Source organism: Perca fluviatilis, chromosome 15, assembly GCF_010015445.1.
Source record: "Perca fluviatilis chromosome 15, GENO_Pfluv_1.0, whole genome shotgun sequence".
In the NCBI taxonomy this organism is placed as follows: Eukaryota; Metazoa; Chordata; class Actinopteri; order Perciformes; family Percidae; genus Perca; species Perca fluviatilis.
This window is the reverse complement of record NC_053126.1, coordinates 28100782-28157970: the sequence shown is the minus strand read 5'-3', so window position 1 is coordinate 28157970 and position 57189 is coordinate 28100782. Positions and strand designations below refer to the sequence as shown.

At 41.6% G+C, this 57189-nt stretch overlaps 2 protein-coding genes and 1 long non-coding RNA gene across 11 annotated transcripts; all 3 read left to right on the top strand.

Moving 5' to 3' along the window:
- Positions 1-1754: 1754 nt before the first annotated feature.
- Positions 1755-20142, top strand: LOC120575232 (phospholipid-transporting ATPase ABCA1-like). Of its 4 annotated transcripts, XM_039825923.1 has the most exons (5): positions 1755-1813; positions 5195-5291; positions 5406-5547; positions 5775-5865; positions 20104-20142. In XM_039825923.1, the coding sequence occupies exons 1-4, from the start codon at positions 1811-1813 to the stop codon at positions 5848-5850; spliced, it is 318 nt and encodes a 105-aa protein (XP_039681857.1). In that variant the 5' UTR covers positions 1755-1810; the 3' UTR covers positions 5851-5865; positions 20104-20142. The 4 variants fall into 4 exon arrangements, 3 of the variants coding, with proteins under 3 accessions (XP_039681857.1, XP_039681856.1, XP_039681858.1); XM_039825922.1 differs by lacking the exon at positions 20104-20142 and having other exon boundaries at positions 5775-7377; XM_039825924.1 differs by lacking the exon at positions 20104-20142 and having other exon boundaries at positions 5700-7377.
- Positions 20143-25907: 5765 nt separating this feature from the next.
- On the top strand, positions 25908-38380 carry LOC120575230. Of its 3 annotated transcripts, none has more exons than XR_005641965.1 (9): positions 25908-26017; positions 29914-30076; positions 32403-32466; positions 34114-34178; positions 34858-34964; positions 35474-35580; positions 36258-36292; positions 36790-36846; positions 37340-38380. It is a non-coding gene; the product is annotated as an uncharacterized LOC120575230 (long non-coding RNA). The 3 variants fall into 3 exon arrangements; XR_005641964.1 differs by having other exon boundaries at positions 35329-35580; XR_005641963.1 differs by having other exon boundaries at positions 34858-35580.
- Positions 38381-39155: 775 nt separating this feature from the next.
- On the top strand, positions 39156-54429 carry glyr1 (glyoxylate reductase 1 homolog (Arabidopsis)). 4 transcript variants are annotated; one of them, XM_039825918.1, is made up of 17 exons: positions 39156-39271; positions 40586-40622; positions 40735-40814; positions 40914-41052; positions 42403-42513; positions 45830-45913; positions 47753-47806; positions 48447-48494; positions 48690-48740; positions 48967-49040; positions 49200-49299; positions 49917-50027; positions 50115-50216; positions 50754-50916; positions 52069-52248; positions 52484-52608; positions 53323-54429. In XM_039825918.1, exons 1-17 carry the CDS (start codon positions 39234-39236, stop codon positions 53395-53397), a joined length of 1572 nt encoding a protein of 523 aa, XP_039681852.1. In that variant the 5' UTR covers positions 39156-39233; the 3' UTR covers positions 53398-54429. The 4 variants fall into 4 exon arrangements, with proteins under 4 accessions (XP_039681852.1, XP_039681854.1, XP_039681853.1 ...); XM_039825920.1 differs by lacking the exon at positions 45830-45913 and having other exon boundaries at positions 39157-39271; XM_039825919.1 differs by lacking the exon at positions 48447-48494 and having other exon boundaries at positions 39157-39271.
- The last annotated feature ends 2760 nt before the right edge of the window (positions 54430-57189 follow it).

Here is a 57189-nt window from a genome sequence, read left to right as displayed (position 1 = left end):
TATCATAGTAGGCTTTATTATAACTGCAACGTCCTGCTGTTTGATTCCAGCCATTTGAGTCATTTACCCTCACCTCTCTATTCTGACTTCTTGCCACCTCTCTACTGAAAAGCCCCAAAAACAAGGGGAAAAAAATGGCCAAAACAAGATTACAACATAAGTGTACTGTATATGTTTAATATATTTGTTTATGTAGCCTATGCACCATTCACCAAGGCAAATTCCACACAAGTGTAACTTATTGTGGCAATAAAAAAAATGTCTGATTCTGATAAGTTAGAGGTTCTTTTCTTACATATTAATATACTGCCTTTGTATTATCACATCAAGGCCTGAATGTGTTAGTGTTGTGACTTATTAAACCTGCCACTCAAAAAAACAAAAACGAGATCAGGGGATCCATAGAGATTCCACTGAGCAAAGATAAAGTCAAAACATTCATCAGGACATACGAACAAACGACATGGCAGGAGTATTAGGACATTAGTGAAAACAGGAAGGCATCTTTGCAATATACAAAGACATGTTGGTGATGGGAGGAAGGTGAGCTTTAAACGTAGGGAAGAAAATAGCATTACTCATCTCAGAATTGGCCATACAGGTCTTAATTATTCATTACATAAAATTGGAAAAAATGTAACTGGAATATGCACATACTGTAACCAGCCAGAAAATGTTGAACACAGACTAATTCGTTGCAAGGAATACAACACCCAGAGAGAGTACCTTTTTCAGACAAGCGAGCTTCTCCTCTACTGTACATAGACAGTAGATATGAATGTGAGTCTATTAAAAGCACTTTTCTGGTGATGGCTGAGTGTTACTTTTTTTTTTTTTTTCTTTGCTTTCAAAAAACTTTATTATTCCAGTACAGAAACATACAAACATTGAAAACATTAAATGCATACATACATGCAAACATGGAAAAGGGGCGCTTGAAATTTTAAAACGTTAGTAATTAAACTAAAACAGCTAATGTAAGTCGAAACTGCCTGCTAGCTTCTCCTGTACTGTACGGTAATTTGTCTATTATGCGACAGAAAGTGACACAATCGTGTCACAAATTCGTCAGCGTATTTTTTTGGGCCTTTGAAACCATGAAGCGCAGTCAACGCTGGAAGAAGTATTCAGATTACTGCAGTAAAAGTATTAATACCACACTGTAAAAATACTCTGTTACAGTTAAAGTCCTGGATTGAAAATAAAAGTGTATAAGTATCATCAGGGAAATGTAGTTAAAGTATTAAAGCATTGTAGAAAGTGTAAAGGATCCAAACAGTTGTGTGTTTAATGGTCTAATCATTTCAGATGGACTTGTAGGCCGTTATATTGCTGGCTAGTTTCATTTAGAATAAAAAAATTTATGATTTTATAAACTACATGTGTTTAGTGTGCAGAAATATTAATGTGTAAAGTAACTAAAGCTGTCAGATTAATGTAGTGGAGTAAAAAGTACAATATTTCTCAAATATAAAGTTATAAAGTACAAGTACCTCAACATTTGGACTTAAAGACAGTACTGGAGTAAATGTACTTAAGTTACACTCCAGCACTGAGAGCAGTGAACAGCACACAGGTGATTTCACTTCTTCTGGCTAATTGAACTAATTGAACACTAATCTTTTCTTCCAATGAGAATGAAGAAGCCGTCATTAGTCCCGTCCTAACAGGAGGAAGAAGTCAATCAATCAATCAGTGTAACCCCGCCCACACAATCAGCTAGATCACGTGAAGCAGCTGCGTGGCTGTTGAGACTTGAGGTTAGCCGTTTCCTCCAGAGCTCTTGGACAGCAGACCGCTAAACCAAACTATGGTGAGTCACTTTTAATCTCCAAACAGTGTGCTCTGTTTAACAAGAACACTACTTTAACACTCAGTTAGCTTCCGATTAACAGCGAAACATAATTTACATCACTGAGTGGCTAATAGTCCGTTTTTTGAACCTCTTTACCAGTGTTGTGCGAACGTGAACGTAGGCTACTGTATTACTGCCATTGATTACTGCCTAATGAACGTGACCGTGAACCTGTTCATTCTGGTGTCTGTGAATGGCACGCTCTCTCGGTTTAACTTCGTTCAATAGGGTGCCAGATTTTTCTAGAGCCTTCCAGGGCAAAACCCAAAACCCGGCTAAAACACACCGTAAACCGGCGGCGAAAGGCGGGAAAGAAACACCCAATCTGACAACACCAGCCACCAGTGTCGCAGTCATCGAAATAAAAAGCAGCATGGAGGCGACTAAGCAGCAAGAAGGCGTCGTATGATCATTTAAACTGAAAAAGGTCGGTGAGGATGGGAATAATATTACATTTCTGTGCGAACTTTGCCCGCCTGCTCTCAAAAAGAAAATCTGCACTTCAGTCCCATCCACAGCAAACCTGAAACGGCACGTTGAACTGATTGGATATTTAGATGAAATCTGACGCATAGTTTCGGTGTTAAAACTGATAAAATAATTGCTGTCTGTGGTTCTATATGGGCTTTGGCAATCATTTTGAAAAATAGCTCGCGGCAACATATGGGAAAAAAAGAACTATGAACTAGTTCATTTATTTTTTTTTATTTGTGAGCTGAACTTTGAACTCTTTCATGTAGAAAGTGAACTTTCTGCCTCTTACTGTATTGAAAGCATGTTAGTCATTAAGGTAAATTATGTCTTAAACGCACTTTAAGATTCGTGAAAGCTTTATCTTTATGACAACAATAGACCCTTTGCACGTGACGTCACACTCCCGCGAATTATGAACGCCATGACGGACGGCGGAAGAACCATTCTGTAGACGGACGGCAAGTCAAACCTATGAGTCAAACGAGTGTGTTCGCTGTTCTTGTTCTCACATACACAATCTGCAGAGTAATCCTCACCAACACAAGCATGTATATGTATTGCCTTTCCGTTTTAAATGACTGATAAATAATAAAACTTCCTCACCCAGCTAGCTGCCGTGCTAACCAGCTGTTCCTGCTAACAGGTCCCACATAACTATCATCGGTTATTCAGTGACCTACATATCCCAAAAAGTAAGCCGTTCCCTTGATCATTTAACTTAACACGCATACAAAAAATATTGGTTAAATTAAAGATGACATGGCACGGAAACTAGCTTAAAAAAGGCCAAACAACTGAATTAAATGCAGGTCTGCGGAGCTCCTACCCCGGTTAGCCGACCAGCTAGCTGCAGCCAGAGCCATATCACTCTGTTAGCTTTGGACTGCTCGCTAGCTGCTGCCCATCGCGTCGAAATATCCACCGGTCAGCAGCGAATATAATCACAGATAAGACGATGGCTAGATGTTACATTATGTGTGGTTAATACTGATCATAGACACTCCGTGATTTACTGCATGGATTAACGTGTGATGAATTATTTCCCAGAGCTGGGATGCGTTCAGGCATCCATTAGAAAGATGCATTGGCTCAGCCAGTGAACAACTGTACGTGCCTGTAGCTAGCTTGCCCTGCTAGCTGATAGCCGTTAGCTGCTAGCTGCCGTCCTGTGAGTTTATTCAGACAGGCTTATGTGATAATCATCCAAATAATAATCCACGGTGGTGTGGCTATGTCCTCCAGAGGACAGGTCATGTCACGTCTTGAAGTGTATTCCCCCCTAAAAAAAACAGTAGTGCGGTAGTAGCTGCTAGTTGTAGCAGGAAAAGGTAAACAGTAGTTTGCCGATCGGAGCGTAGTGTGTGAAGAGTGGACAGATTTGTTTACAAGGGAAGAAGCCTGGAGTAACTTAACTATGGCGAATATAGCAGATATACAACACACGGACGAGCCTTTTGAGTTATATGGTCGTCCTTATTTATTCAAATCCGAGTATACAGACGAATACTAGCCTCACAAGAGTTGGAAAGAACGAGACAGGCAGAGGGGCAACAGGCAGATGAACTTGCTGCTCCAAGCACAAGCTAAAGCTAGCCTTCAGTAACTGGAAGACATAGCTAGCCACACCACCGCCGCTCCATGGATTGTTATTGGGATGATTATCACAGAAGCCTGGCTGAATACACTCACCGGACGGCAGCTAACGGCTAACGGCTAGCGGGGCAAGCTAGCTACCGGCAAGATCGAGACAGGGACCAGGGTAGGTGAACAATGTCTGAAGAAGCCATGAAGAAGAAGGTAGTAGTATTATTAGTTTATTATTATTACAGTTTATTTAGTGTTATTTATTTGAAACTAATAACTTTCCGCTCGTCTACTGCACTGTTTATCTTGTGCTTCCGGTGATTCTGCCGTCCGTCATGGCGTCGTCACGTGGTCGTGGTCACGTTTTTGCAAGCGGTCTATAAAGGGAGATTTCAGTTTTGACTTATGTAGACTAGATCCAAAACCACTATATCTAGACTTGTCAATTCTGGACTAGATTATCCCAGCGAGGCTTAATATTCTTAAACAGTTTCAGATTTGTGAAAGCTTGGTTCGGTTTGTGAAAATGCAGTAAAGGAAGAAAACAATGGAAAACTGCAAGTGGCTAATGCAAAAGGTATCTAATTATTCCTCTACATATTTTATACAACTGTCTGATTTAAATGACAGTTTTAAGATAAACGACATTTACAACTTGTCTGATTTTTGAACATTCAACGGTTTTCAATTCATGCACTTTTCTCAGTGTTTGATTTACAAAATGCTACTATTATCAACCTTTTGCAAAAGTTTTTGTGCCAAGGCAGAATAATGTTTGACCCTCATCCCCTATGGCATGTATGTATTTGAGTGTTTACCCTACCATTGCTTTGGGCCCCCTGAAAGAGTGACACAGTTGTATAATTATGCTATAGCAATATTCAACAACAGAAAAAACGGATGCGTGAGATAAAGCTGTTTTCACACATACAGGTAATTCGCTTCTCGCGCAACCTTGCCCCTATTTTCACTTTTGCTGAGTAACGTACATTAAAGTGCCCATATTGTGAAAAAAATCACTTTCTGGGATTTTTAGTGTTTTGTCTCTGGTGCTTCCACACAAAATACAAACTTTGGAAAAAAAAATCCATCCATGCTGTTTTGAGTGAGATACGGTTTCTGAATGTGTCCTGCCTTCAGTCTCCAGTTGAGCTGGTCAGAATCTGCACGGCTTTTTAGTCGACGTTAACTACGATTTAAAATCGATTTATTGCCCAGCCCAAACGCAGCTATTGTGGTCATTAGTCTGAGTTTTCCCATGGTTTCTGTGCTGTGTCTCAGGTCAGTACGGGATCCCTCGAGCCTCAGCAAGTCCTACTGTTCTGTAGAGGGGGAAAGTCCAGCAGCGTTCCTCCGAGCCAGAAAGGAAACCTAGAAGGTGAGGCTGCTGTAACTCCCAGTTACCACGCGGTGACGATAGAGCTGCACGCACAGCTAACAAATTACATCACTTCCTGGACAGATGATTAGATTTGTTTTTTTTCTTTTCCAGCTGTATGTATCAAGGAGGAGCCTACTAGTGTCTACATGGAGAACCTGGTGAAGGTATTTGCCACGGGAAGAAGCTGGAGCTTCTACGAGGGACAGATCCCGTCCTTCCTGGGACCCAACGGAGGCGGGAAAAGCAGCACCATGTGAGTGATGAGCACAGTGACAGAGACATGCCTAGTAGGGGCTTTAGACTGTCACAGACAGGGCCATATTAACAGATGTTCATTTCCAACTGTTAGTAATGTTGGTGGGCTCATTGAGACTTTGTTGACTGTTTCCTTTCCTTTTTTATAAGGCTGATTTCCCCTTTTGAATGACTCTCGATGGTAAAGTTTGCTGCCCCTGATCTAAATGATGTGGTCCCCTGCAGCTTCATCCTGACGGTCTGTTCCCTCCGACCTCTGGTACCGTCTACATCCTGGGCAGAGACCTCTGGACCCACCTGAGCGCCATCAAAGTCTGTGAGTCTGTCCTCAACACATCCTCTTAAGCATGTGAGTCCGAACACATGTATTTATTTCCTCCTCATCTGACAAACCGCTGACCACAGACTGAAAAAGGTGTTTGTAGACTGCCGTTTAGAAGCCTGCTTCACTTAACTGTTTTATCCTTGGAAGAAATGGTTGAACTGCTGCTTCTTCAGCATTCTCTGCATTATTTTTTTATTTTAAATTTTTTTTACCTGGCATTTTGGAAGAAAAGAGGCCAAACATGGGTTTGAATACAACACAGCTGCTTGCTCGTTGGTCAAAGTGAGCATTATATTGGGGGGGGGGGGTTGTTGCTAGAAAGGATACAGCTACAGCCGGAAGTTAAGCACTACCTAACATAGTAGTTAGATTCTATTTGTTCCTCGGGAGTGTTTTAATCCAGACCGACATCTTTTTCCTTAATTTAACCTTTTGTCTAGCCACCACACGTGAGCGGTTTACGGACAAAAACTTTCTTTCCGTTTTCGTGGGACTCTGGGTTGAAGATCTACAAGTCGTAATGTAGAACTTGACGCTACAAAAGAAGTGTTGTACCTTATTGCTCAGCTTTTAAACAGGTTAGCAGTTTCCACTGAAAGATGGCTTCATGGTCAGAAACTCATTTATCCGGTTATTCGCACACCACATGGTCTCAGTTCAGAAATTATGGACAGTTTGATTTAACGGGAGTCTGTCCTCGGAATACCGACTTAACTCGATCTGCACCCAAAAAGTACCGAATTCGGTACTGCGCCGACTCTCTTGGTTTCTGTATAGGTAAATGGCTGCTGCTCTGTCCCTGCAGGCTGAAGAGCGGATTCCCTTTGGAGTCCGTTGGGGGGTGGTGGTGTAGTGTTGTGGCGACGTGGTTAGTGTCAGCTGCTTCCGGGCAGCTGTCTCGGGAGCACGTCAGCGGGTTTTTTTGTGGGGTTGCCTGCGTGCAGGCGGCCTTGCTAGTCCGCTGGGTTTCAGTGCGTAAATACCCGCTGCAAGCCACATGAAGACTAGGGGGGAGTTTAGCTAGTTGGTGTTGAGGCAGTTAGAGGGACGGGGCTGCAGTAATGCTTTCGCTGGACTGTTGAGCTCTGCCACTTCCTCCGTGGTCTGGTGTCAAACGCGTCGGGAACGCCTCGCTGTACGTACACACCGCCGCCGACTTGAGCTTCTAAAGTTACCGGAAGTCATTAATTTTCAACGGAAGCTGGCTTCTCTCAGCTGCAAGGAGCAGCAAGTCTGTCGCGTTTTTGGGCGTTTTGAGCGACCAGAGCGTCGATCAGAAAGTTGAAAGTATGTCAACTTTATGGTAATGAGCTATGACGCGGTGCAGCGGCAAACGCCAGCAACCAATCGGAATGCAGACGTCCTTCGCGCTGGCTGATTCCGGAGAAACATACGCTGTAAACTTTTGTTCCTACCAAAACATTAGTTCTGAGAAAATGGAGGAAAAGCTCATAATCGCAGTTGCTGGGTTCCCTATCATTTATGATATGAGGTTGTTTGCGTATAGGGACCAGTTAACATTACCTGCTGGTCACATGGTCTCTAAACAGTCCGCTCGCGGTGAAGTCCTGCACGGGTCAACAGCTGGCGGCTGCTCTCTCTGCCTGCATTCTGCTGCGGTTCAGCAGCTAACGAGCGAGCTAACTGCTAACAGACACCGCTGCGAGGCCACAATTTCTCAAAAGGATCACTCAAAGGTCCGCTGATCTGACTTTCAATCAGTAATTTGGTGGCCCCCTCTGAGACGGAGCTTGTCGTATACAACAACAAACACTGCACCTGATTCATAACTTAATAACTTTATAATAACTAGTGGAAACGTGCATCTTTGGGAGCTTAAAGCTAACAGTCGCTGCGTTCTGCTGATGTCTTTGTAGCCCTTACAGAAGGTTTTGTATCCAGCCTGGAAGTCCAGAGTTTTTCGGGGTCTTTGTGCAATTAATCCAAACTGTTACATCCAAGATTGATACACTTTAATGTCCCGGTAAAGAGCTTTTCATCTCTTCTCCCAGGCTTTCTCAAGTTATGTTTCACATGTAAACAACCATCTATCATATCAATAACTATTTGTTATCCTACTATACAAGGTATCACACTGTTGACAATAAAAAGGGCAGTAGAAAACAAAATTAAACTTTTTTTTTTTTATTTTATTTTTTTTTAAAATCATTTAAACACGTCGGACCGATCCTTTTCTACATTAACGTATCGTCCAGGTAAAATACCAGATCACATCTTTGCCTTATAAACAACTGAGATCCAACATACTGTAGGTTATTTAACATTACAAAAGGACTAAACTTTTAAAGGGTCTAAAATACTTCTGAATGACTTGCCCTTGCGGTCAAAAGGTACATATACCATTTAAAGATTAGTAAAATAGGTGCTGGAGTTAAAAAGTGCTTAAAACAAGTTAAAGTGCCTCACTCAAATATAAATATTCATAAATAACTATTATATTCACACAAGCTAAGAAATCAGAGTAAAGCCACACTGTCAGACATGCATAAAACCCCTTGGTATTGTATTATAATAAAATCTTGAGGCTTGTTGTTGTTATTGTTGTTATTATTATTATTATTATTATTATTAGAGATAGAAGACAAGACAACAATGAAATTAAAAATAAATAGGCAGAACCAAAATTATAAAAGACAACAAAGGCATTTTTAAAATATATATTTAAAAAAACATTTAACATGTGACTCAATAGGTGGGACCCCCTCTGCAGGTGCAAAGCCCCCGAAAGTGTATGTCCACCTTATGGACAATTTCCTCCATAGGAATACATTTTGTTTTGTTCTGTGGAGGAAAATACAGGTCTAATCACTTTCATAGTTGAAAATAACTTCTTCCATTAGGTATTTTTGTTATGAACACTATAATCATTAGAGTACTTGCGCTAAACAACTTGAAAGGCTGAGTTCTGTAGAAAATCAATAAAAGGAGGTTTAGGTTTGGCTTAAAACGGGCACAAGGGGACAACTGATGTGGATAAAACCCAAGTTTGGTTATATGAAATGCTGTTTAAAAGACGCCGAGATTAAAGGCAGGTTAAAAGAACCACTGGACACAACGGTCAGAAAGATTCCTAGAAATTTTTGTCCTAGAAAGATAATATAATAATATAAACATAACGGCTCAAATATGTAGTAATACCCATAAGCGATCAATTACCATTAATCAATGCTGGCATCTCCACAACACCCCAGAATAGTTAGTTTTGAATCTCAGGTAAGACCATTTGAAATGCATAACTTTCAATATTGGTAAATCTTGGAGACTGTCGTGACCTGAGGCAGGGACTCCCAGCTCACTGCAAGGCTCCGCAGGGTAGCTGCTCTGTAGGTGAGGAGGGCAGGCCCGATTTGTATAAAGGTGTTCACGAGATACCAACCTTTCATGAATTTCGCCAGTGAGTGGTTGGGGGAAGCAGCTGGCCCTCACCTTTTTCTCAGGTGATGTTTTCCTCCGTCATTTTCGCCAGTCTAAGAACAGACAGATTTCAGAAAACTAGTAGGAAAAGAATGAAGTGCAGAAAAGTGCAACAAATTGTAACACTCCAACCATCTTGGTTGGAGTGTTACGATTTCAGCATTGGGCAAGACACTGAACACTATTGTTAGGCCAGGTGTGTGTGTGCAATAGTGGTGAATGTGTGACTGTATGTCTGTCATGTTCAGTGTGCGTGCATGTGTCCCTCTTTACTAACATGTGGCTCCACAGGGTAGCTACTCTGTAGGTGAGGAGGGCAGGCCCGATTTCTTCCCTGGAGCTGAGCATTCCTCATCCAATCTCCCCACAGAAAAAAAAAAAGTTACATATACACCTTTTTTATAAATCTCCCTCTTTTTTTTTTTTTTTACAAAGGCTTGCTCCAACCTGGAAGCCATGGCGTGGACTTCTTCTGTTAGTGGTGGTTACTAATGTAAGGCTCTGCAGGATAGCTGCTCTGTAGGTGAGGAGGACAGGCTTTGTTCCTGGCCTCAAGCTCTCTAACCAGAATGGTTAGTTTTGAATATCAGGTAAGATACATACCTGGTAGTCTTCATAAATTCTTTTCAGTCTACTGTAAATGGTGGTGGGAGCTCAAACTGCCTCCCTAACCACAATACCATGTTTTCTATAGGACCTTCTGGACAGATGTCAGATATGTCCTGTAGAGGGACATGTCTGGTTGTAGTCTGCGGAGGAAAATAAATGTGTAATAATCAATTACACAATTGAAATTAACTTCTTACATTAGGTAAACTGCAAGGCTCCGCAGGGTAGCTGCTTTGTAGGTGAGGAGGGCAGGCCCAATTTCTTCCCTGGAGCTCAGCATTCATCATCCAGTCTTCCCCCACACAGGGAAAGAGGGAAAAAAAAGTTACATATACACCTTTTTATAAATCTCAGTTTTTGACAAAGGTTTCCTCCAACCTGGAGGCCATGGCGTGGACTTCTGTTCACTGCAAACACTACATGCTTATCTTTCTCAACAAACATCAGTAGACTGGTGTGGAAGTTGTATGTGAGTTAGCCTACAGTGGGGAAAAAAAATCTAAATGGTCCCACGCAACACTTCGCCGTGTGCTCTTCATGATTACTTTTGAAATCAAAATGGAAACTCCCAGCCAGGTAACTGAGTATGGAGTCAAATATTGCCCTAGAGTGGTAAAATGTTTAATTGCTGCCACACTGAAATTAATTTAATTGCTTCAAGACTCACACTACGCAACGCAACCAGTATTAATTTAATCGATGACAAATTAACGTCGACGAAATTCTTAATTATCGATCGTCGGTTAATCATGCCCATCCCTAGTCTTCATAAATTATTTTCAGTCTACTGTAAATGGTGGTGGGGAACTCAAGCTGCCTCCCTAACAACAAGACCATGTTTTCTATGGGACCTTCTGGACAGATGTCAAATATGTCCTGTAGAGGGACATGTCTGGTTGTATTCTGTGGAGGAAAATACATGTGTAATAAATTACATACAGTACAGGCCAAAAGTTTGGACACACCTTCTCATTCAATGAGTTTTCTTTATTTTCATGACTATTTACATTGTAGATTCTCACTGAAGGCATCAAAACTATGAATGAACACATATGGAATTATGTACTTAACAAAAAAGTGTGAAATAACTGAAAACATGTCTTATGTTCTAGTTTCTTCAAAGTAGCCACCCTTTGCTTTTTTGATAGCGCTGCAAACCCTTGGTGTTCTCTCAATGAGCTTCATGAGGTAGTCACCTGAAATGATTTTCACTTCACAGGTGTGCCTTTTCAGGGTTAATTAGTGGAATTTGTTCCCTTATTAATGGGGTTGGGACCATCAGTTGTGTTGTGCAGAAGTCAGGTTGATACACAGCCGACAGCCCTATTGGACAACTGTTAGAATTCATATTATGGCAAGAACCAATCGGCTAAGTAAAGAGAAACGAGTGGCCATCATTACTTTAACAAATGAAGGTCAGTCAGTCTGGAAAATTGCGAAAACTTTGAATGTGTCCCCAAGTGCAGTTGCAAAAACCATCAAGCGCTACAATGAAACTGGCTCACATGAGGACCGCCCCAGGAAAAGAAGACCAAGAGTCACCTCTGCTGCTGAGGATAAGTTCATCCGAGTCACCAGCCTCAGAAATTGCAAGTTAACAGCAGCTCAGATTAGAGACCAGATGAATGCCACACAGAGTTCTAGCAGCAGACACATCTCTAGAACAACTGTTAAGAGGAGACGAATCAGGCCTTCATGGTCAAGTAGTGGCTAGGAAACCACTGCTAAGGAGAGGCAACAAGCGGAAGAGATTTGTTTGGGCGAAGAAACACAAGGAATGGACATTAGACCAGTGGAAATCTGTGCTTTGGTCTGAGTCCAAATTTGAGATCTTTGGTTCCGACCGCCATGTCTTTGTGCGACGCAGAAAAGGTGAACTGATGGATTCTACATACCTGGTTCCCACCTTGAAGCATGGATGAGGTGTGATGGTGTGGGGGTGCTTTGCTGGTGACACTGTTGGGGATTTATTCAAAATTGGAAGGCATACTGAACCAGTATGGCTACCATAGCATCCTGCAGCGACATGCCATCCCGTCCGATTTGCGTTTTAGTTGGACTATCATTTATTTTTCAACAGGACAATGACCCCAAACACACCTCCAGGCTGTGTAAGGGCTATTTGACCAAGAAGGAGACTGATGGAGTGCTGCGCCAGATGACCTGGCCTCCAGTCACCGGACCTGAACCCCATCAAGATGGTTTGGGGTGAGCTGGACCGCAGAGTGAAGGCAAAAGGGCCAACAAGTGCTAAGCATCTCTGGGAACGCCTTCAAGACTGTTGGAAAACCATGTCAGGTGACTACCTCTTGAAGCTTATCAAGAGTGTGCAAATCAGTAATCGGAGCAAAGGGTGGCTACTTTGAAAAAAATAGACTATAAGACACGTTTTCGGTTATTTCACACTTTCTTAAGTACATAATTTCACATGTGTTCATTCATAGTTTTGATTCCTTCAGTAAGAATCTACAATGTAAATGGTCATGAAAATAAAGGAAACCCATTGAATGAGGTGTGTCCAAACTTTTGGCCTGTACTGTAGTTGAAATTAACTTCTTAAATTAGGTATTTTTGTTATGAACACTATAATAAACGTACTTACGCAGTAGACCTTGAAGCGCACCATTCTGTAGAAAATAAAAGGAAGGGGTTAGGTTTGGGTTAAAACGGGCACAAGGGACAACTGATGTGGATAAAACCCTCCTTTAAAAACCCAAGTTTGGTTATATAAAACGCTGTTTAAAAACACAGATTAAAAGCCGGTTAAACGAACCACTGGACAGGACGGTCAGTGGGAATATAAAACTTTGAAAGGTCACCCCCCCCCCCCGCCCTTTCTCCTAGAAAGATTACAGATAAATAAATGTAAACATAACAGCTCAGATATGTAGTAATACCCATAAGCGATCAATTACCATTAATCAATGCTGGCATCACCACAACAGCCCAGAATAGTTACTTTTGAATCTCAGGTAAGGCCATTTAAAATAACTTTCGATATTGGAGACTGTCGTGACCTGAGGCAGGGACTCCCAGCTCACTGCAAGGCTCCACAGGGTAGCTGCTCTGTAGGGGAGGACAGGCCCGATTGTGTAAAGGTGTTCACGAGATGCCAACCTTTCGTGAATTTCGCCAGTGAGTGGACGGGGGAAGTAGCTGGCTCTCACCTTTTTCTCAGGTGACGTTTTCCTCAGTCATCTTTGCCAGTCTAAGAACAGACAGAGATTTCAGAAAACTAGTGGGAGAAGAGTGAAGTGCAGAAAAGTACAACAAATTGTAACACTCCAATCATCTTTTAAGGCTGGAGTCATACGATTTCAGCATTGGGCAAGACACTGAACCCAATTGTTAGGCCAGCACCTTGTGTGGTTTGCAGGTGTGTGGAATAGTGGTGAATGTGCGACTGTATGTCTGTCATGTTCAGTGTGCGTGGATGTGTCCCTTTTTACTTATGTGTGGCTCCGTAGGGTAGCTGCTCTGTAGGTGAGGACAGGCCCGATTTCTTCCCTGGAGCTCAGAATTCCTCATCCAATCTTCCCCCACACAAAAAAAGTTACATATACACCTCATAAATCTCCGTTTTTGACAGGTTTCCTCCAATATACTGTAAATGGTGGTGGGGAGCTCAAACTGCCTCCCTAACCACAATACAATGTTTTCTATAGGACCTTCTGGACAGATGTCGAATATGTCCAGAATGTCCTGTAGAGGGACATGTCTGGTTGTATTCTGTGGAGGAAAATACATGTGTAATAATCAATTACATAGTTGAAATTAACTTCTTACATTAGGTAAACTGCAAGGTGCCGCAGGGTAGCTGCTCTGTAGGTGAGGACAGGCCCGATTTCTTCCCTGGAACTCAGCATTCCTCATCCAATCTTCCTTTCTCAAGTATTGGGTCTTCATTGTGTACTTTGTTGGAGCACGGGAAAAAGGCCAGCTGAAAGGCCAACTTTCAGGGATGTCTTTAGGACATGGGAACTTCTTGGTTGGAAAAATAAAGTAAAGTCAATTTTACAATTTTAGCTGTTTTTAAAAATCCCAAACTACACTTAAAGTGATGGTTCGGAGTAATTCACCCTAGGGTCCTTTGCACCATGACCTCGAGCCAAATACCCCCCAGAAGCTTTTTTCACCTGGGTCTAACACTGGGCGAGTTAGCGTAGAGTAGCGTTAGCCGCTGAATAGCTTAGCGCGGGGCTAATGGACCCACGTTTGTATCTCTTAAATGACCCCACTAATACTGCCCGAAATGATACCAAAGGTCTACACTAGTGTATATATAGGTTATGCACTCATAAAACGATGGATTGGAAAGTTTAATTTTTTTTAGCATTAAACAATATTTCCTGCATTTTGGTGAATTTGTATGCATCTACTTCTACCTTTTTCTGAATAAATATGCCTGAAATATCTTTATGTAAAGGGAAACATTACAATCCAAAAATAAAAACATAATGGAAAATATTGCAGTAAGGCTGTCAGGCATTCTGTATTGCATTCATCTATTTATTCTCCTTTAGATCGACTTTTCTAATTATATCTGAGTCAGCACACATGTAGCTTAGGCCTAATTTATTCTTCCCTCTTTTGCATCTTTTGTTGGGGAAGTAACCTCTGTAAATGTGCATATGACAATTTTTCACCTCAGTGATACATTATTCATTTAATAAATCCCTGGACTGTAATATTTCAGATGTTTGAACAAGATTTCTGCTCATGTCCAAAACTTGAGTTGACTTGTGCACATTCAAAATATAACTCATCCCACCTGTGCTCTCTGAGATTTGGAGGAGTCGTGATATTTTGTGAAAAATAAAGTTATAATAGGCTATTAGCCTACAAGAATAAAGTCACTATATTTCAGAAAATAATGTACCTGCACCGGAGGTTCGCTGCGCATACGTGATTGGTCTGCTGATACGGTAGATCTCAGACCGTCTGACAGACATAGAGCCGCTTTGAGAGCGTTTAGGAAGTGGCGTGCCGCTGCTCTACATCGGAGGTGGAAACCCGAAACTTATAGCAGAAATGCACTGAGCACAAACCGCGACACATTTGCCGCAGCATGTCGCCAGCAGAGCGCATCCATAAACCTGAAGCTGCCCAGCTTTTTACAGCGAGAATGGGCACAAAGCGACGTCCAGTTTCATATTTGTCAGTCAACACTTCAATACATTTGGGGCTGAAGCCCCGGCAAAATGTTTGATGCTGAAGGAGACGGAGCTGAGCTCCGGCAGGGTGTATAGTGGACCTGAGGAGGCGGAGCTGCGCTCCGGTGCGCTCCGGCCCAATTTAACCTCTGCTTGCGGTCATACTGGAAGCTGTTATTTTGGGCATTTTAAGGTTGAATAACAGTTCCCTTGCTCACAACAAGGTGCAGCTGACATACCCAAATAAGTACAATCAAATGATCAGTAAATAAACAAACTTTTTTTTTTTTAATGAAATAGCTGCACATTATGAAATATCTGCAAGCCTAAAATGGCATGCTACATACTGTATAGAAGAAGTGTATTACCTTGTGGTGTTTCAGCACCTCTGCAGCAAAAGCCATCTACAAGGTAAACTGACAAATCAGCAGAGAAAATTTTAAAACCAGTGTTTCCTCTGATTTTATTGCGGCGGTGCACCATGGCAACAATTCTTCCGCTATGAGAAATAGGGCAGACGCACAATAGTCGCGTTACCTTTTTAAATGATCCTACTGACATAATGCAATGTGGCTGCCGCTCACATTGAGTAGTTCTACTTGTTGAATTGCAGAGGTTACTCGGGCTCCGCAGGGTAGCTGCTCTGTAGATGAGGACAGGCCCGATTTTCTTCCCTGGAGCTCAGCATTCCTCATCCAATCTTCCTCCACACAGGGGGGGGAAAAATAAAAAAATTTAAAGTTACATAATACACCTTTTTATAAAGCTTAGTTTTTGACTACTGTAATACTCGCGATAGCGATTAATCAATAGCTAGTTAGTAGGGCTGCCCCTGAAGATTGGAATCAGCTAGAAGCTCCAAAGTCAAATCTCATTTAGTTTTTAATCTATTAGAAACTGTATAATAAAGGTTAGACTTTAGTAACCATAATAATGTTTTATCATAGAAATATTAACGTTATAGTCTTGTTAATGGTTGGCGCATTTTGCCTTGATGTGCTGTTCAGTAGCCAGCAGATGGAAATTGGCTTATTAGCTTAGTTAATGTTACACCACAGAACAGGATTGTTATTAATGTGTATTATTCTCCCAGTTAAATGAACAGTTCAACATTATGCTATTGTGCCTTAATATTCAACTATGATCTTTCAGAAAGTTATTGAGTGCTGGCATCTCCACAACACCCCAGAATAGTTAGTTTTGAATATCAGGTAAGATACATACCTGGTAGTCTTCATAAACTCTTTTCAGTCTACTGTAAATGGTGGTGGGGAGCTCAAGCTGCCTCCCTAACAACAAGACCATGTTTTCTATGGGACCTTCTGGACAGATGTCAAATATGTCCAGAATGTCCTGTAGAGGGACATGTCTGGTTGTATTCTGGAGGAAAATACATGTGTAATAATCAATTATGTTCTTACATTAGGTATTTTTGTAATAAACACTAATGATTACCATACTTATCAAGTAGATCTTGAAGGTCCCCATTCTGTAGAAAATCAAAAAGAGGAAGATATTAAGGTTACATCATACATATTCTTACTGAATATACTGGTTATAGGTATAATATGTAACATTTCAGCATTAAAACCAGGGACGTCAGGCCTGTTTTAGGGGAGCTGACGCTACCCCAAAATGTCCCTAAGCGCCCCCAATAATGACAATATTTTTACAGTTCACTCTGTATCACTCAGTACTTTGAATCAATCTTCCTTCGCCATTCATCTGTTGGTGTCTTCGTGCACAGCAGTCGGTCTGTTTTATTCATACTGGTACAGAGCCCGTTCAAAACGTGCCCGTTTGGAAAAGCCCGATTACTTGGCCTGTGGTAGTGCTGCTTGTAGAATTCTCCAAAACCAAATTGTACACCAAAATTATTTACAGAAGGACCCACCGCAACTCAAATATATATCCTACTATCTATTGCCTTAGTGTAGGGTGTATTTTCTGATCAGCAACGTGCTGACGTTTATGGTAAGCGTATTGTCTCACTTCCGGTGTTCCCGTGTTACGGACGCTAGTTTGCTTCTCCAGCAAATGTTTATTGTTTAATTTAGCAACTATTTGCCTGGTTTGCACTTAAACTACACCAGTTATACTCAAGCACTTATAGTTCTCTTCTCTTAAAGAGACTTCCTCGCTGATCTCACAATTGTTAAAACGCTGTTAGCTACTTTAGCTTAGCCATTGGCAATGGCTAATTCCTCTCCTCTCTCTTGCTCTATGTCAAATGTTTAGCTATTCCTCTGCCTCCTTTAGTGATAAAGATGCATGTAATAAATGTAGTTTTATTTGCTGCTTTGGAGGAGAGGCTTGGTGAGTTTGAGGCAGAGAGTTCTGGGGAGAGCCTGGTCTGATTAGGAGAGAAGGCATTCATCCCACTTTGGACGGAGCCGCTCTTATATCAAAAAAATCTGACAGTCTATTTTCAGTCATAAACCATGACAATCAAAGTTTGATATTAGTAATCAGATCAATCTCTGTGCTTCAGTTAGAGCGGTCGCCCACTCAGTCTAATAACCACGGTGTCTGTCCCCCGACTCACATCTGTTAAATAAAAGGTAAACGAGGGGCTATACTTGACAACCTAATTGGAATTAAAACTACCACTGCAATGATAGGACAGAATAGGGAAATTACTTCTAAAGCAGTATTGGTAAACAATTTGATATCAGATAATCAAATTGATCTATTCTGTCTTACTGAAACATGGCTGTTCCATGAAGAATGTTAGTCTAAATGAAGCCACTCCTCCCAGTCAAAATACTGAAATTCCTAGAGGCTCAGGCCGAGGAGGGTGAGTTGCAGCCATATTTGATTCAAGCCTGTTAATTAATCCTAAACTAAATTATAACTCGTTTGAAAGACTTGTTCTTAATCTTCAACATCCATCATGGAAAACGGTAGAGGCCAATTATATTTGTTGTTTACCGAGCTCCAGGTCCGTATTCTGAATTTTTATCTGAATTCTGAGTTTTTATCATGTATAGTCCTAAAATCAGACAAAGTACTTATTGTGGGTGATTTTAATATCCATGTGGATGTTGACAACGACAGCCTTGGTACTGCTTTCAACTCACTCCTATATTAAATTGGTTTCAGTCAGAGTGTGCATGAGGCCACGCACTTTTAACCACACCCTCGACCTTGTGCTGGCATATGGCATCGAAATTGAAGATTTAATAGTATTTCCGCAGAATCCTTTATTATCAGACAATTTCTTAACTTTCGAATTTTTACTACCAGACTACATGAAATTAGATCAAAGCTTCTACACTAGATGCCTATCTGACAGTGCTATAGCTAAATTTAAGGAATATGTTCCAACAGCACTTAACTCAATGCTGTGCCTTAATAAAACAGAGGACCTTTATGTAAACTTTAGTCCCTCCCAAATTGATAATTGTGTAGACGGTGCTACGGCCTCGCTACGGACAACTTAAGACTCTGTTGCTCCCCTCAAAAAGAAGACTATGTAGCAAAGGAAACTAGCACCTTGGTATAACTCCCAAACTCGTAAATTAAAACAAATCTCGCGAAAACTTGAAAGTAAATGCCGATGGCAAGATCAAACTATTACTCATTATTAATCGAAGAAAATAAGAACAACCCAAGGTTTCTTTTCAGCACTGCAGCCATCTGACAGTCACAGCTCTACTGAGCCATCTATTCCTCTAGCTCTTAGTAGTGACGACTTCATGAGCTTCTCTAATGATAAGATTATAACAATTGGAGATAAAATTCATCACCTTTTGCCCTCAACTTCTAATGGTTCACCTTTTAAACGCAGGAGTACTAGAAAGAACAGCAAGACCTGACCTATACTTAGACTGCTTTTTCCCTATAAACCTTCAAAAACTGTTAAAGATCTCTTCAGCAGAGCATCTACCTGTCTTTTAGACCCCATCCCAACGAGGCTACTTAAAGAAGCATTACCCATGGTTAACACTTTGTTACTAGATATGATCAATATATCTTTAACCGCTTATGTACCGCAGTCATTTAAAGTAGCTGTGATGAAACCTCTTCTGAAAAAAAACCACCCTTGATCCGGAGGTCTTAGCCAACTATAGACCTATATCTAATCTCCCCTTCCTCTCCAAGATCCTTGAGAAGGTAGTCGCCAATTAGTTATGTGATTTTCTACGTAGCAATAGCTTATTTGAGGACTTTCAGTCAGGATTTAGAAAGCATCATAGCACAGAGACGGCACTGGTGAAAATTACTAACGACTATCTGAAAACGATGCTGAAAAACTAGTCCATGCATTTGTTACTTCAGGCTGGACTATTGTAATTCCTTACTATCAGGATGCTCAAATAAAACCCTTAAGACTCTCCAGCTGATCCAGAATGCTGCAGCGTGTGTTCTGACAAGAACTAAGAAAAGATCATATTTCTTCTGTATTGGCTTCTCTGCATTGGCTTCCTGTAAAATTCAAGATTGACTTTAAAATCCTTTTCCTGACCTACAAAGCTCTAAATGGTCAAGCACCATCATACCTAGAAGAGCTCTTAGTACATTATTGTCCCACTAGAGCACTGCACTCCCAGAATGCAGAGTTACTTGTGGTTCCTAGAGTCTCTAAAAGTAGAATGGGAGCCAGAGCCTTCAGCTATCGGGCTCCTCTCCTGTGGAACCAGCTCCCAGTCTGGGTCCGGGGGGGCAGATCCTGTCACCACATTTGAGAGTAAACTTAAAACCTCCTCGATAAAGCTTATGGTTAGGGTGTGAGGAGTTGCAGCGTCCACCTAACCTGGCCCATCTGCTTCTCGTCATAGTGTCAGATTCATCTACCATATAATCAAAGTAGAGGGAGATAGGCCAGTACAGCCAAATCCGGTTGGGGAGAGTTCTAGCCCGACCAGGCTCCTCTCCTTAACCTGTCTCTCTTAATTATGCTGTTATAGTTTTAGACTGCCAGGGGACTTCCTCTGACACACTGAGCTTCTCTCTCCTCTCTTTCCATCTGTGTACTTCCATGTCCTAGAAATGCTTACTAACCTAGCTCTGGGGACCTTATTCCCTGGAGTCCATATGTTTTCTTTTCGCCCAGCATGTTTCTTTGGATTAGGGTGGCCCCTAAATCATGGTTGCAGCCTGAGGCCGTGGTCCTGCTGCGCACCCTGTTACACCTGCTACGCCCTGCAGTGCTCGGCTACGTCCTGTGACGCCCTGCTATACCCTGCTACGTCCTGTGACACCCTGCAGTGCCCTGCTATGCCATGAACTACTACAACTACTATTTCTGGTCATAGTTCCATTATCTTTGATGTGACTATTATTGCCACTGTTCATCACCCCACCCCCCCCGGCACAGTCATACACCACCTACCAAGAGCCTGGGTCTGTCCGAGGTTTCTTCCTCAGAGGGAGTTTTTCCTCGCCACTGTCGCACTGAATGCTTGCTACTGGACTTGTTGGGTCTTTGTAAATTATAGTGTGGTCTAGACCGACTCTATCTGTGAAGTGTCTCGATAACTCGTTACTAATTGATACTATAAATAAAATTGAATGGAAGGCTACATATGCATCAGAGGAAGACATTGTGCAACAAATGCAAATAATTGATCCAGAGACTGTTCTATTCATTTAACATTACAACTATTACGGTGTGCAATTCACATAGCCATTCTTAGAGAATGGGTCACTGAGTTACGAGAATAAGGTCACTATTCCTCTTGTATACATTTCTTTCACCTGTCTGGGTGAAGATGTACTGCAAAATTTGAAGAAAAAAGGATTGTGCATTCATATTCACTTAGATTTGGCTTTAGATTAACAGCTTGAGAACACAAGGACTTTTAGCAAATTGCTGACTCAAGTGACTTGCACAACCCAGATCAGTTCAGTGAGTGACTGACTCAGAATAACCCGAATCTTTAAAAGGAATGGTTTGCCAGGCCTATTTGAGATGAGGCGTAGGTGGGCGGAGCTTTCCAGAGGAAGAGGGCTAATCAGCAGGTTAACTGAAAACCCCTGTTCACGGCATCGAGCTATTACCACTAGTACATTCTGTGTGGCGGAAAAGAACAGCCAGATGGGGCACCTTAGGATTGCTGAGCTCCAGGCCAGGAATGAGGCACACATTATTTATGAGCTGCTGTCATTTAAAGATCTTTAACCTATAAATATTTATTATATTTGAATATATTTTATATTGTCTCTTTTGTGCATTTTAGTTTTGTGAAGAATAAAATGTGTTATATTCTGTGAAAAGTTTCTTTGTTTGTATTCTTTGGCTTTTGATGGTTTTATTTTGTTTGTCCACTTTGACTGACTGTGTTTCAGGATGATAAAAGTCCTTATTTACATGGACTCTGGTTTGGTGATTTCAACAAGTCAGAATTCCATTTTAGCTTGTGCCGTTTTTATCTTTTGAGTCATAGTGCTCAGTCAGGACAATTGCTGCGTTCATGCCACCTCAGAATAACAGGCACCGCCCCCCTGGTTACATAGTTTTTTGACTGGCAGCTTTCACATGGTCGGGATGAGTGTTCTTCAGTTTATATTGGCGTTTGGCATAACTTTTTGCATGACTGCCACCAACGGTTGGCCGTAGCCGAGAGCATCAGGTGCGTGAAAACATGGAGGCCACAGTAACAGATTTGCTGCTGTTTTCTTATACGAGCATCCAAACAGCACATGGACAGGTGTTTGTTATCTGCAGGACAACGAAAGGGAAAAGACACAGATGTGTTTTTAGATATAGATAGATAGATGGGCCTATTTATAAATAATTTGAAACATGTCTGTGTATGTTTCTTGGCAGAGGCATTTGTCCACAATAAACAGTTTATTGTCATTAAAATATGTTCAGTAAATCAAAGTCTCCATCAAACGTCAGTTGTCAACAACGCGTCACCAACTGGGGAACTCTGTTATCAAAATCCAGCCAGAGTTTCCCACCTCTGATTCCCACAGGAAGTTACGTGAATGGTGACGTTTTCACTCGGGAAAAACGTTTTTCAGATGTCCATGAACGCACTGTATGACTCAGCATCACTTGACACTCTGCTGCTGATTGGCTGCTGCACGTCCACACCACACAGGATGATGTCACACCTGAGGCCTGTAGGCTACTAAGAATCAAGATCAACATGGCCTGGATTTATTTCAGTTACCCGGCTTCACCTAACCTAACAATCGCTGTGTCACGACTGTGTTTAACAACTAGTTCAGTCAACTCAGGTTTTCCCAATCCAGCGGCGCGCGCGTCCACATAAAAGAGGCGGTGTTTGCACAGCACGACCAATCGCAAACACCTACCAGAGCTGCATCTTTTACCTAAGAGCAAATTATAACTCTACATAAATATGAAGAACACAGACACGGTTGTACAGGCAAAACGCAATACAGTCGCTGCTTCCTAAAACAGGAAGGAAAGCTGGCAAAAATAGCCGACGCTGTAAATGCGTAAATCACAACTCTTATCAATATCACTTCCCCATCAGTCAGGCACAACAAGATCTGACCATAATTACACCTGTGCTTTCCATAAACTGTCATTGCTTTAGCCTAGCCTATTATATTATCAGTTGCAACCCTGGCAGTGGTAAGCAATCGTGAGAGCAAATACATATAAAAAGCATAATTCAAACCAATCCTATTCATTAAGAGGAATCGGGGAAAAGCTCTACTGTTGTCAGAAGTTCAATTTGGTTTTTAAAACTGATTGAATAAATTATATAATACATATTATTGCATACTGGTGTTCTATGAGAAAAGGTAAAAAAGTAGTAAATTAGTAAAACAAAAAAATCTGTTTGTGAATATAAAATGTTTTTAAACTTTAGTAAACTCTATATAAATGTGATGACGCAGTGTAGTTTTTCTTAAAGCTGAACTTTATTCCTGTTAAACCTGTTGGTCAGGTGACTCCGTGCAAGACTCTACTTCCGGGGGGGCTCGTTGAAGATGGCGTCTCGGTAACATCCTTTCTGCGTGGCTCTGCAGGGTGAGCAATAAAACTAATGTTTTAAACAACTAAACGTGACTAAGGGCTGAACAGACAAAACCTTATGGACAAATAATTTATCAAGACGACAACTTGCAAGAAGAGCTTCTCATTCAAGGGTTCTTTTTTTCTTTAGTTTATTCTCGAACAAAAGTTGCTAGCCGAGTTAGCCAGTTATCCAGAAGGTTCGAGCAACCTGCTAACTCAGCGTGGTCAAACTGACCTGACTTCTTCTTAAAGGTCCCATGACATGGTGCTCTTTGGATGCTTTTATATAGACCTTAGTGGTCCCCTAATACTGTATCTGAAGTCTCTTTTATATAGACCTTAGTGGTCCCCTAATACTGTATCTGAAGTCTCTTTTATATAGACCTTAGTGGTCCCCTAATACTGTATCTGAAGTCTCTTTTATATAGACCTTAGTGGTCCCCTAATACTGTATCTGAAGTCTCTTTTATATAGACCTTAGTGGTCCCCTAATACTGTATCTGAAGTCTCTTTTATATAGACCTTAGTGGTCCCCTAATACTGTATCTGAAGTCTCTTTTATATAGACCTTAGTGGTCCCCTAATACTGTATCTGAAGTCTCTTTTATATAGACCTTAGTGGTCCTCTAATACTGTATCTGAAGTCTCTTTTATATAGACCTTAGTGGTCCCCTAATACTGTATCTGAAGTCTCTTTTATATAGGCCTTAGTGGTCCTCTAATACTGTATCTGAAGTCTCTTTTATATAGGCCTTAGTGGTCCCCTAATACTGTATCTGAAGTCTCTTTTATATAGACCTTAGTGGTCCTCTAATACTGTATCTGAAGTCTCTTTTATATAGACCTTAGTGGTCCCCTAATACTGTAGTCCCCTAATACTGTATCTGAAGTCTCTTTTATATAGACCTTAGTGGTCCCCTAATACTGTATCTGAAGTCTCTTTCCCGAAATTCTGAATTACAGCCACTAGAGCCAGTCCCACAATGAGCTTTCCTTAGGATGTGCCATTTCTGTGTCTCTAACTATTGAGGAGGAGAGAGAGGGGGGGGTGTGGCCTTGACCAACTGCCACTTTGCTCGTTTGAAAGCCATGATGTCTCTCTCTCATGGTTGGGCCAAATTCTCTGGGCGGGCAAAGCAGAGAAAGGGGAGGTAACCTTCCTCCTTATAACATCATAAGGAGAAGATTCCAGATCGGCCCATCTGAGCTTTCATTTTCTCAAAGGCAGAGCAGGATACCCAGGGCTCGGTTTACACCTATCACCATTTCTAGCCACTGGGGGACCATAGGCAGACTGGGGGAACTCATATTAATGTTAAAAAACCTCATAAAGTGACATTTTCATGCCATGGGACCTTTAAAGGCTGTACAAATTGAACCTGCTTTCCTGCGATGCAACCATTAGATGTCACTGCTCACCAAGGATAACCCACCGTTGTGTTCAAGCTAACTGACTGCAGGAGGATTCTCTCTTCAGGTCTCCTCACATGCAAACTGGAGTTCACTTGGACATCCAGATGTTGGTTTAGGGTCTGTCACAGCATGTTCTAAAACAAAGAGACAAAAACACCCAAAAAGGAGATAAAAATGTTGACAAAAACGTTTAAAACCTAAACGGAAAAAGAGGCCAGATATATTCAATGAAACAAGATGAGTGTGTTGTGTATTTTAAGCATATACTCTTAACAGAGTTTTGTAGATGAACTGTAATATTATCATGCAGGAGAGTACTGCCAGTTCAGATTAGTGACATTTTCAAAGCTAAATATGCATTTGTATTAAAGAGCAATTTACTAAGCTAAACACATGAACAAAGTTGGCTCTCCCAGCTACATGAACATGTCTAATGATTACTATTATTACTATCCCATAAATGGACAGAGTAAGGATGAAAATGTTACTTTTGCATCCAGTTGAGGGCATGTTTTTGTATCTTTTAGCTAAAAGTTTGTTACCTACCATCAACACAAAGATGACTTTGTGTCTCTGAGACATTCTCCAGACCGTTTTTTTCTGACTGATAATATGGCAGAAGATTTTATTCCTGAAGATATGTTACCTAGGAATGGATCCCATATTCTATAATCTTCAACTCAAAGTCAACTGTTTACTGAACGGCAGCCAGCCTCTATCATCTACCATGGTCAACACTACAGTATGTCTGCTTTTATAGTTGTCAACAGCGCTGGAAGAAGTATTCAGATCCTGTACTGCAGTAAAAGTACTAATGTCACACTGTAAAAATACTTTGTTACAGTAAAAGTCCTGCATTGAAAATGTTACTTCCAAACAGTTGTGTGTTTGTTTAATGGTCTAATCATTTCAGATGGACTTGTAGGCCGTTATATTGTTGGCTTTAATTTATAATAAAAACATCAGATTTTATAAACTACATGTGTTTAGTGTGCAGAAATCGTAATGTGTAAAGTAACTAGTAACTAAAGCTGTCAGATGAGTGAAAAAAGTACAAAAGTACAATATTTCTCTCTGAAATGTAGCGGAGTAGAAGTTGCATGAAAAGAAAAGACTCAAGTACAAGCACCTCAACATTTGGACTGAAGTACAGTACTGGAGTAAATGTACTTTGTTAAACCATAAAACTATGAGATTAAAACATACAATAACTTTTATGTGATATGTGCCGGGGATGAGCCCCGAGGAAAATTATGAATCCCACGCCAAGACCCGCCCTACGAAGCAGCTCGATTGGTTGGGGTTAGGCATTTCACCTCGAGTGGTTAAGATTAGCATAGCAATTGGTCAAGTGATAGGACCTGAACAAATGGGGTTACGCTACTTTGCGTTCTCATGGACGCCTGGCCAATAAATGCTATTGAAGGGCGGGTCTTGCGCCCCGGAGAGCCCATAAGAGAACGGGAGAGCGCCGGGCCAATTTAACCACTCGATGCCAGCTGCCGTAAAACCCCAAAGAAGAAGAAGAAGAAGAAAAATCACACCAACAGTTCGAATGCGAAGAAGAAGAAGAGCCTATCGAAAAGGGGTCAGTTATTTCCTATGGTTATTTCCTTGCATTTATAAATGTTGATAATGACATTTACAGCCAAATGTGCACGCCATTATTTTGTTAAATCCACCACATTTAATCTTCTCTGAACTCTGTTTAATGTGACGACGCTGAAGTTGGCTTGCAATTCGCAGCTTCCCGTTAACCCTACAACGTCCACGATACAAACATAGCTACTACTTTATGTCTTATTTAATCTTCCAGATAAATACAGTCAGGGTTCAAAATTAGCACCGTTTACCAGCCAAATGCTGGTGAAATATGCAAGTGGCTGGTAGATTTGCATCACTCACCAGCCAAAAAAACAAATTGTAATCTATTGAGTGGCTGGAAATATTTGAACATTCACTAGCCATTTGGCTGGAAGACAAAAAAGTTAATTTTGAAGCCTGAATACAGTGTAGAGACTTAAGGGAGAACCGGGACCAATGAAACTGTTTTTAATTAAACGTCATTTACAAAGACATCGTAAAACACTGAAAGCTAATATTTTGTCACTAGCAACCTAGCTAGCTACATCTGTCCTCTGTCAAATAGATTTGCATTTTTCAGCTCTGAACGGAACCGTTCGGGAGATATTTAAAGGACAATTCCGGCGTAAAATGTACCTAGTCGGTCGTTCTCTTGGATATGTTCTATGCTAATTAAATGTGTCTGTAGCTTGAAACAAGCTAGCTACCGCAAACCGGTGGTTAGCTGCTAACGCTAGCTTTCGGGGCACATGGTAAATCACTATTTCTATACCACTAGCAAGCTATGTTACTGGTTGCACAGCGTTCGTGGTTCGACTGCTCATGGCGGTTTTTCAAGATGTCCCCCGCATGTAAACATGAACGATACTGAATATGGGACGTAAGCGCTGAAAATGTATAGAAGAAAAATTTTACAATTTAAAATGTTGGAAAAAGCAAAAACTATTTTTATTTTTTTTTTCAAGGTTGACGGGAAGACCGCACAAGGTGTGTTTGTGTGTGGGTGGGGTCCTCCCTGCTGATGTAGTGGGATTTCTTGGTAGCCTTGGCGAGGTAAAGGGTGGAGGGGCTGGGTTGGGGTTCAGAGTGGCGTCTTTGTGAAAATGGGGACGGCTTGCTTGTGGAGGTGGACGTGATCATATGGGCAGTCGAGGGTGGGGTGGTGGGCCAGGTGCACTTTGGGTCTCAAGGCACAGTCCTGGGAGAGGCCGGCATTGAGCTGTTGGATGGTAGCAGGGTGGAAGTCTTTGCGTTGTAGAAGGGCGGACACAACAATGCAGGAGTTGGAGAAGTTTCTGCTGGCTTTCTCCATCACTGGCTGGAGAGCCAAGTCTGTCCTCGCTTAGCAGCTCCAGGGCTCTTGTAGTTGTATGGCACCACAACTTGTGTACACGGTGGTTTGGGAATTTTTTTTATTTTTTTTCTCCCCCAATGAATTTTCCATTTGAATCTATTGTAGCACAAAAGACCCTTTTCACAGCAAACATGTTGACATGTCATAGTAGGAAAAGCACAGGTGTATTCAACCACCACTGATGGCTGCATTCCACTTAGGAGAGGCCCTGGTATTAAACCATTAATGCTGGCTGCATTCCACTTAGGAGAGGCCCTGGTATTAAACCATTAATGCTGGCTGCATTCCACTTAGGAGAGGCCCTGGTGTTGGGCATGCTGACTCACTGAAATATCTTACTGGGACACTTGATAGAATGGAGCCATCGTTAAGGTTATCAATTTCAGCTGTGCTTTTCCTACCATGACAAGTCAACATGTCTGCTCTGGAAAAGGTCCATCTGTGGTCTGGTGGGAGTTGAGTCGTGCTGTGTCTGTGGTGCAGGAGATAAGGCAGGTTGGGCAGGGTGAAGTGAGGCAGGTGTAGACTGGGTGGGGTGAGGAGGGTGCAGTTTGGATTGGTGGGGGAGCGGTAAGTTGTGGAGGACATATTGTGGCTTACTCAGGTGGCTGGGTGCAGTGGGTGAGGTGGAGGCCTAGCTGCACCTGAAGGTTGTCAATTTCTTTCTTTCTTAACAAAAGGCATTTGTTGGCAGGTCTAGGGACTAAGGCATAGACTAAACTAAATAATTTCATGATATTTATTATATATGCTATATTCTGACCAACTTAATTTTCTGCATTCACTTGCTGTAATAATTTAAACAAATATGTAGATGTTGTAGGCTAGGGCATGCATGCATACATACGCATGCATATCCAAACTTTTATTCCTCGGCCATCAGCACATACTGCTTTATTGAAGAAATTTTACACTCAGAAATACTGAGTAAGTTACAAAGCTTTGAAATCAAGTAAAATAATCCATAAATAATGAGTTGATTTTAGTAATGTTTTCATTATGTCTGAATTGATTCAGTAGAATTACCAAATAGAATGAAGTAAATGTGTGAACCACATAGAAAACATTAGAAGTAAGTAGATACAACTGAAACAGCCAGTACAATATAACTAAATGCTTGCCTATAATTTATTTGAAGAATGTGTTGTACTGACTTTTTTTCTTTTTACTCCATTTACTACTTTGTATAGTTTTTTTACTTGACGAGACGGTCTATCGTCTTTCATAGCCGTCAACTCTTTGTACTTTTGTCTTAACTTTCGACTTTCTGCTTTGTAGCTGGATATGTTATTTATTGTTTCTAAATATGATTTAGAATAACGTTAGCGATGGTGAGATGCTTGCTACAGTTGCATTTCGAGTGAGAAATCCTTTTGTTACTGATTTACTGCTTTGTTTTAATGCCACCAGGCGCTCTTCTCTCTTCAGTCACTCTCTACCTTGCTCGTTCACATACCGCTACGTGCACTTTAATACATCCTAGATTATTCATAATATTTTGTAGAATTAATATGAATATGCAAAGTAACTAAAGCTATAGAAGTAAATTGTACAATAGGCAAGTAGGAGAAAATGAGAAACTCAATTAAAAGTACGGCATAGTTACTTTCCACGGCTGATAAAATGCAATGATATTTACGTCTACCAAGCCTCTCGTTAATTCTCGACACGTTTATCTGACAGCAGCTCGGACACGCTGCTGTCCGTGCTGACGTTCCGTCACCTGTTGGGACACAGATGTTGTAATAACTCCTGAATATAATGTCCATCTCGCAAATGTATCTATGCAGTCATCTCCACCATCGAATCCAGCAACAGGAAATAATACTCGCAGCATTTTCTTTCCTGTGAAGAAATGTTTCGCGGTGTTGGTGAATTCTTACAAATAAAACCCCACTAAATTTTGCGTTGTAACTCTCGTTACTGAGATTTTAACGGGTATAGTATTACCGAAATTGAATAAGTAATGCGTTGTATTACTGCGATCCAGCAAAAAGGAATAAATTGCTGTAATTGCGTTACTTCTGTAGTGGGTGGGTAGGGCACTGCCATGAGTCCATGACGCTAATGTCTGACTACTCCACATTTTCATTGTGCTATTTTGTGATTACATTCTGAATCTGCAACATTCTCTGTCGGGTAAATATAGTAGCACAATGTCTTCCTCTGATGTAGACGTAGCCTACACTAAGGCAATAGATAGTAGGATATATATTTGAGTTGCGGTGGGTCCTTCTGTAAGTAATTTTGGGGTACAATTTGGTTTTGGTGAATTCTACAAGCAGCACTACCACAGGCCAAGTAATCGGGCTTTTCCAAACGGGCACGTTTTGAACGGGCTCTGTACCAGTATAAATAAAACAGACCGACTGCTGTGCACGAAGACACCAACAGATGAATGGCGAAGGAAGATTGGGAACGTCAGCTCCCCTAAAACAGGCCTAACGACGTCCCTGGTTTTAATGCAGAAATGTTACATATTATACCTATATTCAGTAAGAATATGTATGATGTAACCTTAATATCTTCTTTTTGATTTTCTACAGAATGGTGATTTTCCTCCACAGAATACAACCAGACATGTCCCTCTGCAGGACATTCTGGACATATTTGACATCTGTCCAGAATAGGAGTAGGGGACATGGTATTGTGGGTGGCGAGGCAGCTTGAGCTCCCCACCACCACAAAAGAGTTTATGAAGACTACCAGGTATGTATCTTACCCGATATTCAAAACTAACTATTCTGGGCTGTTGTGGAGATGCCAGCACTCTCAATAACTTTCTGAAATATCATGGTTGAATATTAAGGCACAATAGCATAATGTTGAACTGTACTTTATTTAACTGGGAGAATAATACACATTAATAACAATCCTGTTCTGTGGTGTAACATTAACTAAGCTAATATGCTAATTTCCCATCTGCTGGCTACTGAACAGCATGTCAAGGCAAAATGCGGCAACAGTTAGCAAGACTAGAACGTTAATCTTTCTATGATAAAACATTATCGTTATTATGGTTACTAAAGTCTAACCTTTTTATTATACCGTTTCTAATAGTTGGATAACGTTAATTAACGGCAGTGGCAATCCTCGTTTTTCTGGCTAACGTTACAGTTTACACGGTAACATCAAATACATATACTTCACAGTGTTAAGATTTATGTAGCTAAGCTAACTTTGTTAGCAGCAGCTGTGGTCTGGTTGTTGGTGTCTCTTTTGGATTATTATTTTACAGTTATGCCATACTTGACTGCTGCTTTGAGTTTTCTTTTTAACAAATGTTTTTTTTTTTTTTTTTTATTCACAAATTAATTCCAGTCTCTTACTTTTCTGATTATGGTTGCAATAAAGAGAACGTCAATGTCTTCCTCTGCAGACATTTCACAATAAAAGCCTCCCAGCAGCACAAAGGGCATCCCATTCCTGGTAGGCATTTAATTTGGAACAGTTACAGGAAGTACAGGAGTTTCTATGACAGGACAGGAGCTTGCTTAGCAATGGTTGCAACAAAATTAGAAGTAGAAGGGATTGAAAAGAAATGGTGAATGAAAACCATTTTTATTTTTTTACTTATTTGATCTCCGGTGGGCATTACGAAATGTCAGACCGCGCTTTGCACCCAGACTGAGTGGCCTGTGAGCAATTTCTGATAAATTTAATGAGAATAAATAATAATCTTTATGGACTGCCAAAGCCCCCTTAACTGAAAGAGATGGAGCAGGGACCCCCTACTACATATTGTATAAAATTGAGTTGCATATTAAACTTGGCCTACAGTAACATGTAGGGCGGCCTAAAGCCTTTTTTTTTTCTTTTTTTTTTTTTAAGTGCACAGAATACTAAGCTTAATTAAATGGCCTGATCATTGTTAATTACTTAATGTTAAACATACATGTGGCACAGTAATCCTCAGGATGAACTGGATCTGTGGATGGCTGACTTGGTGACTACCTAGTCTATATTTCCTCGCGTTCCACTTCCGGATTGCACCGGTGCTGCAGGAAATTCTGCCAGATGCTCCTCAGATCTCTGCAGGGTAAATCCAGACCGATCGTCTAGACTATCTGTCCAATCAGAGTTTTTATTTTTTTATTTTTCTCTCGCACGACTATTTTGCAGCAGGTCTGTGCGGAGTTTAGCACCGCGCATGACGATTGGGTTTGGTTTAAAGAAATGCCATTTAAACCAGAGCATGTTTTCCTCCCATCCCTGAATGCTGTGTGGACTAGCCAGACCCTCTTTCAGCGTGCTTTGGAGGAGGGTCTGGCAAAGTGAGACTAGTGACGACCTTACCTATAGGCCAGTTAGGAGTGGGGATTTATATTTGCTAATATGTTGGATTCATGTTTAAAAACTTTGAAAAATGAATTTGGAGGCCCCCCTGCACTGACTCTGAGAACCCCCTAGGGGCCCGGACCCCCTGTTGAAGATCCCTGTACTAGTCTATATATCAACGGGTTTATTTATGTGATAGTTCTGGTGCTGCCGGACGTTTACTATCTACTGTAACTGGGACGTTTTGGGACCAATTGGCGGGGAATTGCTATGGACAAAATCCGTCCAGAGATACACTGGTAAGAGAAAATGAGGTTTAACCATGTATCCAGCTAATTAAAATGGCTTACATTACTGTATTGTGTGAACAGTTAACTTCATTTAATATTGTAAATGGTATTTTCTTTTGCGAGGTACAAATGTTCCACTAAAACAAGTTCCTTTCTGAGGCTATTTTGCAGAGCCACGGTCGCTGCGTCCAAAAACGCACACAACCCCTCACCGATTATTCTCCTGGAATGTTGTGTGGACTAGCCAGACCTTCCTCTGCAGCGCTGTGGAGACAGAGCTTGCAATATGAGACTACAATAATACTGATACACATAGAAATATAACTGTGGAAATTACAAACTTAACTGCCTGGTCTAGTTGCGTGAAATGAACAATGCAGTGCTGCCACCTTTTGATCATCATATCCATAACCACTATGATCAATTCTCAAATGTTTTTTTTTTTTTTTTTTTTGCATTAAAAAAAGCCAGGCGTCCAGCCCCTCCTCCACCACCTCAGCCAACAGAAGAAGTCCACGCCATGGCTTCCAGGTTGGAGGAAACTTTTTTTGTTTACGTACATTGAAAAGTTTAATTCATCATCTTGTTGTCCAAGAAACCTGTTAAGTGTCATGAAAGAGTTAGAAAACCTCGGTTAGCTAGGAAAGCTCGTATTGTAACCATGGAAACCTGGTTTAGGTGGTTAATGTAATCTGAACAAATTGGGGCATATTCTAATGGCGTAAAAACCCTTAAGGAGTAACTTAAAGGGTTTTAAACCTGGACCCTATTTTGTTTTTGTGTCTAAATGACTGAAGGGAACAATTTTTGGTACCGGTTGGTCCAGTATGCAAACCAGAATGCTGCAGTCGGCAGCGGCGAAACAAGCTACAACGTAACGTTAATGGGCAATTGCGCAGCATTAATTTCCGTCCACTAAAAGTTCTGTTTTTGCCGCTGACAGACTCTTATAGATTATTCTAAGTGTTTTGACAACATTATGGAAAGGATCCCTACAGAGATGGACCTTTTTGTTAAAGAGTAGTTTAGTTTTAACATGGGGTGACCAGATTTCCCAGAACTAAAACCGGGACTCTTTGCGCGTGACCGTAGTGCTCGTGCACGCACGCGCTTTTTAACGTGAACATGTGCCAGCCCGGGTCAGACATAGACCCAGACCGATAAGACACAATTTTGCCAACGGCTCACAACATAATGGGGTATCTCAGTTAATATTCATGAATTTTCTTGGTATGTAGCCTACATATAAGAAATAATATTTAAAGACATTGAGTGAGTTTTGTGAGGGTCCAACTTTATTTTTCAGAAGTAAAGCATTCTTTTGGAAAATTCCCCCACTGAACTAATCGTTACAACCACTGAAAACTGTCAGATCGTTGTTTAGGTACATTAAACCACGTTACGCTTTTAGAATGTCCCAGATTATGCAGACGCAAACCGCTACGATTGACTGAGACACACACCACACACACACACACACACACACACACACACACACACACACACACACACACACACACTTTTAAAATCATACACTGGACTGGTTGGCTATGTAAATCGCCGACAACCAGGACAATGTCCCAGTGGTTGGTGTAAACAGCAGGCTTTTGTCGTGATGCGCAACTCAAAATTGGGACTGTCACAGTCAAACCGGGACGTCTGGTCACCCTAGTTGAACATGAAACGGCCCCAAAATCACCATTACCAAACCCACCAGACTCCATGTAAATAATCAGTACTTTTAGCGTGTATAGAGCCAGCATATTTCCACATGTAAATGGGTGAATTAAGGGTTTATTTCAACCAAATCAGAGTGGTGATTGGTGGAACAGTGGAAAGATGAACCAAGATGGCTTTCGGTAGTTTAATTTAGTTTCTGTCCACTTTGAATGAAGTGTGTTTTACGATGATAAAAGTACTACTTATTTACATGGAGTCTGGTGGGCTTAGCGATAGCAATCTCAGGGATGTTTTTTATGCTTTAAAAAGCCACATTTTAATTTAGCTTTTCTTTAGAAACTGTTCTGTCATATTTAAATGAGTAGATGTAGTATTAGTAGATAGAAACATAGTGTGTTAGTGATGCTAACAGAACAGTTTGTCATTAACTCTCTTTTGTTTCTCTGATGCTAACAGTTGATGTTTCTTTCTCTGCACTTTTCATAAAACCTCTCCCAGGATGACTGCCAGCGACCAGTTCATCGGTCTTCCAGGGTCCAGACGGAGCCCAGTCCATTCACCAAGTGAGTAGATCCCTGGCTTACTCACAAGAGGTCGTCAGGCTGGAAAAGAAAAGGAAACGACCTGCAGAGCTGGGCAAACAAAGTACTTTTTCTTTTTGTTCTTTTTTCTCAATGCCAAAGACATGGACCTAGGGCTGCAACTAACAATTATTTTCGCCATTGATTAATCAGTCAACTTTATATATTTTTTTTTTTGTCCATTAATACATTAATCCTTTGGGCTATAACATCAGAAAACCAGGAAAAGGTGTCATCACATTGTCCTACAACGCAAGGTGACATCATGAAATGTCTTGTGTAGTCCCACGAAACAGTCAGAATATTTAATTTACTTTAATGTAAAACCACGAAAAGTAAAGGAGTCATCAAATGTTTTGTTTTTTCAAAATTCTTGTGCAGTTGTTTAACTGGTTCATTTTTATACCCACAAATCATTGCAGCTCTACATGTTGTTCTGTTTTGCTCGATGTACAATAATGCAGCCATAAAAAAACTAAATGAGATTTGACTTTGGGGCTTCTCGCTGATTCCAATCTTCAGGGGCAGTCCTACTAATTAGTTATTGATTAATGCTAATTGATCGCATAGGAGTATAACAGTTGCAGTAATCAAAAACTGAGATTATTTATAAGGTGTATATGTAATTTTTTATTTTATTTTTTCTCCTGTGTGGGGGAAGATTGGATGAGGAATTCTGAGCTCCAGGGAAGAAATTGGGCCTGCCCTCCTCACCTACAGAGCCGCTACTCTGCGCAGCCCCACGATCATTTGATTGTACTTCTTTGGGTATGTAAACTGCACATTGTTGTGAGCAAGGGGACCGTTACTCAACCTTAAAAATGCCCAAAATAACAGCTTCCAGTATGACCGCAAGACACATTATTACAAGCCCAATGTGCCTCTTAAGTGTAGTTTGGGGTTTTTAAAAACTGCTCAAATTGTAAACTTGACTTTATTTTCCCAACCAAGAAGTTCCCATGTCCTAAAGACATCCCTGAAAGTTGGCCTTTCAGCCGGCCTTTTTCCGTGCTCCAACAAAGTACACAATGAAGACCTAATACTTGGGAAAAGCTATAAAATCTTACATTAGAGGAATAGTGGGAATCTATTGTGATTGTAAACTCGCATAATACTCTGTTTACCTTTGCAGGAAACTTTCAGCGCCTGATTAAAAATGGCCACCTTTTTAGGTTTTCCTGTCAACTATGAGTGAAAGAGGGTGGTGGGTGTTGTAGAGCTCCTCCTAAACGTCTGCTATTGGATCTTTTCTTTTCTTTTTCATCACCTGGGATCAGTGTGGACCAGGCTGAAGGGGTACCTGTGAGGAGGGCAGAGTTTGAGGCCAGGAACCAAGCCTGTCCTCCTCACCTACAAAGCAGCTATCCTGCAGAGCCTTATGTTGGTAAAGAGGGACACATGCACGCACACTGAACGTGACAGACCTATAGTCGCACATTCACATTAAAGATACCTAATTAGTGGTCAAAACAGTGACCAATATGGAGGGTATAATGCCCAGGGGGGTTGTTGTGGCACCACACTAAAATATATAAAAGTTATACTTAAAACCATATGGTTTGACTAAAGCAGCAACTAGTAGTTGACCACGGGGCGACCTCTAGCTCACCCAGTAGAGTGTGAGCACCATGTAGGCTGAGGCCTTGGCAGCGGCCCGGGTTCAAATCCGACCCGTGGCCCTTTGCTGCATGTCGTCCCTCCTCTCTCTCTCTCTCCCCTTTCCTGTCTTCAAGCTATCCTGTCGATTTTTTAAAGGCCATTTAAAATGCCCAAAAAATTATCTTAAAATAAAAAAAGAACTAGTAGTTGACCACTTGAGTAGGTGAGTAGTTTGAACATGGCAAATGGACTGCATTGATGTAGTGCTTTTATCCAAAGCACTTAACAATTTGTCTCTTATTCACCACTATTCCACACACACTTACACACCAATGGCAGCAAGGTACCACACAAGGTGCTGGTCCAGCCTTAAAAGATGGTTGGAGTGTTAGGATTTGTTGCACTTTTCTGCACTTCATTCTTTCCCCACTAGTTGTCTGAAATCTCTCTCTGTTCTCCTAGACTGGCGAAGGTGACGGAGGCAGACGTCTCCTGAGGTTGGTTTGCATCTGTATGCTCATCAATAGTGGTCCCATCTTGTTCTGCTTAATGTTAGAGCCTGGCTGAAGCACAGCAGATAAATGTCTTCATAGGCTTTTTTTATTCCAACTTTAATGTTTGTTTTCCTTTTTTTTGATTAATTCATATTTAGCATTTATGATCTAATTACTTGAAGTTTTTTCAAATTTATTATTTTATTGACATCTTTGACAATCATTTGTAAAGTATCCTGTCATAGTACATGTCTTTGTCACTACCCTAACTACCAAATTTGAGTGGTCCTTGTTAAAAAGGTTTGTTAAAATATGTAAAAAGAAGACTCGTGGCTGACATCCCATCTTTTTAGCATCGTTCTCCAATAATAGTGTTCAGGCATTTGTGTTGGTTGCTTATTTCATTGGTAATCTGAAGGCTTACTCTTTACATAAATGTAATAAACCATGACCTGAAATTCAACTTTTCTTTGTCTTTTTACTTGTCTTTCATCTGACAGATAAAGGTGAGGGCCAGCCGATTTCCCCCGTCCGCTCACTGGCGAAGTTCCCGAAAGGTTGGTATCTCGTGAACACTTTTACACAATCGCACATTTAAAAAGTGCTATAAAAATGTCGTCCGTGTGTTAATGTTGGAGTCCCGACCCGACTCTTGGCAAACAAGCGATTGTGCCCGCTTTAGAAAGTTAACTAGTCGCAAGTTTGCGGTAAAATGCAGTTGGGTTGTCGAGGTCAAAACACTATGTAGCAGCTGTGAATCAAATAAATGTATTGTAGGACAGACAGAAACACACAAAAGACGGGTTTCCTTTTTTTTTTTTTTTTTTTTTTTTTTAGTAAACAATAATAAATATATTTACTCTTGCTGTTTACGAAGTATTTCTTATCTGATTACTCGATGGAATAATCGGTAGAATACTCGATTACTAAAATCGATAGCTGCAGCCTTAAACATGCCCAATAAATAGTTTTAATGCTGACTGATGTAAATGTGTTTTAGCTGCTTAGTAAAAGACTTGTGTTGAATTCTCTGTCTCTCTGTGTCTGCAGAGTCCTGTTGGGTCTGTAGACCGGTCTGCCTGTGGACTCCATCCTGCAGCTCCAGCAGACCTCGGGCCTGGGGGAGACGGCTCGGACTCACATGAACAGCTGCAGCTCCACCTGGAAGAACTGTCTGCTTCTTCTTTTAAAATATTTCTAATTACTTTTTTTTTTAAATTTTATTTTCAGTTTTAATAAATGAAATGAATACGGTCTATGAAATTTATTCAGGGTTGGTAAATTTCAAGGACTGGACTGCACTCCTAAATAAACGTGTGTACATCTGAACCTGAAAAGCTGTAGAAAATAAATAAAATAAATATCTGTAGAGACCTTCTAACCCATTCACAGGCTATAAAGAGTGAAAACACACCAGGCGCCTGCAAAGTCGTAGATGCGTGCCTGATGGCCTGGCCATTCATACCAGACGCTTATTTCTCCGCTGCCGTCACAAAGCGATGTCATCCCTGATTGGCTTGTCCTGACATTCTTACCCTAACCATAACCAAGCCCGCTCCTCTTGCATAAACCTAACCAAGCCAACCAGAGCAGGCAACGAGTACTAGCCATTCAGGGATGAGTTCCCTAATGAATATTCATGAGTCTTCCCTTACCGTCCTTCAACAAAAATTAAAAAAAAAGATATTTCAACTGGGACTCAGCTCTATTAACCTTGCATTACAGTGCTTAGCCTACATATGAGGGATGAATCAAATGTGCGGTTTCTTTTTTCTGTTTACATGCTAGGCCTACAAGGTGTAAAGGAGAATCTAACTCCATAAGGGAGTGAATACGTTTTGAGTATAATGTCAAAGAAAAAGGACAACCTAAGTTGAAGTACTCCCACATCACAGAGAACACAGATGGGAGGAGTTATATTTTGAATGTGCACAACGTTTTGAACTTCTTGCTCAAACACATCTGAAATATTAGTCCAGGGGTTTATTAATTCATTAAAATGAATGAATGTATCATTGAGGTGAATAATTGTCATATGCACACTTCTTTAGGACTTCATGTCGACCAAACTAAGTGAGAAGACTATATGACACATGCAATAATACAGTCAAAAATATTTGACTTTTTCGATTAAATAAAAGCATATCAATAAAGTAAACATGTCCGGCCCTTGATGTGATTCTTATTTTCCAGTGTGGCCCCGACACCCCTGTCTTAATACATTCATGATTTCACCTCGAGTGGTTAAGGTTAGGGGATTGGTCAGGGGAGAGGACCTGAACATGTAAGCATGGACGCCTGGCCAATAGTAGTGTGTGAATGTTCTTGAAGGGCGGGTCTTGGCGTGGCCATATGGGGGAAAAAATATCGCCGACGGGAAGGCAACACAAGGGTTAAGTTGGTTTGCCAATGGCCAATAAACCATTAATAATAATAATCCATGGAGATGATCGTCATCCCACCAAGGGGTGGCAGTAAATCCCGTTAAAAGGAGCTGAACATAGAAACACCAGAGACGGTTTAGTTTTTAGCAGATAGGCCTAGAGCATCTTTTTTAATATTAAGACAATGGCTCTGAGGCATTGAACATTTTAAATTAAAGCTCGTAAAATATTGAGTTCAAATATAATATTAACCAGCATATAACTATAAAAACATTCATTTCTGAGCGCATGCAGAATTACCACAGCAAATTTATTTTTTTTATTGTTATTTTGGTTTAAAGTTATACTAATTTCCTTCTCTTTTGAAGTTCAGTTCTTGAAATATCCTCACTGTTTCCACATATTTTATGTTCAGGCTGGTCATAAACTACGTTTTCAACGTAATAATAAACACAGCAGCGGACGTTGCACAGAGAGGAAGGGCTTGCCCTCGCACGTGACCAGTGGGTGTGTGTTGTCTTCTCCCCTCATTCAGTGCGACGTTTTATTAAAGTTGTAAGATGGCGACGGTGCATCTGAGGATCGGGGATCTAGTGTGGTGAGATAACCTTTAAACGTTGTCCAACTCCTCTGCTCCTGCTACGTGGTCTTGTGTCTCATAACGTAGTGTTAATTGAGGGAGTTTGACGTTAATGTTTCATGTCGGTGTCCATCCAGAAGTAATTAATGGAAGTGTTGGCTTCCTATGTTAGTTGATGGTCAACCCAAACAAATTGCTATAGCTAAGCTGACTCAGCCAGCAGCCGTCGTTAGCAGATAGCTAGCTAGCTAGCGGACAAGCTTCAGAAAAGGTTTAGACCGAAACGAAGTAGCTTTTCCCAGATACAAAACAGTCTTTTATCATTTTAATTCTTGCCCCGAGGGCGTTATCTGTAAAGCTTCGCCAAATACCTTTTTTTTTAATTTTTTTTTTTTATTTTATTTTCAATGTTGTTGAAATGTTGTGGTCTGTGAAAAGCTTCGCTACCACCGTAGCTTAAGCGGATATCTAACGTTAGCTAACGTTAACTGTAAACTGTAGGGAACGTTAGCTTCACATTTGCTTGTCTTCCGTGTTAAACTTCTTTCTCCCAAGACAACTTTCGTTTGTCAAAATCGACGTATTCGTTCTCTTTAGTTTGAATTTGGGTCAATTCAACCCAGATAACGTTAGTTGACTTAGCGTTAACGCTACTCGTGTCGACAATAACGTGAAACTGTTGGTCTCACGTTGGCTTGTCGCACCAGTTTGTTTATAATGGTGGTATTATCAGCATTGCATACACAATAAACTGGACTGGGGGCTAACGTTAGTTGCCTTGTATATTGGCAGCATGACGAAAATATTGTGGCACATTGTTTCTTTAGACTATTAATCGACAAATAACGTCACTCCAGCAATTCAAGCAGCGACTAACGTTAGGCAATTTGTTTTCTCCTGTTAGGAGTTACGTCTTTTAAGGGCGTTATCACAGTCCCTTTTTGAAACGAACCAAACTCTAGTGGACCAACTTTTTTGTCCACACTGTAGTTCCTCTGGAGATTAACTGCTTTGGATTATGGGCAGTGGCACATTTTTGGAAATCCTGGCTGGGCCATAGATACATTGATACAACAAAATTTGTTGATGCAATCCGAACATACCATAGATGTAAATGATATTAAACCATACTGGTACAACCAATAAACTGCACGAGTGAGAGAGAGAGAGGAGACGCTGCCATTGCTGTAACCTGTGGACTACCAATACCAAAGTGATGACAAAATTGGACCCGAGGAAGCATCAGAATTATCCGATTCACCAAGTGTGTTGTAATGTGTCTGTACTAGCAAGAAAGACGTGTATCAGGGCTAAATGTATCTCTTCTTTCAGGGGGAAGCTTGGTCGTTACCCGCCATGGCCAGGGAAGGTAAGGAGTGCAAATGTGCCAATTGCTGGTTTGAGGCAAAATAGATTCAAGCATTTGCATGGCAAATGTAATGCTGCTGTTGGACTACTCCTTTTTCTTATTTACATTTCAGGTAGTAAGCCCTCCCAAGGACTTGAAAAAGCCCAGGGGCAAAAAATGCCACTTTGTGAAATTCTTTGGAACTGAAGACCAGTAAGTATGCATAATGAAAGGTACCTGTTCTGACTGACTGTCCTTGCATTTCCTTCTCCATCGAATGTGTAAGAGCTGTGTTTGTGTGTACCTGTCCAGCGCCTGGATCAAAGTAGAACAGCTGAAGCCCTACCATGCCCACAAAGAGGAGATGATTAAGATAAACAAAGGAAAACGCTTCCAACAGGCAGTCGATGCCGTGGAAGACTTCCTAAAGAAAGCGAAGGGTAAAGAACAGGTGAGAGCTTCTATAACACACAATCCAGCATTTGAGATGTACCTAGCACTTCTAGATGGTTTTTATTTTCCCCTCGTCCAAAAAACCGAATTCCCTTGCATTTTGTATTATTTTTTTGTTATTATAGAGATGTGTCGATAGTGTTTCTGGTATTTCAAAGTGTTCGACATATACCGATTACGTTATTTGCCCAGCGCCCCCCACCGACCTTTTTAATTTATTTTCATGTCTAATTTTGTAAAATACTAAGCCTGTTATTGGTAGGTAGTCTGACCATGGACGCTCTAATTATGAACTGAAAATGTCTGCTCCGTACAGCAGCAGAGTCGCAGCACAGAGTAGCAGGAGTCATGCAGTAACAAGATGATGCCAGAGGATTTTGTGTCAAAGCAAAAGCCTATTTTTATTTTGCCTATTTGCTAAAAGGGAACCTGATAACGTTAATGAGGCGACCTGTGAACTCGGGCGGCCGCCTCGCAGCCAGAACGTGGGGCAGCTGCACCACAGACCAACCGGCTCCGTAGCGGAAGCTCGTCTGGAAAGCCAGATATAAAAGTCAGCACACAATATCTTTTCTTGTAAAATGTCCAGTTACGCTGGTGTTAACACAAGTTTATTAACCAGCGGGGGGGGAAAAAAAAAAATTCTCCTTGTGTTGATATGATTTATAAAAAAATTTTCCCTAGTCAAATTTACACATGTGCCGCCTGATTTTACAGCACGCACACAGCAGCATAGACGGCAACGTCGCACACGCGCGCACAACATGCACGTCGTGCACGCATGATGTTCGCACACATTGTGTCGCACACATTGTGTCATTGGTGTGTATAATCTTCATTGAGTCAAGAAGACGTACATTTGTAACACATCCAAGTCCAAAATAAGCTATGGAACAACGTACTTAACTGGCTACTGTCGCAGCCACACACAGTGTTCCCAGCATGGTGACTTTCTAGCTTTTAGTGACTTAATTTCTAAAAAAACAGACCAATCAAGGAAAAGGGGAGAAAAAAATATGCATGCTGCTCAGAGTAATCCCAATGCCCGGGTCACTCTGTCAGTAGGTGTTGGGCTGGCAGGACTCCTTCCTGAAATGCTCCTGGGTGTCGCGTTTTAGTCTCAGCAAATGTTTATTCAGGTGGACACATGGTCTCTGTTGAGGCCATCTGCCCGCCAGTATGAGTGCATTCAACCTCTTTTGGTAATCCGGTCTCCCTTTTGCTCGGTGGACATGTAAATTGCTTATTTCAGACCCATCTTACATTTAAGACCGCTGAGAAAATGTGTTGACATGCAAAAAAAAAAAAAAAAAAGTAGCACAAAATGCTAATGTTGTGTTTTTAACAGAACTTAGATGGCAAAGGAGACTCAAAAGGAAAGAAGACACCCAATAAGCCGCTGAAAATACTGGAGGAGGATGACGAGGATCTCAGTGCCCTGAAGGACCCCTCCGAGAAGGTCAGTAGGACTCTGACAAGTTAAAACATTGTCCTGTCAAGCGTTAGTTAAATTGTTTTACTGAAAATTTAAGCTATTTAGAAAAGACAAAACACAGCAAACTGGGGACCAGATAAAGTGAAGCGAGAGATGGAGGCTTTTCAAACGATTAATTAGTTATGAACCCCCTCCTTCCCTTCTTTGTGCATTGAGCCATGCACATATCTTTTCATTGTCTGTAGGGAATGTCAACTTGACAATGAGATCTTTAATTCAGTTCACCTTCAAAAACCAGGCGTTGGCTTTCCCGGCTAAAGCAATCTGATGAAATTGTCCGCATTAAACCTGTACTTTACAATTTATATTTCTGTTTACAAAATGGTGTCGTCTGGCGACTTTTGTGCGCAGAAAATCGAGTGAAGATAATGGGGGGGGTGTGTGTCTCATGTGGACGTGCTTGCAGTGTTGTTGTCATTACTTTGAATTCCTCATGGGGGAGACAGAAACAACGCACTATAGTTTTAAGTGTTGCGGTGTCATAATGGCAATAACAGGTCAAACTTTCACTTGCTGAATCTAATATTCAAAGTGAAGGCTGGGGCTTACGCTATGGATAATGGCAAGTAAGTGTTTAGCCACATCTAACCCAGGTACCAGTGAACTATTGTGATTTTAATGCTAAGTGAGTGGGGTCCCTGCAGGAATTCAACGTAACGTGTAGCCATTATCTCAGGTTCTGCTTTTGTATCCACTGTTCTCCGTTCGCTTTGAAGGCAAGTTGGAAAAAGTAATCTTGGGCACTGCTCAGATGGGGATACTAAATCCAAGTTCTAGGTGCTGTCAGGGGTTGCCCGCAGCGCTTGTGTGATTGTGATGGTGGTCAAGCCAGTTAAGCCTGGTTCAGACGGCAGGATAATTAGGCCGATTTTAGCCCCGATTCACCCCTCCCGACAATCTTAAGGATGTTCCGATTATCATAAAATAATCTGATCAGATATTCCTGCCGTGTGTGGTGTGTTAAGACTGCTCTCGTCTGCTCGGAAGGACGTCTGGACCGCTCCGATCTCAAATCGGGGATATCCAACATGTTGGATTTATTTGGCCCGATTTCCCCTCGTGTGTGGTGTCCCCCGGGGACAAACGAGCACGCAGCCTGTGGACTGTGGCATACAATAAAGTCGATGTGCATAACTACATCCACAACTGCAGTCCACCAGAGTACATGGAAACGAATATATGAACGTGTATTTCAATGGTAATTATTCTGTGTAGTACGTAACGACATTTCTATGAGAAAAAACAACAACTCACCTCCATATCATGATGTAGCTGAGTATAGTCCATGCTTGCGTTGTCTCAAACAAACTAGAAACTATCGCCACTGCATCCGCCATGATTGTTTACTCTGAAGTCGCGTTTGATCTCGAGGGATTTTGCGAGATTTCCCGTCTGACCTGGGAATGCTCGGCGGTCAAATCGGTTCGTGTGTGATGTGTTGATTTTGCCGTGTGCTGCGCACCACACACTGTACGGCCAAAACTGTTAGACCCGTGATTTTTTTATCGCCGTGTGTGGGGTCTCTCAGGATTGGAAAATCGGCCGACAATTTTAAAATCGTCCCGTGTGAACCAGGCTTTAGAAGTCGCATCACAAAAAGCTCTTTAGCTCTGTTAGCTCTTGACAGCAGACTGTTGTAAGTCCCGCTGTTGGTATCCTCTACAGTGAAATACAGTCACACCTTTACACCGTTTAGCTGTCAGCGTTTTAACCGTGTTTAATCCAGTTACTACCGTAGCTAACGGTAGGGTAACGTTACCCGCTGTGTAAACGTGTTATTAGTGTTTACCAGCGTGACGTGCAGCGATGCTTCTGTTGCCTCTAACGTGGGTTTCGGAGCATCAGAGAGCAGCGCAGACATTTAATTGGCACCACAATGAGGCACCGAAATCCGCGGTGCTATTTCGTCCGGTAGAGAACATGTGACGTTAACGCAAACCGAATCTTTTCACGGCAAGCGTGCGCGTGGAAAGCGGTCGCACAACAGCTGAACAAACTTTACAGAGACAACCAAATAAGATATTGACTTCTTTGGAATAAGATTTTCCAGTTTTGTAAGTTTTGATTTGTTTTATATATTAAAAAATAAATATTGAACAGGTGGTTGCCAAAGGGGGCAACCAGAGACCACAAAACGGTTGCCAATTGACTCAATCTGGTTGCCAAGGGCAACCATTCGTGTCGAGCCCTGCCATGTGTGCAACGTGTGTATGTGAGATAGTCTGGCGAGGATTGTTACGGAGAGGTGTGCTGCAGACACAGTGAAGCGCATGCTTTCCCATGGGTAGTGAAGCTACAGTAGTCGGTGTTTTGGGTTCAGAAGTACCCGTTTAATAAAACGTAATTGAATTTAAAGCTAATTGAGTTAGCCTGAAGAAACCAGGGGTCTCCCGGCTACAGTTCAGAGCTGCAAAGCTGGAAACGTAACCCTAATCTACAAGAGAAGTCTGTGTCTGGTATAACATCATTTTCTCCAATTTTAAGGGTTCTTGCTAGTGCGTGGCATGCAGGCTCTGCATGCATAGCGAAACCACCAATCGCAGTCAATTTATCAAGCAACTAAAGCCGGCCCGACTACAGTTAGTCGTCCACCCCGACCTGAAAATGAGCGAGGAACAGGAGGGGAGCAACATCTGGGAGCCCCTGTATTTTAGGGGAAGCAACATGCATGCTTCATTGACTTTAGCCTGGATTGATAGTATTATATGAATACAGTGGTGTTATGTTAGTCAACCAGTGTTGGTTAGGTTAACTACCTAATTTCCCCCTTCCAAAATCACCTCAGAAGAGTAGTATGTCCCTGGTCCCCTCTAGGGGTTCGCATCACTGTCACCTTTTTCACCCCCCGATGAGTTTGCAGTCCTGGTATATTCAATGTCTGGTTTCACATAACCCAGCTGTCATTAAATTCGTTAATTTAACTTCACTCCATAAACCTCCGTTTCCACCTCCATATTCTGACCCCTTCCAGTAGGACGTGGCGAGCAGTGGAGGCTGTTCATCGGTTACAATAAACCTATCTCTCTTACCTCTAGTGGTATCTATACGTGCAGATCAGTTTGGCTGTATATGTCCAGGTTTTGAGATACCTCTCCGTCTGAGATCTCACTCTCTATCCAAATACAGTGGATGGTGAAGGAAATTTGATGTGGTCCTCAACACAGTCTGTCCATACAGTATATGACTGAAAAAAATCCCCCACTACGACAGACCTGGACCTCTATAAATTCTTTATTTTTTTTAATGTAGAAGGTCAATATGTGTCTCTCTCCTCCTCAAGGACTTAACTGACTCAGACCCCGAGCCGTCCACTATTGAGAGGCTGGGGGCGGGACCTGGCTCAGGATTCAAGTGGGAAAGCAGTGTAGGTGAACCCTCCCCCCTTTTTTCCAAAAAGCCTGCCTTGCTGTTCTTCTACCTGACTTTAAGCTTTGGCTTTATTCACCAGCAACTGCAGACCTTTCCCTTCTGACCTGTTTCTTACACAAACCCATACACACACACGCGCGCAAAAGGACACAGTATTTTTGTAAGTATGGTGTCCGTTAGTAGAGAGCTCTCACCACTAGCTGCTGCCACCCTCAGACTTTTTCATGGTCTGCTGATTTATAAACCGAATCGGCCCATTTCCTGGTTTCAGGTGTCCTCCTCTGCATTTCCTCTACAATACTGCAACATATTGAATCAAACATTTGCCTGTTGGAAATGTCATAATCTTTTGTGTTTTTTTTTGGTTTCAGGCCAAATCAGTGTAGGACTGTAATGTAACGGATAGAGGGACTTATCGTTAACTGTCACTAGTTTAGGCCAGTCATCCAATACACCTGTTTTTACCTGGCTTTAAAATGCGTCCAGAGTGATCGGATCACAAGTGGACAGCTCTAAGTACGTTAGTTGACACCTGGCGTCAGAATGTGTCTTCCCCACTCTACATGTATGTGCCAATAAACGGTACATTATTCCCATTTGCACATAGGCTAGTTGAGTGTATGTGTGTCCGTCTTGCATAAATCCTACATTAGAAACGTGCAATGACTAATGAAAAAGTGCTGCCTACAGCTTGTCTGTGTGCAGAGGGATGTAACTTTTCTCTGCGTGACCGCTTTGCGTTTCTAACATGTCTCCTACATTTTCTGAACCTAAAAATAAATATGTCTAACGGGGCCTGTGCAGGAGAAAGAGAGACCTTTTCAATGGTCTCCGTATGTTCAGCTCTCACTGCGTTTGTAGCGTCTAACTGAATCTCTGTGGTTTCTATATCTGCTTTATTTACGTTTTCATGTTCGCTTCTAGGAGTCGCGTTAGCTGCTTCATAATCAAAGCTTTCAAACAACAGAATAACCGGGGACTGTTATTGTGAAGAATTTATAGGAAAGTAAGCTAAAAATGAAGTTATTGTATACCTGCGGCCCCCGGAGACCTCCGTGCTGCTGACAGCGGGGCACAGAGCTCCAGACAACCGCAGATTTAAGAGCCGGCAGCACCGGAACCAAAACGCCAACACATCACCGACTGTATGATGATAACATCCAAAACGCACGACTCTCTCTAAGTGGTTTATGTAACGTGAGAAATACCCTGCTGTAAGAACGTGGTCCTGTGCAGACGGGACCACGTCCGAATGTGGATTTAGTGATCGGATCTCAGTGGGTCCTGGGTGCGTTCGCACCTGTACTCGGAGCAGACCGCGGCCCCGGCTCACTCGGGGTGGATTTAAAAACCTGGTGGAAACAGGGGTTTTTGTGTCCGGTTGTAAAACTGTTATCGGCACACCTCTAGTTCTTTTGAATAGCAAACTATTCCTTTTGTTCCGTGTTGTGGCGAGTATTCTAAAAGTCAAACAATGTGGCTAACATGCTGTCGTGTTGTTCAACATCAATGGTTTGTGCAGCAGTTGAACATATGCAGGGTTCTCACTGGTTATAGAGTTTCTGCTGTATTGTGGAGTTTTAAGAGAATTAACCAAATTTCTCTGGGAAACTCGGAACATTCAGGAATTTTGATTAGGCTTTCATCGTTAACACTCCAGGGCAAAATCCGACTTTTTAGGCCGTGGATTGAATCCCTCCCAAATTTCTTACCAGCATTCATGGCAGTATGTACAAGGACCGTGAGGAGCCCTGTGTCAGCATGGTGTGTTGTAGACTAGATGGTTTCTGCACTCTATATTCTGCCTTAACAATGAACTCTTCTTCTGTTGCAGCCTGTGAAAGACGACCCACATTTCCATCACTTCTTACTCAGCCAGTCTGAGAAGGTAAGGGGAAGCCTGCTCTTTTTTTTTTTTTTTTTTCCTCCTCCGGTGTAGTTATAGTTTTGGGTTTCAAATTGTCTGATCTTGTTTGAAGCCCAATCTGAGACTCAAAGTATTGTGTTCTCCTCTGAATGTGTCAGCTTGGCTTTGATTTGATCAATAGTGCTAAAAGGTTTTCACCCCTCTCTGGACACACCCAAGCTTTGAGTTTCCCAGCAGCAGTGTTTCCCTTTTTGTGTTCCAAAATCGTAATTTTGACCAAATGGATTTTAATTTTCACCGTACATGCATATCTGTTCCAATGTGGATTTCATTAACAACTAGTTATCGGTATCGGCCTTGAAAAAAACGTATCAGTAGATCCCTGGTAGTAGGCCTGCACGATAAGTCGTTATAAAATCACGATCTCGAGTCTCCACTGTTCGCGATTTAATTTTTAAATGACTTTGTTTTCTTTTTCTTTTTTTTCCTCCAATTAATTTATTGAAAGCATTTGACATTTACATGTTTTAATTATGTATGCCTGTATCAGGGCCATATTTAGTTCAATGTGTTATATGTCACTAGTTTTGGTAGCCTACTGTACTTAAATGGCCAGTATGTACTTTATTTTCTTTATTCATTGAAGCCTCTGTGTTTACAGGCTTGTGGTGATGTGCAATGTGCTACAGGTGCCAAAAAAATCGGTTTGGTACTGCCATTTTGTTTTGTCATGGTTCATGTGTGCAATAAACATTACGCTTTGTGAGAAAAAAAATAGTGGCAGAGAATCATGATATCAATCCTGAGCTAAAAAATCGTGACTCATATTTTTTCCCCGAATCGTGCAGGCCTATCGGGTAGAGAATATATTGGTCACCTCTGTCTGTTTCCTCCCTGTCCACAGCCAGCCTCATCAATGGAACCCATTAGCAAGCGCCTGAAGATCATTGAAGAGGTAAACTAACTAGTGAATTTTAGTAAGACTGACAAGTCAAAAATGTTCTGAGTTTACTTTTAATATAAATTCTAACTTCTACAGTTTGATTTATTTATTTTTAACCGTAGTGTTTTCCATAACAAAATGTCCTGAATATGTTTGGTTTACTTATGCATAGCAAAGCTAGGTAAGGTTGCATTCCCTTCAGTATGAAACCGACAATGTTGGTTTTTGGGTTGTGCAGGACACGGGGTCGACCTCTATCCAAGCAGCCGACAGCACAGCCATCAATGGCAGCATCACACCCACAGATAAAAGGTATGTACACATCCTCACCACAACATTGTCAGCGTCCCTTATTACGTTTAACCTAGGATAACTATTATTGATTTTATTACAATAACAAGCAATGGGTTTCGAATATGGATGCTAATTTGGCTTGCTCGTGTTTTGTTCTTTTTGGACTTTGCCCTTCAGGATAGGGTTCCTGGGTCTGGGGCTGATGGGTAGCGGTATAGTTTCCAACCTGTTGAAAATGGGTCACGTTGTCACAGTGTGGAACCGCACAGCAGAAAAGGTACTGTAATGAAACAGAGTCACTGTCACACAGGCAACTGCAGCCTCCACTTTAAGATCCTTACTGATGTTGTGTCTCATTAACGCCAGGCACCTGTTGCTGTGTTTGACTGGTGATGATATATTTCATTTAAAACTTCTGATCATCTGCTGCTGCTGTTGCTGCTCAGATTTGACCACCTGCATGTTATAAATAGCATGGTGTCTAACACCTCACACTAGGACTGGGCGGTATGGCCCAACATTTAAATCATGGTATAATTTGAAGCATGGGAATGGTATATAAGTTTTTCACAAGATTTCAATAAATACTTCTAAAGGGGTAGACCACTGGTATGGCAACTGCATGACAACTATTACTGTACTCTTAATAGTGATGCTAAGAAATATTTCATATATATTTGATCATATTTTATGTGGGAACTGATTAAAAAAATTCACATCAGCTCCGTTTTAGATTTAAGGGTTTCCAAGAAATGAGGCATTGCTCAATTCTGCAATAAATATGTCACCAATCTGCATTACATCAACTGAGGTTGGCAACCCTGATGTGAATCATTATCCTGTGTTGGCATGCTGCTGATAATTCAGAAAGTGACTTGTGCCTCTGTGTTCCAGTGTGACCTTTTCATCCAGGAGGGGGCCAGGTTAGGCCGGACTCCTGCAGAGGTGGCTTCCACGTGTGATATCACTTTCTCTTGTGTCTCTGACCCAAAGGCTGCCAGGGATGTGAGTGCCATCTCAACTACAGTAAATGGCTTCCTGTGGAAGTGTGACATCACTAGCTTATGGGTCTGTGTGTTTGTTGCTCTCCAGTTGGTGTTGGGACCCAGTGGAGTGCTGCAGGGCATCAGGCCAGGCAAATGCTACATAGAGATGTCCACTGTAGACCCAGAGACCATCACAGAACTCTCACAGGTATACACAAACATAGCACACCCACACACCAAAGTAGCCACAGTTCTTAATTTTTCCCTAGGTTTGTGAAAGACTTGGGTGCACATATTTAGGGTGGGGTTTAGGAGTCCTCCCTCAAGAAAATGTTACCAACCTGTTCCCTTTTTCAATACTTTTTTTTTTTTTTTTTTTTTTTTTTCACAATTTCACATTATTATTATTATTATTATTATTATTATTATAATTACCACATCTGTGTCTAAAACGTTGTTAAAGCTAGAGCAGATGAATACATGAATAAATAATAAAACTGCTGGGACCAGCTACAATAATTAGATCTGAGAAAAGTCGTTTAGTTAGTTTTGATTCTTTCATTTTCTATTAATTCTGCTTGGGTGCTGCACCTAAGCCTTATAATGCCAGGGATTACCCTGCACTATCCCAACCCCTCAGCATGATTGTTGCTATTCTTCTCCATCTGAAATACAAACTGTTGGGAGTTAGTATTGGATTAGTGTTAGTATTGCTGTGTTAAATGATTGCATGTTTGAACGTCAGGTGATCACATCGCGGGGCGGGCGTTTCCTGGAGGCTCCGGTGGCGGGAAGCCAGCAGCTCTCCAACGATGGCATGCTGGTCATCCTGGCTGCTGGCGACAGAACGGTCTACGAGGACTGCAGCAGCTGCTTCCAGGCCATGGGCAAGACCTCCTTCTTCCTGGGTACGTACGGGTGTACTGAGAGTCAGCTCACCATTCAGTGTGACACACCTTTCTGGGTCCACTGTTTGATACGTGAACATAAACAACGTCTTGGCTATTTCTTGGCTCTGCAGTTGCCAGGCAACCAGCGGAGACTCCAGGAAGTTACTGCTAAGAAAAAGCCTGGTACATAACCTTCTGTAAAACTGTGATTAAACAAATGAGATAACATTTAGAGGTGCTGGTAGGTAAAGTGTGTTCACATGGACAGTGCCAGGCTCAAGCGCAATTTATGCTTCTGCGTTAAATCGGCGCTGTGGCTACGTATGTTTGCACATGGAGACAGCTGCCTACGCTGTACCTCCCGAAAAATTTAACTGCACGTCGCGGCGACGCTCTGCGGTCCGGTCCCCCCCCCCCCCCGGTTGAGTCTCCCCTCTGGTTTCTGTCTAGTTTCTGTTTCAGAATGCTTGAGCAGCCAGATGGGGTCAAATGGCCACATTATGTTTACATTCATGGGAGGAGCTTTAACTGCAAGTTCTCTAATCCGTAGTCTCGCTTTGCCAGACCCTCCTCCAAAGCGTGCTGGAGGAGAGTCTGGCTACTCCACATAGCATTCGGAGATTGGCGGAAAATGTGCTCTGGTTTATTTCTTTAAACCAATCACAATCGTCTTGGGCGGTGCTAAGCGCCGGACGGAGCCACGGTGCCTCTGCAAAATGGCCTCGGGAAGGAACTTGTTTTGGTGGAGCATGTGTACGTTCAAAAGTAGAGAAAGTAGTAGAAAACTCCGATTGGACAGATAGTTTAGCTAGCTGTCTGGATTTACCCTGCAGAGATCTGAGGAGCAGTTAACCATAGTCCTTCAGAAATCCACCGGAGTTTAGAAAGCCAACACAAAGGAAGCCCAAGGCAACGGATATCAGGCCTAAATGAGTGAAATCCGGTCTATTTTCCAGCAGCAACGGAGCAATCTTGGAAGTGGAACGTCAAGGATATAGACTATCTAATTTGTGGCTACCCAACATGATAAATAGCTGATTTCAGTCCAACAGAAATTTAGTCACAGACACACTGAGGATGATTGTCATTTCAGTGTGGACACTGTTTTATATTTCCACTTTTATAGATGTTTACAAATGTGTGTTTGTGTGTGTGTCTGTGTGTTTTCAGGTGAAGCGGGTAATGCAGCGAGGATGATGCTGATCCTCAACATGGTGCAGGGCAGCTTCATGGCCACCATTGCAGAGGGGCTAACCCTGGCCCAGGCCACCGGCCAATCACAGCAGACCTTCCTGGACATCCTGTGCCAGGGCCAGATGGCAAGCACCTTTGTGGACCAGAAATGCCAAAGTAAGTCCACCCAAAGGAAGTTTGAAGTCGTTTTGTTTACCGACTCACCTGAACCTTGCTTACTGGTTGTCTTTTGTCAACTGTATTTATTAGTTCACTTTCTTTCACTCTAACATGGTAAGGTTTTGGGGTTGTGGCTATAGAAAAGTGGTAACATTAACACTAACAATTTAAAGCAAAGATATGTTTGAATGTACAGTAGGCTAATAAAAACCTTCCCTCCTCCTGCATCCAGATATTTTACAGGGCAACTTTAAGCCAGACTACTATTTGAAACATATTCAGAAGGACCTGAGGCTAGCCATCTCCATGGGCGACATGGCCAACCATCCAACCCCAATGGCTGCTGCTGCCAATGAGGTACAATTTAGAAATGGTGTTACTCTCTACTGAAAAGGGTTTACACTAATAAATGCTAACTTTTTGACCAGAAAACTCATCTAGGTACATTCCACATGTTTCCGAAGAAATGCAATGAATTCATTAGTCTACATGATGGCTTCAGAGATTAAGTTAAGCAAAATGAAGCACTGGGCGAAAGCTACGCAGTCATGGAGGATGCAGGACTTCACCATATGAATAAAGTAATGTTACCTGAGCCACTTTAATATCCGCCAACATCTCAGCAACACAGAACATCCCAACAGTATTTTTCTTGCAGAGGAACATGGAAATGGAATGAACGGAGCAGTGTTGTTTTGAAAACGGTGTGTGTTTTGTTCATATGTGATGTTCCATATGCCTTTCCACTGCCTTTCACAAATGCTTCACTTTAATTTCAAGTGTAAAAAGTAATATTTCCATTCCGAACTGACCTAATAGGCTACTGTATTTTAAAAAGAAGTTTAATGCTGGTTAAGCTTATATAATTTTATTTTTTTTAAATAATGCTGCATGACGACTGAGAAGTTGTCGATGTTCACATTTTTTGGCTAAGTCCTGGATCTTCACATTCCTACCTACAGCACCTTTTAATATCCTTTGTAACAATACATGAATAAATGCTAACCCACCAATAGGAGTGAGGCATGTGCAGTCCAACTGAAACTCTTTTATTTTGCTGTTCCTTCGCAGGTTTACAAGAGGGCTAAGGCACTGGACCAGTCAGACAATGACATATCTGCCGTCTACAGAGCCTACATTCATTAGAGCGAGGTGTGAGCTTTCCTCTGGACCACACAGTCTTTCATCCCTTCTAGTTTTTCCCCCTTGTCATGTAATGAGTTTTATTTTTAAATTCTCCTTTTTTTTAAATTTCATTTTTGCCACGGCGCCAGCCATGTTCGCTGCCCACAAGTCATGGGGTTGTGATTCCTTTTGTTAGCGGCAACCTTTTAAGCATTGCACTGACTACTGGGGGAATATATGCTGTAAAGAGTGTTCCGAAATGAGGTTGTACTACTGCAGTTTGCTGTAGGGGCAGTTTGTCTGGTTTCTGGAGTATGGTGGAAGTAAAGCAGGCCAAGGATGGGGGGGGGGGGGCTCCAGTGCAGCTGTGAAGAGCAGGGTGTCCCGCTCAAGCCAGAGAAAACGCTGTCAGGTTTTGTGGATGCATAAACCCTAAAGAAGAATTTGTTTTGTTTTGTTTTGCAAATGATGAGTATATTTAATTGAGTGTGATCTTTGCTTTTCTTTTAAATGTCCAGAATTCCATGAGAGAAAACACCAAGAACATGCCACTGCATTGCCTTAATATTGTAACCCCTCAAGTCTTTTCAATAATAGTATTTATTTATGTTTCTTTCTAGGTCTTCTTGGTGCAGGTTGGCCATGGCTTGTTTCTGTATTTGAGATGATTTATGCTTTTACGTTGGTGTTTCTTCAACAGGTTAATGACAGAGCAACAGATGTGTTGAGGCCTTAAAATGCAGTAATAATTGATATTTCTCATCAAGACTTGAGATTTCCACATGTGAAAACCCTTCATTCTTGTGTTTGGAAGAGCTCTCATTTAAACAGGTTTTTTTGTTTGTTTTTTAATATATTACTCTGAAAATAGATGAATCCACTTTTTGAGTTGCATTTTAACTGATGTCATAATTAAGCCCCCACGTCAATCGTGTTTTTATCTGGTAGTTGGAGGTAAAAGTTGTGGCTGGGTGTTGAAGGCCAATTTTAGACCATCATGGGACACAAGTACACGATTAAAAACAACCAAGCTAATGAAAGCGTTTGAAGTGGGTCAGTGGTTGGAGAGTTTCTTTACTTGTGGAAGACTGAAACGTAAAGCCGTAGAATACATACATCCTCTTCAGCTCCACAGTCGGTAGCTGATTTTAGTTGGAATGCAATTATTGATAAACTTTTACATCAGTATAAAACACACACACAGAGTGCGTGGCACTATCTTTGTGGGGACCCGTCATTGACATAATACATTCCCTAGCCCCTTACCCTAACCTTAACATCACAACTAAATGCCTAACCATAACCCTTAACCATAACCTAATTCTATCCCTAATCCAGACTGATCTCATAAAGTGGCGTAAGTATGACACGCCAATTCATATGCCGTTTTTGCGTGTTATCAAGACACATAATCGCTTTTTAGCGTGTTTATCAATGCCATTCGGCCGCCATTGACTCAGGTTACGTGTGAATTTTCCCCATAGCGAGTAGTATGAAATGATGCAAGTCCACAGAGAGAGGCTGGTTGGGGTGGTGGATGGTGGATGGTTAAAACACAGGACTTTCACCCAGGAGAGCCGGGATCGCGTCCCGCGTGTGGCTTTTTTCTTTTTTAAAGCCATCCCCAATGTTTCTTTCGTAAACCCCAATCGTTTTGTTTTCGTAAGCGTGTGACGTTGGTCACAGTCGTGTTTTTGTAGTTTTTTTTTTTTTGGTGTTACTAAAGCCTTTCCCAATGTTCTTTTCCTAAACCCAACCTTTTTTTTTTTGACGTTGTTCTCGCAATAGTACGGCACGTTCTCACGAGAAGACGCCACGCCTGTCCAGACCCCACAAGTATATTGTATTCCCGGTTTTTGGACCCCACAAATATAGTTGAACACACACTGACTTCAGCTAACCGGTTTGGGTAAATATGGAAATGTACAATCAATGTTAACATGGACTCAGTTTCATTATTTATTTCTTATGTCAACCTCAAACTGATTTCAGGTTTAATAAGTTCCCCCAACTTATTAACATGACATGACGGGGCAATTTTGACTACGTAGTAGAGGTCTTCACTCTGTTCTTAGTAAACCAAGCTAGTTCAGGTAATTTGGTACCTGACCCATAAATTGGCCATCTCAACTGCTATAAGCTCACGACAGTCATTCTGCGTGTCGGCTGATAATGAACAAGGAATGTCGGCACACCAATCAGATGCCAAAGACATGTTTGAGGGCTTTAGAAATGGTGTCTCCATTACATAGTTCTGTCCGTCAGAGAGCACTAAACAGTTTGTTTGTTTTACTCTGTAAAATGTCCCGCTCGATACATATATTGAGCACAATGCTATAGTGAACAAATGTAAAGAATTGTTATAAAAAAAAAAAAGGTTTTTAACTTTCAAATGTTTGTTAGCTGCCTCATAAACATATCGGGTCGGGCTCTACAAATGGGTCTAATCAGGTCGGACAGGGTCCGGTTCTGTTACTGCAGGTGTCTGTGTGTCAACAGGTCTAAGTGGAGGTCCGAGTGGATCCAAGCACACTCTTATCAGTTCTATCCTAATGGGAGTGAACTGTGAAGTGCAGGAGGAGTGGCATGTCTTAACGCTCTTTTTCCAGCGTCTTTGCGGGTTTATTCTGGAACCGCCACGTTCTGGATCAGGTCTAATTAGCATTGCGTCCATACCAACTTTGGATTTGGTCCAGAAAGTGCGGACATGTGAAGACCTCTACTACGCCCTGTAGTGTTACACACACACACAGATGCAAATGACAATATGCAACAGAAACGTGGCACGGTGGTGTATAGTCAACCAGGAGTGTTGAAGAGACCATTTTCACGGCAGACATGTTGAAATGTCCTAGTAGGAAAAGCACAGTACAGTATTCAAACCCATTACTGATGGCTGCATTCCACTTAGGAGAGGCCCTGGTATTGGGCATGCTGACTCACTGAAATAGCTTCCTGGGACACTTGATGGAATGGAGCCATCGTTAAGGTTATCAATTTCAGCTGGGCTTTTCCTACTATGACAAGTCAACATGTCTGCTGTGAAAAAGGTCCATACCTGAAACCGCTGAGTTCATGTAGCTGATAGAGGAATAGATGGCTTTACTCTGTTAGTGGTAGTCTCGCATTGCCAGACCTTCCTCCACAGTGCTGCGGAGGAAGGTCGGGCTAGTCCACACAGCATTCTGGGATGGGAGGAAAAACGTGCTCTGCTTTATTGACATTTCTTTAAACCAATCACAATCGTCTTGGGCGGTTCTAAGCGCCGGACGGAAGCCTCGGGAAGATCTTGTTTTGGTGGAACATGTGTACGCTCAAAGGTTTTTTTTTTTAGTCGTGCAACGGAAAACTCCGATTGGACAGATAGTCTAGCTAGCTGTCTGGATTTACCCTGCAGAGATCTGAGGAACAGTTAACCAGAGTCCTCAGAAATCCACCGGAGGTTAGGACGCCAACACAAATAAAGAGGAAGGAGGACGGACATCCGGCCGAAAATGAGGGACTGGAACGTCGTGGATATAGACTAATCTGTTGGTGACTGTTAGAGCGCTCTTCTTTCCACCACTCAATAGTGATGCAACACAATGTGTGAAGTCATAGCTTAGGCGTCTGTTAGCATATTCGGAGAGTAAGTATTGGGTTGTATGCCTTGTTCATTTTCTGTCCAATTTGACCGATTTTTTTATTTATTTATTTTTTTCTACAACTCCATAATTTCAAGAAGGATGTGGGTATTATTTTGGCCTCTTATCACAAATGGTGTCAGCAAATAAGTGCAGAGATGGGTAAATCAAGATGGCAAATATGACAGCA

Coding starts and splice junctions, on each gene's coding strand:
- LOC120575232 (XM_039825923.1), top strand. Junction 5,292..5,405: donor CCAGAAAGGAAACCTAGAAG/GTGAGGCTGCTG, acceptor TTTCTTTTCCAG/CTGTATGTATCAAGGAGGAG. Junction 5,548..5,774: donor GGCGGGAAAAGCAGCACCAT/GTGAGTGATGAG, acceptor GGTCCCCTGCAG/CTTCATCCTGACGGTCTGTT.
- glyr1 (XM_039825918.1), top strand. CDS start 39,234: ATGGCGACGGTGCATCTGAGGATCGGGGATCTAGTGTG. Junction 40,815..40,913: donor TTCTTTGGAACTGAAGACCA/GTAAGTATGCAT, acceptor GTACCTGTCCAG/CGCCTGGATCAAAGTAGAAC. Junction 50,217..50,753: donor CCATCACAGAACTCTCACAG/GTATACACAAAC, acceptor TTTGAACGTCAG/GTGATCACATCGCGGGGCGG.